The sequence below is a fragment of the Apium graveolens genome, chromosome 5 (assembly GCF_009905375.1).
Source record: "Apium graveolens cultivar Ventura chromosome 5, ASM990537v1, whole genome shotgun sequence".
In the NCBI taxonomy this organism is placed as follows: Eukaryota; Viridiplantae; Streptophyta; class Magnoliopsida; order Apiales; family Apiaceae; genus Apium; species Apium graveolens.
The window spans coordinates 115,698,971-115,771,059 of record NC_133651.1 but is presented as its reverse complement, the minus strand read 5'-3'; the positions used below and the strand labels follow the sequence as shown (position 1 = coordinate 115,771,059).

General features: G+C 35.5%; 3 protein-coding genes across 4 annotated transcripts; 2 read left to right on the top strand and 1 right to left on the bottom strand.

Moving 5' to 3' along the window:
* Positions 1-44,259: 44,259 nt before the first annotated feature.
* On the top strand, positions 44,260-44,934 carry LOC141660325 (uncharacterized). The gene has a single exon (XM_074467303.1). The coding sequence runs from the start codon at positions 44,260-44,262 to the stop codon at positions 44,932-44,934; it is 675 nt and encodes a 224-aa protein (XP_074323404.1).
* Positions 44,935-49,410: 4,476 nt separating this feature from the next.
* Positions 49,411-53,287, top strand: LOC141724400 (short-chain dehydrogenase TIC 32, chloroplastic-like). The gene is made up of 8 exons (XM_074526547.1): positions 49,411-49,603; positions 50,958-51,189; positions 51,311-51,390; positions 51,473-51,626; positions 51,930-52,008; positions 52,594-52,681; positions 52,769-52,812; positions 52,936-53,287. Exons 1-8 carry the CDS (start codon positions 49,498-49,500, stop codon positions 53,098-53,100), a joined length of 948 nt encoding a protein of 315 aa, XP_074382648.1. The 5' UTR covers positions 49,411-49,497; the 3' UTR covers positions 53,101-53,287.
* Positions 53,288-54,333: 1,046 nt separating this feature from the next.
* LOC141724399 (mannose-1-phosphate guanylyltransferase 1-like) lies at positions 54,334-57,603 on the bottom strand. Of its 2 annotated transcripts, XM_074526546.1 has the most exons (6): positions 57,312-57,603; positions 56,991-57,054; positions 56,040-56,171; positions 55,685-55,747; positions 55,356-55,595; positions 54,334-55,259 (listed from the first exon to the last, which is right to left on the bottom strand). In XM_074526546.1, the coding sequence occupies exons 3-6, from the start codon at positions 56,148-56,150 to the stop codon at positions 54,588-54,590; spliced, it is 1,086 nt and encodes a 361-aa protein (XP_074382647.1). In that variant the 5' UTR covers positions 56,151-56,171; positions 56,991-57,054; positions 57,312-57,603; the 3' UTR covers positions 54,334-54,587. The 2 variants fall into 2 exon arrangements, with proteins under 2 accessions (XP_074382647.1, XP_074382646.1); XM_074526545.1 differs by lacking the exon at positions 56,991-57,054.
* Positions 57,604-72,089: the final 14,486 nt, after the last annotated feature.

Sequence of the window (72,089 nt, the reverse complement as noted above, 5' to 3'; positions counted from 1 at the left end):
GGGTCCGATCCATCCCTGGCCCATAGAGTACAGCTCATCGATGGCCCTCACAATAACCATCCCATAGGGTACAGCTCATGGTTGGCCCTCACAATAACCATCTATCTGGTAGAGTATTTTGATGTCAAATTATTTTGATTTCTAAACATCCCAACTCAGGGTTCACAAATAACCCGAAAGAATGGGTATTTGCTCAAGAGAGCAATCGATAATATAGGAACAATAATGAAAGGAACTTGCATAATAAGAGTAATTGCAGTGAAATATAAAACAGTTAACTATTCCGAACTTAGAATAGGAAAGAAGAGATGTTTGCAGTATTTTACGAGAAAAGTAAGGAATACTTGCCTCGATAAGCTTTAACCATTATTATCGGTTGACTTTGGATTACCTGGAATGTTTGTCTTTATCGTCAAACCACTATCCTATTCTGGCTACGATCTTAACACTCATGTCCTTCGATTGGAACTTTACCGAGCTCAATGACTAACCACTATATCATTCTTAGTCCGATGCCACTCCTCGGGTCTTCTGATTAGGACCTACAGGGTTGAAATACCCTAATTTAGATCATCATCTCGCTTAACATAACACCATTACCGCTTCTACCCATACGATTTCAAAACCTAACTCATATTTATATGTATTATTGAAATACACATAGCAATTATGGTTCAGATCTTTGAAACTCGGTTCGGTGTTTGTTTTCAAAAAGTACGTATACTCGTTGGTTGGAAAATAATAAGATAATTGATTATTTATGAAATATCGTGCTACAACACATAATTAGGTTCATATAATATAATTATGTATTCTCGTTCGACGTCTTCGATAATTATAAGGTACGTTCCCTTATTTTCGGAATTAATTTCCCAAAAATCGGGCAGCGTTTCCTTTGTTTATCGGCCTACCCGTCGAATCAGTTCGACGTCAATCACAATTAACAACAATCACAATCATCCAATTCATAACCAAATTCACCAATCCTAATCACCGATACGAATTCAATTATTAATTATTGTTATCCGTACTTCATTTTTTTCTTTTCATTCTGAAATTAATTTTACAAACTAATTTTATTTATTTATAACTTAGGACTCATAATTAATCATCATTGTCCACCGTCGGCTCGCCGAGACTCATCACCGACGGCGGTAAAATTCGTGGGTTCCCGTTTATAACACACATCCAACATGAATTTCACCGATTAATTATTATAATACCGCATGAATTTACTTAAATCACGAAACATTAATCAATTAAATCATGCCGAAATAAAATAATAAAATTTAATCAATCCGAACAACACCGTATCAAGCAACATCATCGAAGCCAAACAGGACTCAGGCAGGATCACCGGAAAATACACCGGTGGCCGGAATATTGCAACAACAGCAGCCATAAACACACGCACACACACAGGATTCATACACACACACACACGACTCACACACGTGCAACACACGCACACACACAAATCACACACACAAAACGCACACACATGAACACTGTAAACATATACACACATATAGATATAAGTGTATATATATACAAGGATCGGAGCTACCAGCCCAAAGAGGCGGCTGTTGTGAATATGTTGTGAACTTGATCATTTCATTAACAAAACACCTTAGTAGATTTTACTTAGTGAAAAATGTAGCACTCGACGGATAAGGATTATAGTCCCAACGGATAACTCAATATAGTCCCGACGGATGATGATTTATTATCCATCGAGTGAGTAGCTTGTGTAACAATAAGTCTGTAGCACATTTTTGCATACACGTTGTTTAGATTCTGTAAGTAGTACTCAAGTCATGTTGACTTTAACTAGATATGCAGAATAGGTTGATTAATTGTACTCATAGATGATGTCTTGTAATTCTGCATAAATGAAATGAAGTCAAGTGCCAGATTGCTACCCGACGGATAAACAACAATGCCATTCGACAGATGATCAACAAGACAACCCGACGGATGATCATGAACTTGATGGATGATCATGAACCCGATGGATAAAGAATTCAAACATCTGTTGACAGTGACAACACAGTCATATGCGTCGAGTGTATGCAAATGGAATGTGGAAGCCTATTCAACTGGGTTTTAGAGAACAAAGAAGCATTTTCATTTCCATGCTATTATGAAGATATTCAAAGATGCTGGAAAAGAGTAATGAAATAACAGTATTAGACTTGATATTTTTTGTTTTATTATCTTGTCTTATTACTTTGTAATCTCGGTGATATATAAACCAAGAAGTAGCAAATAGAACAACAAGAACACTAAGCAAGAAAATTCTCAGAGAAACATTTGTAAGTTGTATCTTTAGTATTTCTCTGCAAACTTAGTTGTTCATATTTGTAAGCACTTGTGAGAAAATCTTGCTACACAGAGTTCTCTTGATATATTATATATCTCTGGTGGATACATTCAAATCCACCAGAAAATTTTTTAAAGACTGGTGTTTTTAATTACTTGTGTTTTGATTCATTTCAAGTTATTAGTCCGCACTCTGCAAATCAATTCACACTGATATATATATTTAAGTTAGAACACTCTTAATTTTTGAAAAAGATTCAAGAATTCCATTCAACCCCCCTTCTGTAATTCTTGTTGCATTGTTAAGGGACTAACAATTGGTATCAGAGCAAGCTCTTGAAGAACAAAGAGTTTAAAGATCACAACAAAGCAGCAAGATAAACAAGAAGGATGTTGGAGTCAAGATTCCTTTTTTGGATAAAGATAATTACCATCACTGGAAGGTAAAGATGCATCTTCATTTACTTTCTCAAGATGAGGCCTATGTAGATTGTATAGAGAGAGGCCCTCATATACCAATGAGAGCTGCAACTGGAAATGAGCCATCTATCCCCAAGCCAAGGCCTGAATGGTCTGATCCTGATATTGAACAAGTCAGGAAAAATAAGAAGGCCATAAATATCTTGTTCAATGGAGTTGATGGTGACATGTTTGACAACATCATCAATTGCAAAACTGCCAAGGAAGTTTGGGATACAATATAGATTACCTGTGATGGCACTGAGCAAGTTAGAGAAAACAAGATGCAGCTACTGATTCAGCAATATTAGCATTTTCATAGTGAAGAAAGTGAGTCTCTCACTGAAATTTTTAGTAGGTTTCAAAAACTACTAAATGCTTTGAAGTTGCATGGAAGGGTCTATCAGACAAAAGACTCCAATCTGAAGTTCCTTAGATCTCTTCCAAAGGAATGGAAACCAATGACAGTCTCATTGAGAAACTCTCAAGATTATAAGGAGTTTACTTTGGAGAGACCGTATGGCATCCTGAAGACTTATGAGCTTGAAATAGAGCAAGATGAGAGGATGGAGAGAGGAAAGAAGAAAGGAGGGTCCATTGCACTACTTGCTGAGTTAGAGAAAGAGAAGGAGATGAAGATGGAAGCTGTTGAATCAACTTCAAAGGTTTGTAAAAACAAGGGCAAGGGGCTGGTAGCAGAAAATGAAGATTCTTTTAGCCAAGATGACATGGAAGATATTGATGAACATCTAGCATTTCTTTCCAGAAGATTTTCCAAGCTCAAGTTCAAGAAGAACTTTGAAGCAGCCAAGCCAAATAGAAACATGGTGGATAAATCTAAATTCAAATGTTTCAAATGTGGCTTGGCAGGGCACTTTGTCGGTGAGTGTAGAAAGTCAGATTCCAACAAAAAGAAGTTTGAGCCTGTGGATTATAAACAGAAATACTTTGAGTTTCTCAAACAAAAGGAAAGGGATTTCATTACACAAGAGAATGACTGGGCAGCAGATGGTCTGGATGAGGATGAAGATGTCAGCTATGTCAATCTAGCCCTAATGGCCAAGTCTGATGAAACAGAGACAAGTTCTTCAAGCAATCAGGTAATCACCACTAACCTTGCATATTTATCTAAAGTTGAGTTTAATGATGCAATAAATGACATGTCTACAGAATTATATCATTTGCGTGTTACACTTAAGTCTCTTACTAAAGAAAATGCTAAAATCAAAGAAAACAATTTGTTTTTAAGTGAGAGGAATAATGTGCTAGAGTCTCAGTTCATTGATTTTGAAAAATTAAGAATTGAGTGTAAGATTGCCAAGGAGGAATTAACTGAGTCCTTGAAGAAAGAAGATATTTTGAAGAAGCAGCTTGAACGAGAACAGGAGGTGATTAAGGCATGGAAAACATCTAGAGATGTTCATGCTCAAATCACCAAAGTTCAAGGTATTGAGTCCTTTTGTGATGCAGCCTGGAAGAAGGATAAGGAGAAGCTGGAATCCAATTTAGTTGAAGGATTGCTAACAGATGTAGACTCGACAAATGATGAGGGTCATCCGTTGGATAACAAAAAGGGTTATCCGTCGAGTGACATAAATCCTCATCCGTCGACTGTGAGCAAGCCTGTGAGTAAAGCCAAGCTTGTCAAGTTAAATGAAAAATATGAATCAGTTTCCAAGAATTTTGTTCCAGGAGAATCTAGTCAAGTGAAGAAGGAGAAGAAGGCTAATGTTGGTCATATGACTGTCAAGCAATTGAGTGACAGACTTGAAAATATTGAGGTTAAAACAGAGGCTAAAAAGAAAAATAATAGAAATGGTAAAGTAGGGAATAACAAACACAATAACTACACACCTGATAAATATGCTTCTAGAAAAATCTGTGTCAAGTGTGGTAGTGTAAATTATTTTTCTGTTAATTGCAAATCTGCCATGCCTACTTCCATATCTATGTCACCTCACTTTCCCAACATGAATACCATGCCTTTGATGCCTGTGAATGCTATGTCTACACAGAATATGAATGCACAGTTTGCTAATATGCCATTTGCACCTAATCCTTATTATGCTGCGCTTAGTATGCCATAAATGCCATTTAGCATGCCTAACTAGAATAACATGTTTACTAATAGCATGCCATTCCCTGTTAATCAAAATATGCGTGATAATTCTGCTGTAATGAATGGTTTCAAAGGTTCAACTCAAATGACTAAGGATGAATCTGATATCCCCAAGTCAAATGAGATCAAACCTAAGAAACAGAAAAAGAAAGCTAACAAGGCAGGACCCAAGGAAACTTGGGTACTAAAATCAACTTGATTTGATTTTGATATGTGCAGGGAAACAGAAAGAATCTATGGTACTTGGATAGTGGTTGTTTAAGACACATGACTGGTGATTCTACCCTGCTCACAGAGTTCAAGGTGAGAGTTGGCCCTAGTATTACTTTTGGAGATGACAACAAGGGTTATACTGTGGGATATGACTTGATTTCAAAAGACATTGTCATCATTGAGGAGGTTGTCTTAGTGGATGGTCTCAAGCATAATTTGCTGAGTATCAGCCAGCTTTGTGATAAAGGCAATTCAGTAACCTTCAATTCACAAGCCTGTGTTATGACTAACAAGAGGAGCAACAAAGTGGTTCTCACTGGTGTGAGAAAAGGAAATGTGTACCTAGCTGACTTCAACTCATAAAATGTAGAATCTGTTACTTGTCTTCTCAGCAAAGCAAGTCAGGATGAAAGTTGGTTATGGCACAAGAAACTATCCCATCTAAACTTCAAGACCATGAATGAACTAGTAAAGAAAGAACTAGTTAGAGGCATTCCTCAAGTGAAGTTTTCTAAGGATGGATTGTGTGATGCCTTCCAAAAAGGAAAGCAGATCAAAGCATCATTCAGGAAGAAGCTTGATTCAATAATTGAAGAACCTTTGCAACTGCTACACATGGATTTGTTTAGACCAGTCAATGTGTTGTCCATCTCAAGGAAAAGATTTTGCCTAGTAATTTTAGATGATTTCTCAAAGTTCTCTTGGACATATTTCCTAAAATCTAAAGATGAGGCGAGTGAAATCATCATCAATCACATAAGGCAAGTCAATAATCATCCTGATTTCAAAGTTAGAAGAATCAGGAGTGACAATGGAACTGAGTTCAAGAATTCGGTCATGAGAGCATTCTGTGAAGAAAATGGGATTTTGCATGAGTTTTCAGCAACAAGAACTCCACAACAAAATGGAGTAGTAGAAAGGAAAAATAGATCACTTATTGAAGCTGCAAGGACAATGCTTGAAGAGTCTAAGTTACCAACATATTTCTGGGCTGAAGCTGTAAATACTGCATGCTACACTCAGAATATTTCTCTGGTTAATCAAGAAAAATGCATAACTCCCTATCAATTGTTCAAGAACAAGAAGCCAACTCTAAATTTTCTTCATGTCTTTCGCTGCAAATGCTATATCTTGAGAAATCAGACTGATCAGAATGGGAAGTTTGATGCTAAAGCAGATGAAGGATTTTTTGTTGGATATGCTGTTGGTAAAGCATATAGAGTCTACAATCTAAGAACCAACATTATTGTGGAATCAATACATGTTTTGTTTGATGATAAAAAGATTGAAGGACTGCAAGATGGAGATTACCATGAGAGCCTCAAATTTGATAATATGGAGATGGTTAGTGATGACAGTGATGATGAAAGTGATCAAGAAACAGTATCAAAGGATAATGCAGAAAAATCTCCTACCAATGAAGCACAAAATTCAACATCTGTCGAGTTACAAAATGCTTCATCCGTTGAGAGACAATCTGCTTTATCCGTTGGGAGACAACCAGCTTCATCCATCGGTACTCAAGATTCTCCATCCGTCGGGTCATGAAAAGAAGCTGGAAATCAGAATAGATCACTTACAGAAAGTTCCCATTTCTCAAATCAAAGATCCATTAACTCAGGGGAGGTTTCAAATAATCAAAACTCAATCACACATCAAGACAACAATGAGGCCTCTTCATCTAGAGCTAATCTACCTCAACAAAGGAAATGGACAAAGGATCATCCTTTTGAGCTTATCATAGGTGATGTATCTTCTAGAGTTCAAACAAGGAGAGCAACTCAAGAAGAGTGTCTATACAGCAAGTATCTTTCCAAGGAAGAACCAAAGAAGGTAGAAAAAGCTTTGTTGGATCCTGATTGGATTTTAGCTATGCAGGAGGAGCTAAACCAATTTGAGAGGAATACGGTATGGAAGCTGGTGCCCAAGCCTAGAGGAAAGAATCCAATTGACACCAAATGGGTATTCAGAAACAAGATGGATGAAAATGGCATAGGAGTCAGGAACAAAGCCAGATTGGTTGCTAAGGGCTATTGTCAACAAGAAGGAATAGATTTTGATGAAACATTTGCTCCTGTTGCAAGACTTGAAGCCATCAGAATCTTCTTAACATATGCAGCCCATGCCAATTTCAAGGTCTATCAAATGGATGTCAAAAGTGCCTTTCTGAATGGAGACTTGGAGGAGGAAGTCTATGTCAGTCAGCCCCCTGGTTTTGAAGATCCAAATTTTCCAGAATATGTCTTCTATCATTTGAAAGCACTTTATGGACTGAAGTAAGCACCTAGAGCCTGGTATGACACTTTATCAAAGTTCCTTTTGGAAAATCACTTCACAAGAGGTACTGTAGATAAAACTTTATTCTTTAGAAATGTTAATGGCTCTAGTATACTTGTTCAAATTTATGTAGATGAAATTATTTTTGGCTCTACAGATAAAAATGTTTGCAAAAAGTTTGCCAAATTAATGCAGAGTAAGTATGAAATGAGTATGATGGGAGAACTAACTTACTTTCCTGGTTTGAAAGTTAAGCATGTTAGTGATGGAATATTCATTAGTCAAACTAAATACATTTATGATCTTTTAAAGAAGTTTGATCTAATGGATTGCACATCTGCAAAAACTCTCATGGCCACTGTAACTAAGCTTGAATTAAAAACTACTGAAAAGTCTGTGGATATTTCGAGTTATAGGGGCATGGTTGGCTCACTTCTGTACTTAACAGCTAGTAGGCCAGATATAATGTTTGCTACATGTTTGTGTGCTAGATTTCAGGCTGATCCTAGAGAATCTCACTTAGTAGCTATTAAGAGAATTTTCAGATATCTCAAGGGAACACCAAAACTTGACATTTGGTACCCTAGAGATTCTGGTTTTGATCTAACTGGTTATTCAGATGCAGATTATGCAGGTTGTAGAATTGATAGAAAATGTACAACAGGAACCTGTCAATTTCTAGGAAACAAGCTTGTGTCCTGGTTCAGTAAAAAGCAAAATTCAGTTTCTACTTCTACAGCTGAAGCTGAATATATTGTTGCTGGCAGTTGTTGTGCACAGATTTTGTGGATGAAAAATCAATTGCTCGACTATGGTTTGCAAGTTGAAAGGATTCCTATTTTCTGTGATAACACAAGTGCAATTGCCATCACTGAAAATCCAGTATAACATTCAAGGACAAAACACATAGACATCAAGTACCACTTCATAAGGGAACATATAATGAATGGTACTGTAGAACTACATTTTGTTCCAAGTGAGAAGCAGCTTGCAGATATTTTTACTAAGCCACTGGATGAATCCACCTTTTCAAGGTTGGTAAGTGAGTTAGGTATGCTCAATTTTTCTTAAATCTTTTTAGATAATTTGCAAGTTGTAATGCAGCCAGAAATTTAATTGGTTTACAGTCTTGGATGAAATTTTGGATAAGTCAAAATTTACATCTCGACGGATGATCATTATCCATCGAGTTTGATCATCCGTCAGTATATGTTTTATTAATAAAATCAATTACTTTTCTGGTATATTTTATGACTCGACGGATAACTGATTTATCCTCATCCGTCGAATTGTCTGAATCTTGGACGTTAATTCTCTGAACATTATCCATCGAGTATACTTACAGTTTATAAGTATAACACGACGGATAATTGAAGGAATTTTTACAGTTTATTTTTTAAATGGCTATTTTGGGCAATTCTTATTGGTTACTTTATTTGACTTTATTATTTTTGACAGTTATTTTTGAGATAGTATAAAAGCTTAATTCATTTCCATTACTTTTCTTTTATCAGTCTAAAATTATCTGCTCTAAATTCTCTCTCTCAAAAGCAACTATCATATCTATCTCTGCAATTTCCACTCTCTAACAATGGCACCATTAGTCAAGATCATGTCACAAACTGGATACATCTATGAGAAGAACAACTTCACGGCTCTAGTAAACAAGGGGATTCAACATTCAAGCGACTACCACAAAATGATGGTTTTTGTGAAGAACTGCAAACTCATCTATGTAATGCTAGAATCACCCACCATCTTCTATGAGGTTGTTAAAGAGATGTGGACTACTGTTTCATACAACTCGATAGATAAGACCATCACATTCACCATTAAAGGTAAGGAATTCTGTATTAATAGTGATGTTATCAAAGCATGTTTCAAGATTCCTGATAATACTGTGACTTCACCACACACAGACACTGATATAATTAATATGCTTAATTCCATGAACTATGCACTCTCTACTTCTAAGTTAAGTGACATTAGGAGATTGGGTCTTAGGAAGGAATGGAGTTTCATGTGTGATGTAGTGACCAAGGACTTTTCTGGTAAAATCAGTAATTTTGATTATGTCAATATTTCCATGCTTAACATGCTTCACATGCTAGTTACAGATAAGTTCTTTAATTTTAGTGATCTTGTTTTGTTTGAGTTGGGGTTTAAATTAGGGGAGTTAAATAAGAGGGGTAAAAATGTTTATTATGCTAGATTTTTCATGATGTTAGCTAACCACCTCTCTGAGAAATTGTGCTTGAGAACCCAACCAACAAATTAGATTGTTGGGTTCAAGAGAGAAAAATTATTGCAGATTTGAACAGGGCAAATCATCACCAAGAGAGGCCACTCTTCTATTTCCCTGTAATGGAAGCACCTCAGGTAAGTGAGGTAAGTTCATCTGTTCCTACTATTCCAACCTCACAGATTTCTTTGAATTCTAGTGTAGCTATGGCAACTGTGTCAATGACCCAACAGTTGCCTACCCAAGCTACCAAACCATCAAAAGTTTCAAAATCCAAATCAAAGAAAGCCCCCTCTGGTATCTCTCAAAAGATGCCAGTTGTAAAATCCACCAAAACCAAATAGGGGAGTGTGAAGGTGGGAAAGGTAGGTGAGGGACAAGGTGAACATAAAAGAAACCCTAAGGATAAGGATGGAGAGTTGAGTGGTTCCCAGCCTAGCCACACTGCAGTTTCCCAACAAACTACAGTGATTAATAAAGATAAAAGCTCACTTCTAGTTGCATCCTTCCAAAAGGATGTGACTATTGAACAAAGCTCTCAACCAAGAACACAGGTCAAAAGGGTTAGGGACACCAGCTCACCTCACACACTGTGCAAACTGGTGCTAAAGACACAGTCACTACACCTTCACAAATTCAGCTTGATGTGGCTCCAATAAATGTGGAGTCACAACCAAAATTATTAGTTATAGAAGCACCTCAAACACCAAATTCTCCCACAAACTCTCTAGATGTGGATATGATCAACACATCAATTCCTGATTCCACTTCTTTAACTTTGTTGGGAAAGCCAAAATCTAGTGCAAGTGAGCATCATCTTTTGGATGATTTGTTGGCTCACTTGTCAATTCTTTCAGGAACTATTGAAACATCTGTGCCCAAAATCTCATCAATCAGCACAGAGTCCACAATAGTTTCAATTCCAAATTCATTCATTTCTACTATCTCGATGGATATTACTCATCCGTCGAGTAGTGATTGTATCCCGACGGATAAGCTTAACAGCAGTTATCCGTCGGATAGTCAAACTGCTAACCCGGCGGATATCCCTTATCCGTCGAGTGTCTCTGTACAGCTTAAAATTTCATCAATTATCTCAAGTGCAGAAGACTTAGTGGTAGTACAGTCACTCTTAGGATTGAGGGAAGAGAGTGTTATGAGTGAGAGTCTGGGTTGCTCCCAGAAAAAAGGAGAGGAAAAAAGTGAAAATATGCAATCCATTTCTTCGGAATTGGAAAAAGAGAGTGAGAGGAGTCCCACCTTAGATGGTGAAGGTGAGGGTGTGAGGGTGGGGAGCCAGGGTGAGACCCTGATGCAACAAAAGAGAGAACAAGAGAGAAATGCAGGTACAAGAGCTATAAGGATGGATGTCATTGCTAGTGAGTTAATGAATGTCCAGGATGTAGACAGGGAGGGACTATCTCAGCAACCTCAAGCTGTTATAGATTTCACCTCCCTTGATGCTGAGGCATTTACTCACCCTGTTCCAGCTTATCAACTTCTAGCTGAACAGGGCAATGATAATGCAGAAAAGATGCTCAATTTGGTGCATACCACTCAGTCAATGCTAAGAGCTAAGGATGCCATCACAGCTTTTCCCTCTACAGCTGGTGATGTTGATTATGAGACTGGTGGTTCAGCAAATTTCTTTAAAGATGAAGGTGGAGATAGTGAAGAAGAGTCATTGTGCATAGGGGGAGAAGTAGGTTCCAGTTCAAGATCAGGCATGCCATCATGGGAATTTTCAAAACATTGTGATGAACACTACTTCAAGACAACCCTGATTCAACTCATAAATCAGACAAAATTTGCTCTTCAAACCACTACAAATTCCAACACCAAGAAGCTCCTTCAAGCACATCTTGCTTCTCTGCAACTACAACAGATTCAAGGCTTCCAACATGCTAGAGATGTCAACACCATCAAGGGTGATATTGATGAAATGAAAAAGGCTATTTCTGACAAGATGGACTCTAAGCTTCCAGAAGCTACAATGCTTGACATCAAGAGACAACTCAGGAAACATCTGATCTTACCACAAAGATAGATGCCATGGATACATGAATGTCAACTATGGAAGCATCTCTAACAGCCATTCATCTGCATTAAGCTCAATAGATAGACTTGCTTTAGAAACTGGTGGCTGCACAAACCTCCTCCTCTACTCAACTTAATGATAACAAAAAGGGGGAGAAAGGACCAAGTGAGGGGGAGAAGCTTCACATTCAAATCAGTAAAGTAATTGTGTCTATAATTGCTTTCACCAAGCCACCAGTAACAGACAGTATTGATCTGATCAATGAAGCAGCATCCAACATAAGAGCAGCTGAAAAGAAGAAGTTGAGTCCAATCAACTGGGAGAAAATTAAAGAGGACATACAAAAAAAGTTTGGGCTAGTAAAGAAGCCAGAAAAGTCAGCCATTCATCACTCTCAAGTCAAGCAGATTTCTGTGAATGAAATGAGCATGAACTATCTGGAAAGAGGATAGCCATCCTGCATCAAATCTCCAAAGGCTGAAATAATTCTGAAGCCAAGGGTGAACTATCCAAAATCATCATTAAAGAACCCTTTGGATACAGTGTATGAGACACCTAAGCCTGATGAGAAGAAGCTTCTGTCAAGATCAATTGCCTTCTACAAGGATCCAGGTGATTCAACTTTAAAAAGGAGAATTGCTAAAGTTTTCAGAAATGGTAAAGAAATCTGTGTGGTGGCTGGACATCCTCAATTTGCTCAAGCAAAGAGAGAAGAAAAGGCAAGACTAAAGCAAGAAAAGAAGCAAGCTGCTCTAGATGCAAAAAAGACTAAGCAAAAGAAAGAGCAAGCTGCTATCTTGGCCAAGCTACAAGCTGTAAAACCAGCACAACAAATTCCTGCTCAGCCATCTGAAATCACTGAATCTCAAGATCCAAAGAAGCAAGTTGAACCACAACTGAAGAAAGCTCCAAGATACAAGGAATTGGCCAAAAGAACCAAAAGGAAATTGGACTTTGTTGATAAGAAATTGGAGTATCAGTTTTCCAAGGAATCCACTCCAACTACAACTCAAGCATCAAAACCCTCTGTTGTATTTGAAGACATCAAGGTGGTGGATCCTTACAGGAACATTCATGGTGAACCTATTATGCCTAAGGATGAACCAATAGACTGGAAGATCCTACCAATTCCTGACTTCAATCTGCCAATCCTTAGCAAGCCAAAAAGAACAAAGTAAAGAGCAGTCAAGAAAGTGAAGTTGTCGCATCTCAAATCCAAATCTCTAACTAAAGCTCAATCCAAAGTCAACAAGGGAGATTACATGTACTTATGTGACATCAAGGAATTCTCTGATCTAAATCTCTATCTAGATGAACTAGAAGATGTGAGAGGAATTGATGCCTACAGGAATTTACCTGAAAGGTTGGTTTTCAAGTACAAGGGAGGAAAGGAGATTCAATGGCCACTTCACAGGATCCTTCAAGAAAGCCAAGCTGTGTTGATAAAGGTTTACTCATCCTTCAAGAAGAACTTTGGATTCAATGTAACTGCAAGAAGACTGGTTCTAAAGAAGATTGAAGAACTGAGGAGTATTAGAGCTAAAGATGCACTCCCAAAGACTCTAATCATTCCCTACACAGGGAGAAGAGTGCATCTAAGGCCCTACTGGCTGATGGAGTTCATGGATGACAAAGGAGTGAGAAGATTTTTCAGATTAGAAGACCAATTAAGCATCTCTAGCAATGAGACTCTTTTGGAAATGCAAGAAAAGCTAAATCTCTCAGAATCTGATGAACTAGAACTCCACAGACAGCTCCAAAATCAGATAGAAGAAAACAACAGAAAGCTTGGAAAGGCATCCAGATCTTCAAGGAAATAGATTAATATGCTCAGGCTAGAGGAGCACCTTGAAAATGACTGTGAGCAAATCTTTGTGCATTTTGTTAATTGAAGCACTTTACAGTATTATCTACTTTCTTTTGAAGCTGTATTTTTAGGGTATTTTGTTATCATCAAGTTTCTTCTTAATTTATGGCTACAATTCCAGTAGACATAAATTGGGGGAGATTGTTGTGAATATGTTGTGAACTTGATGATTTCATTAACAAAACACCTTAGTAGATTTTACTTAGTGAAAAATGTAGCACTCGACGGATAAGGATTATAGTCCTGACGGATAACTCAATATAGTCCCGACGGATGATGATTTATTATCCATCGAGTGAGTAGCTTGTGTAACAATAAGTCTGTAGCACATTTCTGCATACACATTGTTTAGATTCTGTAAGTAGTACTCAAGTCATGTTGACTTTAACTAGATATGCAGAATAGGTTGATTAATTATACATAGATGATATCTTGTAAATATGTATAAATGAAATGAAGTCAAGTTCCAGATTGCTACCCGACGGATAAACAACAATGCCATTCGACAGATAATCAACAGGACAATCCGACGGATGATCATGAACTCGACGGATGATCATGAACCCGACGGATAAAGAATTCAAACATCTGTTGACAGTGACAACACAGTCACATGCGTCGACTGTATGCAAATGGAATGTGGAAGCCTATTCAACTGGGTTTTGGAGAACAAATAAGCATTGCCATTTCCATGCTATTATGAAGATATTCAAAGATGCTGGAAAAGAGTAATGAAATAGCATAGTATTAGACGATAGTTTTTGTTTTATTATCTTGTCTTATTACTTTGTAATCTTGGTGATATATAAACCAAGAAGTAGCAAATAGAACAACAAGAACACTAAGCAAGAAAATTCTTAGAGATACATTTGTAAACTGTATCTTTAGTATTTCTCTGCAAACTTAGTTGTTCATATTTGTAAGCAGCTGTGAGCAAATCTTGCTTCACAGAGTTATCTTGATATATTATATATCTCTGGTGGATACATTCAAATCCACCAGAAAGTTTTTTAAAGACTGGTGTTTTTAATTACTTGTGTTTTGATTCATTTCAAGTTATTATTCCGCACTCTGCAAATTAATTCACACTAATATATATATATATATTTAGGTTAGAACACTCTTTATTTTTGAAAAGGTTTCAAGAATTCCATTCAACCCCCTTCTGTAATTCTTGTTGCATTGTTAAGGGACTAACAGCGGCAACTCACCGGAAAAGTAACGTGGCGGCCGGAAACCAGAGAATAGCGGCGGCGGAACACCGAAACGGAAGTCAGGAAAGAAAGAAAAAGAAGACGGGGAGAGATCGAGAGAGAAACAGAGTGAGAGAAGAGATAGAGAGAGATTGGAGAGAAAGAGAGTAGAGCGAGATTACCCAAGAGAGAAAAAGAAATCGGGAAAAAAGATTGAGGGGAGAGAGGCGGTGGGGGGTGCAAGGTGTGTTTTTATTTTTATTTTTTTCTTTTCTGATTTATTCCATATTTAACGATATCACGATATAATTTGCGAGTAGCAGTAACTCAAAATATCGTTTAAAACAGTTTTTAAATTTTACAAATACTCCGAATCAAATAAAACATCAATTTCATAATTTTTAAAATGTTTTTGGGATACGTGATATATCCGCAATTACGGATTAACGAATGGGCTTGTGAGTGCATAAATGCCAGAAAATTTCCAGAATAACTTTAAATTCCTGAAATATTCCAAACTTAATAAAATAAAATTTTCATGATTTTTGAAGCATTCTGGAATTAAATACTGATTTTTACAATTAAATGAAATCAAAAAATCATTTAGAGATAAATAATCGATAAAATATTGATTCCTAAATTTTATAAACCCCCAAAATAATAAATAAAATTATAAAGCAAAAAAAAAATAATTTAGAGATAATTTTAGCATTTATAAAAATAAATATTCAATAAAATCATTTTTAAAAACAAAATAATGCCATACAGTTCAATAATTAGTTATACAAATAAGGTCTGTATCCAACAATTACCCAAAATTAACAATAAAGTAACTCACAGCTAACAGAACCATCACATATTTCATTTATTTAATAATTCGGTAATTATATTTACATATCGGATCTGAAAATAGTTTACTTAGCCGCTAAGTAACTATAAAACGATAAAATTTTAATACCAGATTTGGATAATTATCAAAACATGACCTCTTATAAAATACTTCATACAAAAATAAAGTAAAATTATCCCGTCTTTCGAGAATACGGGTTTTATCGGTCTATAAAAATGATTGGCGTATCGAAAATTTCACGCCGGGACTCGTATGGATCAAACCGTACCCCGGATCGAAAAAGTCAAAACATAAAAAGTGTTCAGAATTATCAGATTAGGTTAGGAAGGAGTTTTCGGAAGAGTTTCGGGTTATAAAAACGCAAAACGGTTGAAGTGTGACGATTTCTTATTTTAAAAAGTAGTTTTGTAATTACGTAAAAATAATCATTATTAATTCTATAAATCCTTATAAAATCACATAACAATCCAAAAATTCTCAGAAAAATACTAAAATTATCTATATTTTATTCTGGATAATTAGAAATTAAAACATCCTAATTTTATAAGATATCAACATCCAAATATTAATATCAATCATCAAATAATTTACCAAAATTCACATAATAATCACATAATAATTATTTATTGATAAATATAATTACATAATATTTCTCGGACGTTACAATAAATACATAGATTGAAATTAATCTAAACCAGTCCCTGTGGGAACGAACTATAATTTATTCTATATTACTTGCAATCGCGTATAATTGCGTGAATATTAGCGCATGTTTCATCCCTAAGACTTGGACCCAACAATCAAGTTTGTTTGTCGGGTTCTCAATAGAGAGATCCTTAGAAACATGATTAGCTATCATCATAAAAAATCTAGCATAATAGATGTTCTTATTTATCTTCTTAATGTCTCCTAATTTGAAGCCTAACTCATACATGACAGACTCACTAAAGTTATAGTACTTATCACTAAGTAGCAAAATAGCATGTTAACAAGTGAGTATGTAACTGCATCAATATTGCTTATCTTACTAGAAAATGTCTTAATGAAGGAATCACAAAGAAAGCTCCATTCTTTTCTAAGGCCCATCATCCTAACCTCACCTAACTTGGCAGTGTTAAGAGCATAGCCCATAGAAACAAGCATGGCACTGACATATGTGTCTGCGTGTGGGGCAAGTGTATTGTTTTCAGGTAGTTTAAAGCATGCTTGAATTGCATCATAGTTAATACTATACTCATTACCTTTGAGAGTGTAGGCAATAGTTTTATCTTTGGAGTTATACACTGCTGTAGTCCATATCTCCTCCACAACCTCACAGTAGATTACTGGTGATGTCAACATTGCATAGCTCAGCTTGCAGCCTTGAATGAAGTCCATCATTTTGTGATATGCCTCAGAAGCAGCAATACCCTTGTTCACCAGTGCTACAAAGTTGTTCTTTTTATATACGAATCCAGATTGAGATATTATATTGACTACATGTGCCATTGTTGTGAAAGAAAACAATTACAGAAAAGAGGGGTTTTGTGTTAGAGACAAAGAGAGATTAGAAATTGCTTTGAGAAAGATAAAAGTAAAATAGAAAATAAAATGGGGCTTATATACTTTGTCAAAAATAAACAAGTAAAAATTAAAAAGTATAATAAAGTACCCAATGAAATTTTCTCAAAATAGCCATTTTAAAATTAAGCAGAATTGTAGAAATTCTAAAGGTTATCCATTGGGATATACTTATAGATTGTAAGTAAATTTGACAGATAAGGAATGGAATTAACGATTATGATTAAATCAATTAGACGGATGAAGATTAAACAGATATCCGTCAAGATAAAAAGTACCCAGAATAATATTTGATTTTTAAACAGATAATAAAATTCATCGGATATTCATTTTTGACGGATAATGAACATCCGTCGAGATGTAAATTTTGACTACGACAAAATTTCATCTTTTTAGGAAAAATTGAATTTGATTCTGACTGCATTTTAAATTTCTTAGACATCAAAACAATCTAGGAATAATTAAGCATACCTAACTCACTTACCAACCTAGTGAAGGTGGACTCATCAAGTGGCTTGGTAAATATGTCTGCAAGTTGCTTCTCACTTAGAACAAAATGAAGTTCCACAACACCATTCATGACATGTTCTCGAATAAAATGGTACTTAATGTCAATGTGCTTAGTCGTTGAATGCTGCACAGGATTTTCAGTAATAACAATGGCACTTGTGTTGTCACAGAAGATTGGGATCTTGTCTACATGTAGACCATAGTCCAATAGTTGATTCCTCATCCATAAAATCTATGCACAACAACTACCAGGAACAATATATCCAGCCTCAGCTGTAGAAGTAGAGACTGAATTTTGTTTCTTACTAAACCAGGACACTAGCTTGTTTCCTAGAAATTGAAAGGTTCATGTTGTACTTTTTCTATCAATCTTACAACCTGCATAATTTGCATCATACTAACCAATTAGATCAAAATCAGAATCTCTAGGATACCAAATGCCAAGTTTTGGTGTTCCTTTGAGATATCTGAAAATTCTCTTTATAGCTACTAAATGAGATTCTCTAGGATCATCTTTAAATCTAGCACAAATACATGTAGCAAATATTATATCAGGCCTACTAGTTGTTAAGTATAAAAGTGAGTCAACCATGCCTCTATAGCTTGAAATGTCCACAGAGTTTTCAGAAGTATTCAATTCAAGTTTAATAGCAGTTGCCATGGGAGTTTTTGCAAATGTGCAATCCATTAAGTCAAATTTCTTTAAGGGATCATAAATATAGTTAGTTTGACTAATGAATATTCTGTCACTAACTTGCTTAACTTGTAAACCAAGAAAGTGAGTTAGTTCTCCCATCATGCTTATTTCATACTTACTTTACATCAATTTGGCAAACTATTTGCAAAGTTTCTCATTTGTAAATCCAAATTTAATATCATCTACATAAATCTGACAAGTATGCTAGGGCCATTAAGATTTCTAAAGAAAAGAGTTTTATCAACAGTACCTCTTGTAAAGTGATTTTCTAAAAGGAACTTTGACAAAGTATCATACCAGGCTCTAGGTGCTTGCTTCAAACCATATAGTGCTTTCAAAAGATAGTAGACATAATCTGAAGAGTTGGGGTCTTCAAAACCACGAGGCTGACTGACACAGACTTTCTCATCCAAATCTCCATTCAGAAATGCACTTTTAACATCTATTTGATAGGCCTTGAAATTGGCATGGGTTGTATAGGCTAGAAAAATTCTGATGGCTTCAAGTCTTGTAATAGGAGCAAATGTTTCATTAAAATCTATTCCTTTTTGCTGACAATAGCCCTTAGTAACATATCTTGCTTTGTTCCTGACTACTATACCATTTTCATCCATCTTGTTTCTGAATACCCATTTGGTGTCAATAAGATTTTTACCTTTGGGTTTGGGTACCAGCTTTCATACCTTATTCCTTTCAGATTGGTTTAGCTCTTCCTATATAGCTAAAACCCAATCGGGATCTAACAAAGCTTCTTCTGCCTTTTTAGGCTCTTCCTAAGACATGATGCTACTGTATAGACATTCTTCTTGAGTTGTTTTCCTAGTTTGCACTCTTGAAGTTGCATTACCAATAATTAGTTCAATTGGGTGATTGCTAGTCCATTTTCTCTGTTGTGGTAGATTAGCTCTAGATGAAGAGGCCTCATTGTTGTCTTGATGTGTGACTGAGTTTTGATTAGTAGAAACCCCCCTGAGTTTGTGGATCTTTGACTTGAAGTTGGGGTCCTTTCTGTGTGTTATCTATATTGACTTTCAACTCCTATTGATGGCTCAACGGATGTTGATCTTTTCCTTTCAACGGATGATGCAGTTTGTCTCTCAACGGATGATGCACTTTGTCTCTCGATGGATGTTGAATTATGTGCTTCATTTGTTGTTGACTTTTCTACATTATCCTTAGAGATTAATTCTTGATCACTTTCATCTTCATTATCATCACAATTCATCTCAACATTGTCAAATTTGAGGCCTTTATGGAAACCTTCATCTTGCAGTCCTTCAATCTTCTTATTATCAAACACAACATGTACAGATTCCATAACAATGTTGGTTTTTAGATTGTAGACTCTGTATGCTTTTCCAACTACATACCCAACAAAAATACCTTCTTCATCCAAAGAATCTGTGCACAACAGCTTCCTACAGCAATGTATTCTGCTTCTGCAGTTGATGTGGAAATTGACTTATGTTTCTTGCTAAACCAAGAAACCAATCTGCCTCCAAGAAATTGACAGCTTCCACTTGTACTTTTCCTGTCAATTTTGCATCCTGCAAAATCTGCATATGAGTAACCTATTAGCTTAAAGTCTGATTCTCTAGGATACCACAATCCCAGATCAGCTGTACCCTTAAGGTACTTGAAAATACTTTTCACAACTGTTAAGTGAGGTTCTCTTGGATCTGCTTGAAATCTTGCACAAAGATAGGTAGCATACATGATATCAGGTCTACTTGCAGTTAGATAGAGTAGAGAGCCAATCATACCTCTGTAATCAGTAATATCTACTGATTTACCAGTATCTTTATCCAATTTTGTTGCAGTGGCCATAGGAGTGGATGCACTTGAACAATCTTACATTCCAAATTTCTTCAACAAATTTCTGGTGTACTTAGATTGACAAATAAAAGTTCCTTCTTCATTTTACTTGACTTGAAGGCCCGGAAAATATTTAAGTTCTCCCATCATACTCATTTGATATCTTGACTGCATCAGCTTGGCAAGCTTCTTACAAAATCTGTCATTTGTAGAACCAAAAATGATATCATCAACATATATTTGCACCAAAAGTAATTCCTTTCCATGGTTGAGGTAGAACAGTGTTTTGTCAATAGTTTCTCTGTTAAATCCACTTTCCAGAAGAAACTGAGCTAATGTCTCATACCATGCTCTTGGAGCTTGCTTAAAGCCATAAAGTGCTTTATCAAGCCTGTAGACATGATTGGAAAATTTGGGATCTACAAAGCCTGGAGGTTGTTCAACATATACCTCTTCTTCCAATTCTCCATTGAGAAAAGTACTTTTCACATCCATTTGAAAGACTTTAAACTTCTTGTGAGCATCATAAGCCAAAAATATCCTTATGGCTTCCAATCTAGCAATTGGTGCAAATGTTTCATCATAATCAATTCCCTCATGTTGAGAGTATCCTTTTGTAACCAGCCTTGCTTTGTTCCTTGTAATTATGTCATCACTGTCTATTTTGTTTTTGAACACCCATTTTGTACCAACAACAGACCTGTTCCTTGGTCTTGGCACTAGGGTCTAAACTTTATTTCTTTCAAATTCATTCAACTCTTCCTGCATTGCTTGCACCCAATCAGCATCTTGAAGAGCTTCTTCCACTTTCTTTGGTTCAGTCTGAGAAAGAGAAGAATGATAAAGACATTCATTTGATGTAGCTGTTCTAGTTCTGACACCTGCATCAGGATTTCCAATAATTAAGTCAGGTGTATGTGCTTTAGTTCACTTCCTTGCAGATGGAAGGTTTTCTCTAGAACTTGATGCTCCCCCATGATCCATGTTGTCTCCATCAACATTTTCTGATGCTCCCCCTGAAATTATGCTCTCTGAGTTGGATCCTTCATTATTTGAGTTTCAAGAAATATTAGAACATGAGTTTCCAGAATTATCAGAACTTGGCCCATCAGAACTTGAAGAGCCTGTTGTAGATTCTGATGCTTCTTGAGATGTGGTTGGATCTTCAATATGCTCCCCCTGCACAGGTGCATTTTCCTTAGGCGTAGTCACCACAGTTTCAATAACATCAGAGTTTAATCCATTAGAGTTTGCAGTATCAGGATTTAGATTGTCAGGATTTACAAAATCAGAATTAAAAACTTCATTTTCGAATCTCAGCTGATCATGATCATTGAAATCTTCAAGTCCAGTAATCTTCTTATCATCAAAAGAGAAATTGATAGATTCCATGACAACCCTTGTTCTTAAATTATAGACTCTGAAGGCTTTTGTAGAAAGTGGATATCCAACAAAAATTCCTTCATCGGCTTTTAGATCAAATTTGGATAGTTGTTCGGGATGAGTCTTAAGAACAAAACACTTGCATCCAAATACATGAAAATACTTCAGATTTGGCTTCTTTTTCTTCACCATCTCATATGGTGTTTTTCCATGCTTGTTGATAAGTGTTGCATTCTGAGTAAAACAAGCAATCTGCACAGCTTCAGCCCAAAATTAGGTTGGCAACTTTGCTTCATCAAGCATAGTTCGTGCAGCTTCAATAAGAGTTCTATTCTTTCTTTCAACAACTCCATTTTGCTGAGGAGTTCTAGGAGCAGAAAATTCCTGCTTGATTCCTTGGTCTTTGCAGAACTCTTTCATGATCAAATTCTTGAACTCAGTGCCATTATCACTTCTTATGATCTTCACAGAATCTTTGACCAATTTATCCAGTTGCTTGACATGATCAATCAAGATAGATGCAGTTTCACTTTTTGTGTGCAAGAAATACACCCATGTGTATCTGGTGAACTCATCCACTATGACCATAGCATATTTCTTCTTTGCAATAGACATGACATTAACTGGACCAAATAGATCAACATGTAGTAGGTGATAAGGCTCAAGAATTGATGATTCAGTCTTGCTCTTGAATGAAGATTTTCTTTGTTTTGCCTTCTGACATGAATCACAAAGGCCATCAGGAGCAAATACTGATTTTGGTAGTCCTCTCACAAGATCTTTCTTGACTAGTTCATTTATATTGTTAAAATTTAAATGAGAGAATTTCTTGTGCCAATCCCAGCTTTCTTCAATTGATGCTCTACTTAACAGACAGATTGCAGAACCATCAATACTTGTTGAAATCTTGGCTTCATAAATGTTACCATGCCTGTATCATTTCAGAACAACTTTGCCTGTAGATTTGCTTACAACTTCACAGTGTTCTTCAAAAAAATCCACATGATAACCTCTGTCACAGATTTGACTAACACTCAGCAGATTGTGTTTAAGTCCTGAGATCAGAGCTACTTTTTCAATAATGACATTCCCAAGATTGATATTGCCATATCCCAGAGTTTTTCCAATGTTGCCATCTCCATAAGAAACACATGGGCCAGCTTTCTCCACAAAGTCTGATAGCAGGGCTTTATTTCCAGTCATATGTCCTGAACATCCACTGTCCAGAACTAGGATGTTCTTCCTATTGCCCTGCAATCACAACGACCACTAATGATTAGTTTTAAGGACCCAGACTTGCTTGGATCCTTTGGCCTTTTTAAGTTTGTTAACATTTGCAGCGGATTTAGCATCAGAGTTTATGTTAATAGTTTTCTTATCAGAATTTGCAATATCAGACTTTGCATCAGAACTTATACTAGAAGGAATAATGCTAACTTTCTTTACAGAAGGTTTTATTTGATAATGATCATAGTACAAACTATGATATTCCTTACAAGTATAAATGGAATGCCATAAACTACCACAATGAAAACAAGGATTTTGTGGCTTATATCTAACAGACTGACTCTTAACTCCTGATTTTAAAGGTAAGGAGTTTATATTCTTATTCTTCCTGTAAAAAGAAGCCAGATGGTTAGAATTTCCACAGTTATGACATATTTTTCTAGGAGCATTAGAAACAGGCTTATAATTGTTACTTTTTTCACACCTTCCTTTCCATTCCTATTTTTCCTAGGTGGCTTTACCTTGTTTACATTCTTAACATCTTTCAGCTTATGCTTAAGCTGCTTCTTAGTTATTAAGCATATGTTAACTTCAGTTGGCTTATCCTGTTTAGGTTTGTCAGAAGTTACTTTCTCCTTAACTTCTGATTTCTCAATATCAGACTTTGCAGTGACAAACTTAACAGGATTTACCTTTGGTTTTTGTTTAACAACTATAGGCTCAGTTTCTACAGTTCCCTTACAGTACTTATCATCTCCATAACCTAAGCCCTCTTTCCAGTTTCCACTACTAAGAATATCCTGAGTTGCTTTACCAGAGTTAGTCCAAGTTCTGATAATCTCTCTTTCCTTTTCTAGCTCAGTTTTTAGAGATTCATTCATTTTTAACACTTCATCCCTAACATAAAAGGCATCATCTCTATCTTTCTGAGTTTGATGGAACATGACTAACTCTTTTTCTAAATAATCATTCCTCTTTTTATAAGCAAGATTTTTAGAAGTTAATCTTTTATATATTAAAGTTTGATCTTTTTAACTAATGAACATGGTTTTAAGATATCTTCTCAACTCAGTAATATCATCAGTATGAAAGGCATAAGTAGTTTGAGGTACCTTTAAGTCAGCAATATCAGAACCGCTATCAGCATTTGCCATCAAGGCATAATTTTCCTCATCTTCAAAATCTGAAGCATCTGACTAGCTTTTCTTCTTTGTGACAAGAGCCTTGCCTTTGTCACTTTTCCCTTTTCTGTAATCTGGAAATATGTGGCCTTTCTCACCATAGTTGTAGCATTTAACATTTGAGTAATCTCCTCTATCAGACTTTCCTCCTTTGCCTTCAGATTTTCTGAAACCTTTCTTTTCAGATCTTGCACCTTTCCTGGAAAACTTCTTTCCTGTATGTAATCTTTGTGATTCCTTTCACCATAAGATCACACAGCTTCATCATCTCTTCATCAGGGTCTATCTCAGATATACTTTCAGTTTCTGAGTCATCATCACTATCAGAACTTGATGACTCAGTATCAGACTTTGTGATGAGAGCCTTGCCCTTGCCTTTCTTTGAGGCAGCTTCTTTGGGAATTTCCTCCTCAGCCACAAAAGCAATTGTCCTTGACTTTCTTCCATTCTTCTTGCTTCTTTGTTCCATCTCAAGTTCATGAGTCTTGAGCATCCCATAAATTTCATCAAGAGTTGTTTCGTCAAGAGCATAGTTGTCTCTTATTAATGTGGCCTTCAAATCCCATCTTTCAGGAAGTGCTAACAGGAATTTAAGATTTGAATCTCTAGTATCATACTCTTTGTCCACTAGTGACAAATCATTCAAGAGTTTGAAAAATCTGTCATATAAATCAGTTAATGACTCATCAGGCTTTGAGTCAAAGTGCTCATATTCTTGAGTGAGTATCGTCTTCCTGTTCTTCTTGATTGAATCAGTTCCCTGACCCTTGTTTCCAAAGCATCCCATATCTCTTTTGCAGTATTGCATTGAATTATCCTGCTTGACATGACATTACCAATGGCACTATGTAGCAAGTGTCTTACCTTTGCATCCTTTGCAATCGATGAGATATCTTCAGCAGTGTAATCACTTTTCTCCTTTGGTACAGACTTTGCTGGCTGACCTGCAACTTCCACAGAGAGTTTGGTTGGCATATGTGGTCCTTCATAAATCCTGTCGAGATCTTCTGGATCTGTAGCTTCCAGAAACATAGCCATCTTCACTTTCCATATGGAATACTCAGAAGGTTTCAACATGGGAACTCTTATAGTCTCATATCGACTATGGGTTATGGTTTTTGGAGGTTCTTCAGTTTTGGTGGGCTTGGTTGGAGTTTCTTCTTCAAACATGATTGTTTTTGGATCTTAAATTGTTTATGTGTTAACAGATTGCTCTGATGCCACTTGTTAGGTCACACACACTGTAGAAGGGGGTTAAATACAGTGTTTAGCACAATCAAATCGATTATAAGAACTCAAGTAACAGAAGACAGATTTTATTCAACACAATAAATTCTGTTACAATATGGAACTATCCTCTCTCAGTGATGAACAAATTATCACGAGAGCTGCTAGAGTTACAAAGAATAATAACTTTGATAATCGTAACACTTATAGTGTAAACTCTATGCCTGTGTTTATATACTACACAGTTACAAGATAAATTCTAATTGATATGGAATATAATTCTGCTTCCTAAAATATATCAACCAGTTATCTTTTCTTCCAAGTATTCTATTCTTCATAGAATTCCTTCTTCATGCATATTTATTTCTGTCTTAGTCTCGATCTTCTTTTTTTCAATCAGCCACCTGCCTTATCTGAAAGTCATCTTAAGTCATGATATTATCTCCTGATAAATATCTTCCGATCACTTAAGTTCTGATAATTTAAGTTCTGATATCTTAAGTTATGTCTTCAGTATAAGTGCTGATTTCGAGTTAAGTACTGATTTGTCCTGTTAGGTAAGATTTGAAAACTAAACACAAATCATATTACATATGACATTATCAAATATATCTAACAAGTATATTTTCCTTCAGATTGACAACACATTGACTGGTCCAAACAAATCCATGTGCAATAGTTGTCGAGGTTCTTCAATTGTAGATTTAAACTTCTTTTTGAATGAAGCCTTGATCTGTTTTCCTTTCTGACAGGCATTACACAGTCCATCCTTTGAGAACTCAACTTGGGGAATACCTCTTACAAGATATTTCCTGACTAATTCATTCATAGTCTTAAAGTTCAGATAGGACAGTTTCTTGTGCCATAGCCAACTTTCATCTTGACTTGCTTTGCTGAAAAGACAAGTAATAGAATTTGCACTTGGTGAGTTGAAGTCAGCTAGATATACATTTCTTTCTCACTCCAGTGAGAACCACTTTGCTGTTCTTTTTGTCTGTAACAACACAGGCTTTAGAATTGAATGTTACTGAGTTGCCCTTATCACAAAGCTGACTGACACTCAAAGATTATGTTTGAGTCCATCCACTAGAGCAACTTCCTCAATGATGATATTGTCTTTAGAAATCAAGCCATATCCCACAATATACCCTTTGCTGTCATCTCCAAAAGTAATACTAGGGCTAGCTCTCTCCTTGAACTTAGTGAGCAGGGTAGAATCTTCAGGCATGTGCCTTGAGCAACCACTATCCAAATACCAAAGAATCTTTCTATTTCCTTGCACACATCAAAACCAAATAAAGTTGATTTTGGTACCCAAGTTTCCTTGGGTCCTGCCTTGTTATCCTTCTTTTTAGGTTTCTTAGGCTTGTCCTCATTTGATTTAGGTGAATGAGATTCAACCTTGGCCATTAGAGTAGGGCTTTGAAAACCATTCGTATTTGAAGAATTATCATGCACGGGTTGATTGACATGAAATGGCATATTATGTGCAAATATGTTATTCCAGTATGGCATGCTAAATGGCATTTGAGGCATACTAAATGCAGCATAGTAAGGATTTTGTGCAAATGGCATATTAGCAAATTGTGCATTCAGATTTTATGCAGGCATAACATTCATAGGCATTGTGGGCATGCTAGGAAATGAGGGAGGTGTAGATATAGGTACAGGCATAGCAGATTTGCAATTAACAGACAAATGATTAACACTACCACATTTAACACAAATTTTTCTAGGTGCATATTTATCAGGTGTGTAGTTGTTATGTTTGTTAATTCCTACTTTCCCATTCCTATTATTTTTCCTTTTTGATTCTTCCTTAACCTTAATTTTCTCTAGTTTGTCATTTTATTGCTTCATTGATAGATGCCCTTATTGACTATTCTGTTCTCCTTAATTTGATTTGATTCTCCTGTAATAAAGTTCTTGGAAACTGATCCATATTTCTCATTGAGCTTGGAAAATTTAGCTTTGCTAACTGGTTTTCTTTCACTCAACGGATGTGATTCCTTGTCTTTCGACGGATAATTTCTTTTATCATTTGACGGATAATCTTCATTATCTGTTGAATCTACATCCATTGAGAGTCCTTCTACAAAACTAGGATCCAGTTTTTCCTTGCTCTTTTTACAAGCTTCTTCACAGAAAGATTCTATGCCTTAAACTTTAGCAAATTGGGTATGAACATCTCTTGATGATTTCCAAGATTTGATTACCTCTTGCTCTCGTTCAAGCTGCTTTCTTAAAATCTCCAATTTCTTTAAAGATTCAGTCAGTTCTTCCTTAGCAATTCTACACTCAATTTTCAGTTTTTCAAACTCAATAAATTGAGTTTCTAATACAGTGTTTCTTTCACTTTAAAACAAATTATTCTCTTTATTTTTTGTGTTTTCTTTAGTGAGAGATTTCAGTGTAACACGCAAGTGATATAATTCTGTAGACATGTCATTTATAGCATCATTGCACTCATCTTTAGAAAGGTATTGTAACACCCCCAAATCCGGGGTCGGGAATCCGGGTTGTCACGAGTTCCATTTCCCTTAATAACACTTAATCTTAATAAACAACCAACTACTACATACTGTGACCCCACAATATACACACACACCACAAGTTATAGTCTCAGAGATGAATACCAAAAAAAATAATACAAGTCACTTTATTCCACAATTATATGCCATTACACCTTAAAAGGGTTTCTGAATAAATTTACATTTCCTTGCCATTATTACAATTCATAAATATACATAAGTCTGGTACATCAAAAGTTGAAAGCCTAGCCTATTGGTAGTTCCTACCTCAGCTAAAACGACATCAACGCCTATAGGAAACTGCGGAACGTTTCCTATCCGCTCACAAATTGGGAGCTTGGTCCTGTTCATCTTGTCTATCTGATGTTGTGTGATGAAAGAAGAAAGCAAGGGTGAGCAACAAGCCTACCAAAATAATATGTATACTGATTAACAATATATGAGCATACTCATAGTACTCATGAAAGTCTTGGTCAAAAGAAATAAACCAAGCTGATATCTTAACGCGACCAAGTCGCAAAATATTCAGTATATATATATACATATATATATATATACTTTTCACAATCTTTGAAATCCTCTGACATGTATAATATACACAGAGTTCCAGTTTATAACTGTATAAAAATATCGTTGCAAGGTGATCTCATATATCTAACCTTGTCTCAACGTTTTTCTAAAATCTTTGACATGCACAAGATAATCATTTACTAGATATAAGTTTAAAAGATGAAGTTACAAAATACTCCAATATACTTATCCGAATACTACTTGAACTACCACCGTTCAAGTTATAATCAGTTTCAAAAGTTCATCACCCAGATGACACTACAAGATAAGACTTGAATAGATTCAATCCTTGAAATATCATTATAAATAATGAAGTTACGAGATGTTTCATTAAGTCCCGATATATAAATATATTCATATATATATCTCCCATACATTTCCTGAAAACCTCTGTCATGTAAAGTATGAACAGAGTTGCAATATTCCATAAATTTGGAAAGGAAAGAATTTTGGCATAAATCCGATATCTTGCTGATCAGGAAAAGATACCAATAAGTAACCTTTTCTACTAGTAGATGGACGAATTCCCCACTGGTCATCACCCTGGCCGCAATAGGACCTTATGCTGGACTGCCACTCAGCCACTTACGTATTTGATGGACTCCCACTGAGCCACTTAAACTTTCATGGACGCCCACTGAGCCCATGTTGCTTATGCCGACTCAAATAGATGGACTTACTTCCCGAACGTTGGGTAAGTAATCAATTCATTTATCAAAACAGCAACCTCGTTGCGAATATAAAATACACCACTGAACCGGATCCTTTAGATTTTTGAATGAGTATTCAAGTCCCCTTCAAAAGGAAGATCTTCAATTTGAAAACGAGTTTTGGGATCCGCTCTAAACTTTAAAAGTCATTTTGAAGACTCGAAAACATTTTTAAGAATGTTTGGAGTACTGCTGATTTATTAAAATAAATCAGTCCCAATATATTAGAAAATATCTGAATATTATTATTTAAATAATAATATTCCCAAAAAGGATAATCTCTATAAAATAATCGAAGTAGAAGTGTTAAACTCATACTTGAAATGGGTATTAAATAACCAAAGATATACTTATACGAAAGTACTATCTTTATTTGAATAATCAAAAATAAGTTTGATTATCGAAACATTATTCTTTAATAAAATAGAGAATATTACTTAGTAAATAATCGGAGTCATAGATCCTCAAATGAATATTCAAATAATATTCATTAGATAATATAAACTGAGTCATAAGCCCTCGAATGAATATTCGAAATAATATTCATTAAATAAAATAAGAGCAGTCATAAGTCCTCGACTGAATATTCAAGTAATATTCATTAGATAATATAAACTGAGTCATAAGCCCTCGAATGAATATTCGAAATAATATTCATTAAATAAAATAAAAGGAGTCATAAGTTCTCGAATGAATATTCAAGTAATATTCATTAAATAATATAAAGTTATCGAATAAACCTTATTCGATTAATAATTTTAAAAACTATTCATATATATATATATAATACTCGGGACCCTCGCCTCCCGGTTTTAGAAAAAGTTCACCTTTTGATCCTCTATACTAAGGGTAAACTCAAATACCGCTTATCTCTAGCATAGGTATTATGCAACTAATAAGCATTTGAACCAACAGATATATAAATCAAGAATACGGAACAGGCATGCATATTTACCATATCACATGCTACAATATATCGCAAGAATTTGCTAATAACAAATATGCATTTATCACAAGATCATGCATATACACATATACATCACAACAACAGTTATACGGGTAGAAAACTTGCCTGAGTGACTGGGGGTAATAAAAGGCCTGGGACGAGTCTGACAACCTATAAACAACATATAAGTCGCAATTAAACCAAAGTCGCTTATGAATCTATACTGTAACCACTCTAGACTCTAATGCTCGCTTTGCGCTTAACGCTTCACTTAAGTCGCTCGAGTACCCTCGGCTCCACTATTTTTAATAAATTAACCGTTAAGAGTTTTAAGGCGATTCTTTCGCGAGTGCCTTACCAACTGCCTATTACACTTTACATAAATGTTTCATACTCCAATTAGTCATTTAGGGTCTTTAACCAATGTTTCAAAGTAAGGTGAGGGGTAATGGTTCGTTCACGAAACGCCGTTACTTAAAACGGTCGTTTCTCCTAAACCGTATATCGGAATCAAACGAACCACATATCAAAACGAAGCTCATAACATGAACTATCTAAATATGCCATTGGTCAATACCTAGAAGGGAGTTTTCGGGTCCTAATGTTATGAACAAAAGCAGTCTAAAGTAAATCGGACATTACGACGGCTATGTTTACGCGATTTCCCAATTTTATACCATCTCAAATCAACCACCAATCAATCCCAATTCATTCATCTAACCAACATCCCTCCAAAATACACTACAACAGTCCCAACACCTCAAGTTCTTCCAATTTATGTTATTCTCATCATGAATTTAAACTATACTTAATTCCTTTAACAAATCAACAAGATTCAACATTCATTTCACTACCACTCCAACCCAAACTCTAAACAAACAAGCTTCATGCTTTACATATACTATATTAATCATAACCATTCTTAAATACTCAAAACTAAAGCTAGGGTTTGTAGTTTATACCTTCTTGAAGCTTCTTAACACAACACAAGAGCTTTGAATGCCTAAAGAACCTTGATCCTTGCTTGTATAACCTTAAACTTTCATAAAATTCAAGAAAACTAAAGTTATTTTTTTGAAAGTTACTATTCACCATCTTCTTCCTTGAATTATTGGAAGAGATTGTGAAGGAATTTGAAGCATAAACTCATGGGATAGCTATATCTATGCATAAGGAGTACTAGATAATTAACTTACCAATTAAGGAAGCTTGGAACTTGAATTTTGAAATTCTTCTTCTTGAAAATGGGGAAAAGCCGAGAGCAAGCTTGGAAGAAAGAGAGATTTTTGTGTTTGTGATTTATTTAGCTTAGCTTGGTTGGTTTTGTTTTGATTTTTGGTTAATTACCTTATTAACCTTATATTTGTGTGGTTATAAACCAACCACACCTCCTCCTTCCTTATGTCATGCTTGCATCACCTTATTGTGTCATCATCTCTTACTTGCCCTCTCCTTATTGGTTGGATGACCTCATCATCCCTAACCTCCTTGATTAACTTCCTAATTGTTTGCCTAATGACCGCTGATCTGTTATACGGTTCGCTTAACTTTCATTTTCGTTTATCATTTGAGGGATCATACCCGGGATTTTATTACTGGGGTTTCCTTAACCTCTCTCAATACATTATAATCCTTTTATGATCCTCTCTTAAAATCCTTTAATTTAAATCCTTTTTATCATGTTACCTTATACTCAATTATTTCCGTATCTAGTGGATTTCTGGGAAAAATCAAAGTGTTCGGAATTGGATTCTGACGATCTTTACATACACTTATATACCATTTAGAGTACTAATAAAATCCCAGAAGATCAATAAAAGAACCCCTACATAGTGTGGTATGAAAAGGTTTCTTATTCAGCATAACACTATTCATAAGGGTTTCAAAAATTCCAAAATTTGGGGTTATTACAGTCTCCCCTCCTTAAAAGGATTCCGTCCCGGAATCAGATAGAAAATGAAAAGGGATACTCTCTTAGCATTGCACTTTCTAACTCTCGAGTAAATTTTCCCATATTGTGGTCCTACCACCAAACTCTGCCTAGTTTGATAACCCTTCTCCTAAGCACTTGTTCCTTTTCGATCTATAACCCTTTCTGGTTGCTCCATATAGGTTAAGTCTGGTTGCATGCCTATGCGCTCATATGCCCCTATTTGTCTGGCATCCGAATTATACTTCCTTAACATTGATACGTGGAACATGTTATGACTTGCTACATGTTCGGGGGTAGGGCTAGCTCATATGCTAACTTCCCAATACGTCTTAATATATCCAAGGGTCCAACAATTTGTGGACTTAGCTTTCCTTTCTTTCCGAACCTCATCAATCCTTTCCAAGGGATACCTATAACATTACTAGGTCCCCTATTTCATACTCTTTGTCCTTTCGAGTCATATCAGCATACCTCTTATGTCCATCTTGGGTTACTACCAGCCGTCCTCTGATTAGATCTATTATATCCCTGGTCCTTTGGACTACTGCGGGTCCGAGCATCTTGCGCTCTACAACTTCATCCTAACATAAGGGAGATCGACATTGTCTTCCCTCAAGGATCTCATAAGGCGATATCTCAATACTGACATATGATCTATTGTCGTAAGAAAACTCAATCCGTGTTAAGTGATCATTCCAAATTCTTTCAAGTCTATTGCATAGACTCTCATTATAGCTTTTAGCATTAGAGCTTTTACTTTTTAATACCCATTCTTTTCCAGTTCGTAATCGCTACTACCTTCCGTTCCTAATATTATACTGGTTATACTTTTGCTTGTTAGCGTTCTATAACCTTTTAATAACCACGTCAACCTTAGTATCACGAATATGTTTCCATTCTGAATACCACCATAACTTTACTACTCCTTTTTCAGCTGTTTCCATTTTCCAAAATTTGATCAATTCATATAGAAGTAAAGGAATTCGTTGAGAGATCACTATGATCATGAACACTTGTTACATTGCATAGTTAGTACAGAAGGTGGCCAGCCTTTAGTACTTGACAAGCAATTAAACAACATGTGGTATCCTACTAGGCTTCTATCACACAGATAGATAGTCATTCGGCAATACCTCCCCTTTTGGAAGGGTTGTTCTTCTCAGCTTATACAAAATGAAAAGGAGAGAAAAGAATGAATTGAAGAGAATTATATATATATATAAATTATGCTGCCATAAAATATCTGGCTTGGAATTTACCTCTGAACTATAGAGGTTTGTCATAGGAGAACAAAACATATGTGTATATATATCAAGTATTATCGCATCGCATTTAACATGCTTAAATATTTTTGCTATTCCGTCCATCATTCTATGGACCCATGCTCTTCCTCGAGCTTATACTCAATCACCTTTGAAACTCCCTCGACATCGAAAATCGAATCTGGAATCTCATTTTATACCTCATCGTTACTAGAATACTATGCTTGCACCGCAACCTTCCTCGTATAGTAATACGACTCTCTATTGATAAGAAGGAATAAGTATTCAATAGGTAGATAATCTACTTAATTAGTCTATCAATTGATAACTTATACGTCAACACGACACGATTAGTGGTACTCAATCTCAACATCCATTCCAATACAACTCTCACGATTGTAATCAGCTCATTACTCGCAGAATCATTGCTGCATTACTATGGTCCACCACTGACCTACTGCCGTCATTCACTTTCCATGAAATCTTAATATCTAACCATACGGAGTCCATACATGTAGTATATAATTCTTCTAAGGAGTTAACATAATCACCATTCGTAATTCATGAAGAACACTCCTGATCCTGATATACATACATGACATGAAGCATATAAAATTGCAGAAGAGTTTCAATCAAAGCACCGATAGCAGGTTAATACCATTCTTAATCATATACCTTCAATAGAAGACTTAACTCGAAGGTTCGTTTAGTCCTTTTTGAAACATGGTCCTGGATTATTCTCAGGATAGTTCCTTCTAAGATAGATAGCCCGCTCATGGCGATTTTTACGAATTAAACCTTTACCAAACTACTATTACGGTTGGGTATTGCACAGTCATCAGAAGAAATGTCAATCTTCCAAACCATAATACAACCTTCACAGCTTTTACCATCATCACTGTATTCCTTTGGCACAAGCGCCTATAATTATCCTCTTACCTTTAAAGTGTCGGTCACCTCTTTGGCCTTTCCTGATAGTAAAATTTCCTTACAATCAATGTCATCTTAACCACTTTCACTAAATTTTCTACCTCATTTCCCCTCACTGCTTGTGTGAAGATGTTTTCCTTAAAATCTGATGAGTAAAAAAAAATATCACCATTTTTCCATAAGTTATTACCTCAGTTTTTAGAGGTTAATCATTGTCACGACTGACTCTCGATCATACTTAGGACGTCTCTTATCTTGGGTCCTTCTTGTTTTCACCATTCTTGACCTTCGTTGGGTTCAATCTATACTTTCTCGTGGTTTAACACGTTCCCCACTTGGCATCATTATAATTACATCATATTTCCTTTATTAACATTTCTATTCTTGAGAATTTTGAATATTACCTTTCTCCTTGTAAAACCTCTAAGGTTATCTTTAAATCGTTCCTCCTGTATCCCCTAGATACAGGGCATATCAAAATACCATTTACTAATACTAGAACCATTGTCTATGTACTTCTGAAAAATTTCTTTACTGATCTTTAAAGGTTGTTGTTACCTTGATCCTTTCCAATTCATACTTGTCAAAACTCATGCTGTCCCTATTAAGGGTGGATGCCAACCTTTATGCATTCCTCTAGGATTCATCTCAAGTTATCGAAGTTATATCCTTAATTCCACCGTTAAAAAAAATACGTGCATCCTTTCATGGATAAATCAAGTCATATATCCTTGATAGATTCTCTTATTCATCATTCCCACCTCGATAGTCTATACGTAATTTCACAATAACATCTGTATTCAAAATGAGGTCAATCAATATGGCCTCCAAAAGATAACAACGGTTATCCGCTTTTCTTGCCTAATTTGGTAACAATAACAAGGATGTCCTGGAAGATATTGGTCGTGTTCAACGTGAACTTCTTCTTAATAATTCCGTATTTACTTTTGTTATTTATTTCAACAGTCATCTCAATGTTGGGATATCTTTCATACCTGGCGTCTCCCTTTCTGGGTATCAAGCCACCGGTCTTACACTTCACATTCTTGAAGGTCACTTTCTTCATCCAATTTTCCTAATTTCTTACTTTCTTGTCTCCTTAGTCTATCCGCATTTTATTATTCATCCTTCGAACTATCTCAAGGTTTCCTCGGATCCTCCCAACTTACAGGGAATAAAATATATGTATCTCTTATGCCTTCAACCATCAATTTTTAACTCATGGTGAATCATCCTCATCCTGACGATTACATACTTCTCTATTTCTATTGTTACGAGTCTTTAGGGTTTCTTCATACCCAACTCCCTTATCATTCCTCAAACTCTATTGCCTTTATATTCCTTTCCACTTCAATTCCTTTTTATTTTCCTTTCTCTTATCATTATTTCATGAACCAACACAACATAAGCATTGATTTCAAACATCCCGTCATTCTGGATTCGTGTCCTCAGAACGAATCTTGACAACTTTTACAACTTAGGTTCATAATTCATCATACTCGTCCACTTTTGTTCTGGCTCTAAAGCTTTTACACTACATCCATAACCTTGGGAAGTACTTTCCCAAAAATAATTGTCTGAACTTTAATCAATTTATTATGACCTCTGGCTCCGTGCCTTTCTTGGTCTTTCACCAGTGGGTGGTCTCTCTCTTAGGAGGGTAAGTGACAAAAACAGTCTTTTGTGATTCGTCAGTCATTTAGAATCTCAAATGATTCCTGTATTTCCTTTAGCCAGGCTCTTGCCTCGACTGGGTCAACCTGTTCCTTGGAACTCTGAGAGCTTAGCGACTTAAAGGTCATGAAAGAATTTCCTACCGCATTGTTTCCTCAAGGTGGTGGTTGGGGATAATAGTCTAAGTTCTTATTAGACAGGTCCATGAATTGCCGTATAGGAGTACCATCTCGGGTCTCCTTTCCTTACTCGACTTTCTATTTCCTTAGTATGAAATGTTTCATCCTTCTCCCATACTTGGGGTTATCTTATACGTTAAAATCCTCATTTTCTACTCCATTATGTTATGGGTTCCTTCTATCTTGATGGCGACCTCCCTGACTATCACGTTCAGGGTTTGCTCTAAATCTTATTTCTCAAACTAGCTTTCATCTAAGATTTCATCTTTAAGCTCTTGAACATTTGGAACCCAAATTCTGTAGGAATACCTCATTATTCCCTTATCATCTTTCTCGGTATTAATCTTTTATCTAATTGTTGGCTCTCTGCCTTCATTCATCATTTTTTCTGGCACAATATGTTCTTTTCCGATAATTCAGACTGTATTGCAATCTCAAACATCTTTTCGGTACTGGCTCCGGTTACCTTCACTTCTATTTCCATTTTCTCAAAATCTCTCATAAACTCTCCCAAAGACATTATCATCTTGAGTTTCTCCTTTTTACTAAGGGCATCAGCCACCACATTGGCTTTCCCCGAATGATAAAGAATCTCCCAATCAATATTCTTGATTAGCTCTAACCGCCTCCTCTGGCGTATGTTGAGCTCTTTCTACGTGAAAATGCACTAGAGCACTTATGGCTTAGGTAAATCTCGCACTTCTTTCCATACAAGTAGTGCCTCCAATCTTTAGGGCAAAACTATTGCCACGAGCCCAAGCTCATGGGTGAGGATATCGAATTTTTATATTCCCTTAATTGTCTTGACGCGTACGCGATTACCTTGTTGTGCTGTATAAGAAGCATCCTAATTCCTTATGCGAAGCTTTACTACACATCACAAAATCTCCTTTTCCATCCGGCAATGCCATCATAGGGGCCGCCACCAATCTTTGCTTCAGTTCTTAAAAGCTGTTCTCGCATTTCTCTGTCCATTAGAACTTCTCAGTCTTACGAGTAAGCCGCGTTAAAGGGGCTACTATCTTTACAAACTTGAACGAACCTCTGGTAGTGACCGGCCAATCCTACCTCTGGTAGTTGCCCTAACCATGGTCATCAATTCCTCAGTGGTCCTTTATTCATTCTTGTGAGGATCCTTCACAGGATCCTTCTCAGCGATAATCCCTTCTAGGACAACATCCTCAACCGCTACATCCTCAATATGAACATCATCCGGTCCCGTGTTAGGACGCTCTATCGGATCCACAATCTGATCTCCAATACTAATAAAACATCATCGCGTTGTTGCTCCTCAACCTCAGGGTTCGGAGTCCCGCTACCATATACGATAACGAACTATACTTCTATCACGATATTTATAAGGGTTCCCATAAGGGTTTTAACTGTCAGTACTACGTTAGGTAGTCCAACTATGAACTTGGCAAGAGTTCTTATTATCTTAGTGAACTTATTATCTTAACGTCACATCATCTCTGAGGTTTATAACGCTTGGCTTTGATACCATTTCTGTAACACCCCCAAATCCGGGGTCGGGGATCCGGGTTGTCACGAGTTCCATTTCCCATAATAACACTTAATCTTAATAAACAACCAACTACTACATACTGTGACCCCACAATATACACACACACCACAAGTTATTGTCTCAGAGATGAATACCAAAAAAAATAATACAAGTCACTTTATTCCACAATTATATGCCATTACACCTTAAAAGGGTTTCTGAATAAATTTACATTTCCTTGCCATTATTACAATTCATAAATATACATAAGTCTGGTACATCAAAAGTTGAAAGCCTAGCCTATTGGTAGTTCCTACCTCAGCTACAGCGACATCAACGCCTATAGGAAACTGCGGAACGTTTCCTATTCGCTCGCAAATTGGGAACTTGGTCCTGTTCATCTTGTCTATCTGATGTTGTGTAATGAAAGAAGAAAGCAAGGGTGAGCAACAAGCCCACCAAAATAATATGTATACTGATTAACAATATATGAGCATACTCATAGTACTCATGAAAGTCTTGGTCAAAAGAAATGAACCAAGCTGATATCTTAACGCGACCAAGTCGCAAAATATTCAGTATATATATACATATATATATATATACTTTTCACAATCTTTGAAATCCTCTGACATGTATAATATACACAGAGTTCCATTTTATAACTGTATAAAAATATCGTTGCAAGGTGATCTCATATATATAACCTTGTCTCAACGTTTTTCCGAAAATCTTTGACATGCACAAGATAATCATTTACTAGATATAAGTTTAAAAGATGAAGTTACAAGATACTCCAATATACTTATATCCGAATACTACTTGAACTACCACCGTTCAAGTTATAATCAGTTTCAAAAGTTCATCACCCAGATGAGACTACAAGATAAGACTTGAATAGATTCAATCCTTGAAATATCATTATAAATAATGAAGTTACGAGATGCTTCATTAAGTCCCGATATATAAATATATTCATATATATATATATATATATATCTCCCATACATTTCCTGAAAACCTCTGTCATGTAAAGTATGAACAGAGTTGCAATATTCCATAAATTTGGAAAGGAAAGAATTTTGGCATAAACCCGATATCTTGCTGATCAGGCAAAGATACCAATAAGTAAACTTTTCTACTAGTAGATGGACGAATTCCCCACTGGTCATCACCCTGCCCGCAATAGGACCTTATGCTGGACTGCCACTCAGCCACTTACGCATTTGATGGACTCCCACTGAGCCACTTACACTTTCATGGACGCCCACTGAGCCCATGTTGCTTATGCCGACTCAAATAGATGGACTTACTTCCCGAACGTTGGGTAAGTAATCAATTCATTTATCAAAACAGCAACCTCGTTGCGAATATAAAATACACCACAGAGCCGGATCCTTTAGATTTTTGAACGAGTATTCAAGTCCCCTTCTAAAGGAAGATCTTAAATTTGAAAACGAGTTTTGGGATCCGCTCTAAACCTTAAAAGTCATTTTGAAGACTCGAAAACATTTTTAAGAATGTTTGGAGTACTGCTGATTTATTAAAATAAATCAGTCCCAATATATTAGAAAATATCTGAATATTATTATTTAAATAATAATATTCCCAAAAAGGATAATCTCTATAAAATAATCGAAGTAGAAGTGTTAAACTCATACTTGAAATGGGTATTAAATAACCAAAGATATATTTATACGAAAGTATTTTCTTTATTTGAATAATCAAAAATAAGTTTGATTATCGAAACATTATTCTTTAATAAAATAAAGAATATTACTTAGTAAATAATCGGAGTCATAGATCCTCAAATGAATATTCAAATAATATTCATTAGATAATATAAACTGAGTCATAAGCCCTCGAATGAATATTCGAAATAATATTCATTAAATAAAATAAGAGGAGTCATAAGTCCTCGAATAAATATTCAAGTAATATTCATTAGATAATATAAACTGAGTCATAAGCCCTCGAATGAATATTCGAAATAATATTCATTAAATAAAATAAAAGGAGTCATAAGTCCTCGAATGAATATTCAAGTAATATTCATTAAATAATATAAAGTTATCTAATAAACCTTATTCGATTAATAGTTTTAAAAACTATTCATATATATATATATATATATATAATACTCGGGTGCCTCGCCTCCCGGTTTTAGAAAAAGTTCACCTTTTGATCCCCTATACTAAGGGTAAACTCAAATACCGCTTATCTCTAGCATAGGTATTATGCAACTAATAAGCATTTGAACCAACAGATATATAAATCAAGAATACGGAACAGGCATGCATATTTACCATATCACATGCTACAATATATCGCAAGAATTTGCTAATAACAAATATGCATTTATCACAAGATCATGCATATACACATATACATCACAACAACAGTTATACGGGTAGAAAACTTGCCTGAGTGACTAGGGGTAATAAAAGGCCTGGGACGAGTCTGGCAACCTATAAACAACATATAAGTCACAATTAAAGCAAAGTCTCTTATGAATCTATACTGTAACCACTCTAGACTCTAATGCTCGCTTTGCGCTTAACGCTTCACTTAAGTCGCTCGAGTACCCTCGGCTCCACCATTTTTAATAAATTAACCATTAAGAGTTTTAAGGCAATTCTTTCGCGAGTGCCTTAACAACTGCCTATTACACTTTACATAAATGTTTCATACTCCAATTAGTCATTTAGGGTCTTTAACCAATTTTTCAAAGTAAGGCGAGGGGTAATGGTTCGTTCGCGAAATGCCGTTACTTAAAACGGTCGTTTCTCCTAAACCATATATCGGAATCAAACGAACCACATATCAAAACGAAGATCATAACATGAACTATCTAAATATGGCAATGGTCAATACCTAGAAGGGAGTTCTCGGGTCCTAATGTTATGAACAAAAGCAGTCTAAAGTAAATCGGACATTACGACGGCTATGTTTACGCGATTTCCCAATTTTATACCATCTCAAATCGACCACCAATCAATCCCAATTCATTCATACAACCAACATCCCTCCAAAACACACTACAACAGTCCCAACACCTCAAGTTCTTCCAATTTATGTTATTCTCATCATGAATTTAAACTATACTTAATTCCTTTAACAAATCAACAAGATTCAACATTCATTTCACTACCACTCCAACTCAAACTCTAAACAAACAAGCTTCATGCTTTACATATACTATATCAATCATAACCATTCCTAAATACTCAAAACTAAAGCTAGGGTTTGGAGTTTATACCTTCTTGAAACTTCTTAACACAACACAAGAGCTTTGAATGCCTAAAGAACCTTGATCCTTGCTTGTATAACCTTAAACTTTCATAAAATTCAAGAAAACTAAAGTTATTTTTTTGAAAGTTACTATTCACCATCTTCTTCCTTGAATTATTGGAAGAGATTGTGGTTGGAAGAAAGAGAGATTTTTGTGTTTGTGATTTGTTTAGCTTAGCTTGGTTGGTTTTGTTTTGATTTTTGGTTAATTACCTTATTAACCTTATATTTGTGTGGTTATAAACCAACCACACCTCCTCCTTCCCTATGTCATGCTTGCATCACCTTATTGTGTCATCATCTCTTACTTGCCCTCTCCTTATTGGTTGGATGACCTCATCATCCCTAACCTCCTTGATTAACTTCCTAATTGTTTGCCTAATGACCGATGATCTGTTATACGGTTCGCTTAACTTTCGTTTTCGTTTATCGTTTGAGGGATCATACCCGGGATCTTATTACTGGGGTTTTCTTAACCTCTCTCAATACATTATAATCCTTTTATGATCCTCTCTTAAAATCCTTTAATTTAAATCATTTTTATCATGTTACCTTATACTCAATTCTTTCCGTATCTAGTGGATTTCTGGAAAAAATCAAAGTGTTCGGAATTGGATTCTGACGATCTTTACATACACTTATATACCATATAGAGTACTAATAAAATCCCAGAAGATCAATAAAAGAACCCCTACATACTGTGGCATGAAAAGGTTTCTTATTCAGCATAACACTATTCATAAGAGTTTCAAAAATTCCAAAAATTGGGGTTATTACAGGTATGCTAGATTAGTAGTGATTACTTGATTGCTTGATGAACTGACTTCTGCTTCATCTGATTTGGCCATTAAAGCTAGATTGACATAACTAATTTCCTCATATTCATCTACCCCATCAGCTTCCCAGTCATTGTCTTGAGTCAAGAAAGCCCTTTCCTTTTGTTTGAGCAATTCAAATTATTTCTTTTTGTAATCCACAGGCTCAAACTTCTTTCTTTCAGAATCAGGCTTTCTTATTTAAAATAGCTAACAATCCGCTAATTAAAATAAATTACTTAATCAGTTAGTTAAAATATTTAATGTAATACATTGAAGATAAGAGCTAATTGTGAACCAGGGGCTTTGGCGCTTAGATTTGGAAGAAAACAAACTATTTTGGCCAAAAAAAATTAAGAGGTTGTTTGGTTAAAGATGTGTTATCGGGTTGGAATAAAAAAATCGGGGGTTAGAGTGGTACAAAGATCAGGTATCATATCGGATATCATGTGTTTGGTTGATTGTTGTAATAATATTTTTAATTTAAAATATGTTAAGTCAATAATTTTAATTTAATTAAATATATTAATTTTATTATTATTTTAAATATTTTAAATTCATAGATTTTTTTAATAGTAAACATTTATTATTAATTACATAAATAAAAATTAAATAGTAAAATAAAAGCCGATACATATACCCTTACTCATACTCAACTCCCTACTTGGGTACGAAAAACCCGGATTTGAAGAATGGATATGAAATTCTATTTTTCTGAACCAAAAATTAGGTATGGGATTGGAATGATTCAAACTCACGAACCAAACGGCCCTGAGTGATGTACTCGTGCCAATTAACCACCCCCGATCATCCAGATGGGATGACACCGAAATTTTATCAAAAATGCTGGAATATTGTGAAAGTTGAAGTGGTTTCTTTAGTAAGGCGATTTTTTAAACAGGGTTGATTGATCATCAACTGAAAGACATGAACATTGCATTAATCCCTAAGAAACCAAACCCCATGTTCATGAATGATATCAAGCCCATATGGCTTTGTAATGTTCTTTACAAAGTCATTTCCAAGGTCTTGGCTAATAGGTCGAAAGGTGTCATAGACGCTATCATCTCTGAGTCTCAATCCGCTTTTATTCTGGGGCTTTTAATAATAGATGATATAATGATTGCTTTTGAAGTAATGCATTATATGAAGCGGAAGAAGAGAGGGAAGGATTGTTGGATGGCGTTAAAACTAGACATGTCTAAAGCCTATGATCGTGTCGAGTGGAGCTATATGGAAGCCATAATAAAAAAAAATGGGTTTTGATAGTAGAGTGACTCAACTGATTCTGAGTTGCACTTCCTCGGTTCACTATAAATTCTCTCATGCAGGTCGATCCTTCAGTTCAATTATTCCAGAGAGGGGTCTCAGACAAGGAGACCCCTTGTCTTCTTATATATTTTTAATCTGCATTGAGGGTCCCCCTTGTCTTCTTATATATTTTTAATCTGCATTGAGGGTCTTTCTGCTTTATTGAAGGAGTTTAAAAGTCGAAATATTTTTTCTGGTGTTAAGGTGGTCAGAGCAGCTCCTTCCATTAGTCACATGTTCTTCGCCGACGACTCTTATATTTTCTGTAAGGCTGATCTGGCAAGTGCAGATAATGTGCTAATCTTGTTGAAACTCTTTGAACAAGCATCTGGCCAGAAGATTAATGTGGATTAATATTCTGTTTTCTTCATTAAAAACACCCAAGATCAGTTAAAGAAAGATCTAAGTCAGAGACTGGGGTTTCAAAGAAGCTGCAGATAATAGCCATTACTTAGGCCTTCCCAACATGGTTGGTAGGAACAATTCAGTGTTATTTTGCTATATTAAAGAGAAGATGGAAGATCGTATTAAGGGCTGGGATAAAAAATCGATTTATAAAGGAGGAAAAGAAGTTTTGCTGAAAACTATTGCTCAAGCCCTTCCTAGCTACGCTATGAGCGTATTCTTATTGCCAAATGAAATTTGCCACCAGTCAGAGAACCTGATGTGTAGATATTGGTGAAAGACCAGTTCAAAGAAGGAAACGAGCATTCATTGGCAGAGTTGGCAGAGAATGTGCAGAAGAAAATCACAAGGGGGCATGGGATTTCGTAGAGTAAGGGATTATAACTTAGCTCTACTGGGGAATCAAGGTTGGAGGGTTCTGAAACACCCAGAGAAGTTAGTGAGCACAGTTTTCAAGGCACGTTACTACCCGAAAGGAACCTTCCTTAATGCAAAAATTGGCAGTAGTCCAAGCTACATTTGAAGAAGCATCCTTGCAGCTCAGTATGTTATAAAGAAAGGAGTAGGTGTAAATTTGGCAATGGTGATTTGATCAATATCGAATTGGATCCCTGGTTGCTAGAGGAAAGTGATCCATATATTCATACGCGTTCAGAATCTATTCAGGGTCAAAAAGTCTCATCTCTCTTCAACATAACAGACAATAGTTGGGACGTGGACGTGATAGAGGATATTTTTGATCCCAGAGATGTTAACATTATTCTTTCAATCCCAGTTGATAGAGAGGTAAATGACTCTTGGTATTAGAAAAAAGAAAAGTTGGGCAATTACTCGGTCAAGAGTGTTTATCTGTTATTAGAAGGGGAAAGTCACAATCACAACACAATAACTAACTCAAGGTTTTGGCGGAAAATGTGGAATTTAAAAATCCCTCCCATGGTCAAAAACTTTGTATGCCGTTCATGCTCAAACAGTCTTCCCACAAAAGACTTGCTCATCACAAAGCGTGTCCCTGTTAATGTATTGTGTTCAGTATGCAACTGTCATCCAGAGACAACACTTCATATCTTGGTGGAATGTGTATATGTTGTATCTACTTGGACTAAGTTCAATAAGCTTAACGCAGTTGGAGATTACACCAGTTGCAGACTGGTTCCAGCTGGTAACTGAACAACATAACATGGAGGTGATAATGAATACATGTATGGTTTGCTGGTTATTATGGAAGAACAGGAATGATCTCATATGGAACCAAAGAAGCATGGAAGTTTCAGAAGTAGTGAATTCTGCATACCAGTTTCTTAACTATTGGAAAAGTGTTCAAGATCGAACATTCGATCGTTCGATGGGCTTTATGAACCCAGAAGACGGAGACGAACACTTGAAAGTACCCCATGCAAATAGTGTTAAGATTAATACAGACGTTGTTATCTTCGAGGAAACGAACTGTTACAGTTTTGCTTTCGTTGTACGAGATCATGTGGGTAACCTAGTTGAAGCTCGTTCACGATGTTTGGAAGGAAACCCTAGTCCAGAATTGGCAGAAGCTTTGGGTATTAAAGAAGCACTTAGCTGGGTAGCAAATGCAGACAAAAGAAATGTTACTGTCGAGTCTGATTGTTTGCAGGTGGTGCAGCACATCCGTGGCGCAGTCCAAGGAAGTACTATTTTAGGAAGTGTAGTTCAGGAGTAGGGCTGTTCACGAACCGAGCCGAGCCGAGTTTTGATCGAACAGAGCCGAGCTTTAATTTTTTTTTCTGACGAACCGAGCCGAGCCGAGCTTTCTAATCGAACAAAAAACGTGTTCGAGCTCGAGCTCGTTAACTAACGAGCCGAACACGAGCTTGTTCGCGAACATAAACGAGCCGAGCCGAACCGAGTCGAGCCGAGCCAGAAAAAATTCTGGTCAACCGATGTTTGACTGTGAAAATAACTTATCAAATAAATTTATTTTTTTTTGAAAATTTGGTTATATCACTAAAATATATATATCTTGACATCCATACGGTTGGATCGAGGAAAAATATTTTTAAAAAAATCGAAACACCAATTAATGACTAAACACTAGTTAGTGGTAATAGTCAAACTAGTACTTGACTGTTAAAATAACAAACCAAATAAAATAATTTTGGTCTGAAAATTTGGTTATATCATTAAAATATATTTATTTTGACATCCATACGGTTGGATCAATTAAAAATAATTTTAAACAAGTCGAGATACTAATACAGGACTAAACACTAGTTACTAGTACTAGTCAAACTAATATTTGACTGTTAAAATAGCAAACCAAATAAAATTATTTTGATCTGTAACTTTGGTTATATCAATAAAATGTATGTATTATGACATCCATACGGTTGGATCAATATAAAGTATTTTTAAAATAATCAAAACAACAAATCAGGACTAAACACTAATTAGCGGTAATAGTCAAACTAATACTTGACTGTTAAAATAACAAACCAAATAAAATTATTTTGATTTGAAACTTTAGTTATATCATTAAAATATATTTATTTTGACATCCATACGGTTGGATCAATTAGAAATAATTTTAAATAAATCGAGACACCAATACAAGACTAAACATTAGTTACCAAGACTAGTCAAACTAATGTTTGACTATTAAAATAGCAAACCAAATAAAATTATTTTGATCTAAAACTTTGGTTATATCAATAAAATATATTTTTTATGACATCCATACGGTTGGATCAATTAGAAATAATTTTAAATAAATCGAGACACCAATACAAGACTAAACATTAGTTACCAAGACTAGTCAAACTAATGTTTGACTATTTAAATAACAAACCAAATAAATTTATTTTGATCTAAAACTTTGGTTATATCAATAAAATATATATTTTATGACATCCATACGGTTGGATCGATATAAAGTATTTTTAAAATAATCGAAATAACAAATCCGGATTAAACACTAGTTAGCGTTAATAGTCAAACTAATGCTTGACCATAAAATAGAAAATCAAATAAAATTGTTTTTGATGTGAAACTTTGGTTATATCATTGAAATATATATTTTATAACATACATACGGTTGGATAGATGAAAAATATTTTAAAAAAAATCTTAACTAAAATATAATTATGAAGCTACATTTTAAAATTAGAAACTAAAATATAAAATTTCTAAATCACCTCAAAATATATCACATATGGTATGCAAAATTATCGTTGGAAGATAAAAAAAAGTACAGTGAAGTCTGATTTAAAAAAAAAATCATACCTATATAAAAATATTTAGGATATATTAGAATTTTTTGAATTTTAACGAACGAGTTCGAGCCGAGCCGAGCTCGAGCCGAGCCGAGCCGAGCTCGAGCCGAGCTCGAGCCGAGCTCGAGCCGAGCTCGAGCCGAACAACCCTAAACTCGGCTCGAGCTCGATTTGCTTAACGAACATATTTTTCTGTTCGAGCTCGAGCTCGAGTTCGTTAACGAGCCGAGCCGAACGAGCTCTTAACGAGCCGAGCTCGAGCTTGTTCACGAACAGCTCGGTTCGTGAACAGCCCTATTCAGGAGTGCCGTACTTTTCTCGCAAACTTATCTTGTAAAAACGTGAAGTTGAAGTTCGTTAAACGATCTGCGAACATGGTTGTACATTTTGTTGCACGATATACTTGTTTTATAGCTGATCGTATTTGAAGGGTGGGAGATGTCCACTCCAATCAATTTTCATTATATGATGTCAAATGATCTGAGAAGCTAATAAATTTCGATTATATGGAAAGAAAAAAAAATAACCATCCCCGATCAGTCATATACCGGAACCGGGATTAGCAACTTACACGTGCACGCTAGTACGAGTTGGTCCATTGTGATGGCTGCTTTACACTTACCCTTGAAGTCTTTCCATGCTTAACCTTGTTTTCTGTTCACTTTCTCAAACTAACCTACTTTGTTCAATTCTTCCCAAAATGACCTACTTTTTTCAACTCTTCCCAAACTAACCTACTTTTTATATTTTCTAACTTTTAGTTATAATTATAAATTATACATTATTATTAAATTATATATATGTTGAATTAAACAACTTAATAAACTAAAACACATAGACATAATATTTTTATTTAAACCGAAAATATTACAACTTAATAAACTAACAACTTAAAATTAAATTAAAAATATTACATTAAAGATCTTTTTGTGGACAACGTGCACTGCGTCTCGTGTGACCTTGTTGTCCACATTTTCCACAAATTTTACCAGTTTGCGAGTTATCCATTTCTGTGCGAATTCTTTGACTTTGACCTTTGCTGTGCTTTTTCTTCTTTTTCTTCCTCCAATCCTCATTAGGTACGAGCTTTCCATACCCCTCCCAATTATTTGTTATTGGAAATGTCCAATATGATTGATGCGGTATTGGGGAAAATTCATATTGCCACATCTCATATAATTTTGGTAGAGTATGATATGGTTCAATGTATTGCTTCCAATCTAGGTTACATGTCATACAAGCAGCAACTATATGAGAACAAGGAGAGTGATACATGTGTCATTTTCCACAAGAACAATATCCTTTAGAGAGATCTATATGATGCTTGTTGCCACCTTTCCAAAATCCCTTATCTGTTTGTATCTTGCAGTAGTCACCTCAAATACCCCTCTTTCTTGATTGTATGGAATAATCTTATGTGCCGATGCCTTTTCTTCAATCTTTTGAAAGAGCTCTCTCGAATTCTTGCAATATACATGACCATTTTGAAGATCGTTCAGTGTTTGAGTTCGTCTTTCAGCAACAAGTTTGACACTCCGATATATATGTACTCAACCATTGAAGTGACTGGGAGATGACGAGCGGACCATAATTGACCATTATATGTTTCAACCATATTTGTTGTTGCTTGACCATATCGATATCCTCCATCATGAGACATAGTCCACATCTCTAGTGGAATGTATCGTAGCCATTATTTAGCACTCGAACTAAGGTCTTTGATTTTTTTCATTGCTCTTTCAAATTTCCTCACTTGAGATGTATTTCCAGCCAACCAACATAACAACTTCAAATGTGCACCTGGATGAGCTGAAGAAAAATTACTACGAATATGTAAAAGACAAAAACGATGGATACCCATATCACCTGTGAAACCATTTCTTTCCTTTCTCATCGCTTCAAGGATTCCGGCATGACAATCCGAAATGATGCAAACACCCATTCTTTCCCGGCATACATATCTTCGAAGATGATTCAAGAACCAAGACCAATTGGAGGTTGTTTCTTTATCGACTAAACCGAATGCGAGTGGATATTGTTGGTTATTAGAATCGAACCCCATTACAATTAATAAAATCCCATTATACCTTCCTTTTAAAAATGTACCATCAATATTGATAACTGGTCGAGCATGTTGCCACCCCTCTATCATCGGTTTGAATGTCCACCACACACGTTTACAAACAGATGTATCGACTGTTGTAGCATCAGCTTCAGCTTCAATTGAAGCAATAGTTCCTGGATTATAGTACATCAATGCACTTCCAAATTTTGGAAGTTTGGAGTACGAAGTCGTCCAATCACCATAAATATCTTATCCTTTTATTGTAGATAGGATAAGAGTAATTTTGTTTTGTGTTTTGATTGGTTGTCAAGATTATATTGATATCAACCACAACTTTTAGATATTTTATTAAATTTTAAAGATAAAACATTATCTCAATATCTTCATTTCTATTGGTTGTCCGGATTTTATATTTGATCATATCTGATATCAATAATGTAGTGTGGTTGTCCAAACAAGTTTTTTTTAATTACTCAAACAAGAAATATGCGAAACAAAATAGAAAAAAAATTAAAATATGCATTATATTTAACCAAGTATTAATGAATTATTATATTTTAATTTTATTTATTATTGAAAATGTTATATTAAAAAATTAATTCAGCATATATATAATTTAATAATAATGTATAATTTATAATTATAACTAAAAGTTAGAAAATATAAAAAGTAGGTTAGTTTGGGAATAGTTGAAAAAAGTAGGTTATTTTGGGAAGAATCGAAAAAAGTAGGTTAGTTTGGGAAACTGAACAGAAAATAAGGTTAAACAGGGAAAGGCTTCCTTACCCTTCCTAGACAAAGTGACACCTGGCCCACAAAATAATTTATCTAAACCATTATTACTCCATGTTTTTTATATACAAAGACAAGTCATGTATAAATCTACCTCATTGATGAATTTAAGCTTTAGCAACTATATCTGAGCAAGTTATCAAAAGATTATACAAGTATGTGGATTTTGGGATTCAATGGTCCATCTGGATTCTCTGCTCGTGCTACTGCTGAGCAAGTTACTGATGGTATCGATGGATCTGGCCTTACTGCTATTGTTACAGGTCCCCTTTTTTTCTTTTTTTTCTCCATCTTTGTGTTTCTTCATCTGGGTTGGTATTAATATCTTTATATATTTATCATGTGCATGTAGTAGTATATATGATTTACAGTACAAGATCTGTCTTTTCTTTACTTGTGTGTTCTTCTGAATTTACAGTACAAGATCAACTCTGTACGACTGTTAGTACTACTACTACTACTACTACTACTTTGTTTAAATGATGTGTGAACAACTTTGGTCACAGTTTTGGAAATTTGTAGACAAATTTTGTCCGACTGACTCTTCTGAAAGAGACAGGAGATGATAATACACACCCATGAAAATCCTTGAAATAAAGTAAACGACAAAGCCTATCCGCAACAACTTAACTTCTTTTTGTGAAAGATGAGTAGGACTAGATTAGTGGAGGAAGTTATTTAGCAAGAAGATTCAAATTAGTTGTGTAGTTGGATAGTTGTTTTCCTTTGCAAGTGGATCCCCAGTGTTTTAACTTTTAAGGAAATATTCTAGCCTCTCTGTTTTTTGCGGTATTTATAGTATCCGTGAGGTCTACATACATCTAACATTTTGTAAATCATGCTACCCGGTGAGACATACTAAGTATGCTTGGTTTGGTACATAGTTGCTCTTCAGAAAATTATTTGCTGCACAAACCATCTCAATTGCGAACTTGCCTTGGGTGAAATAATTTTTTTCCTGCAATTCTAGTAAAAAATATTTGACTCCTAATGTATAACAGAGTTTTTTAAAGGCAGGACACCTACAATATGTAGTTATTAGTAACCTTAGTATGTCTTAATTAACACCAACTTCAATTAAGAACTCTGTAATTTGTTTAAGCTTTGTTATTGATAGTATGAATCCAAGTACTTCCTTTTCCAGTTCTTTACATGTAATATTCATCTAACAAACAAAGATTGGATAAATGGAGTTCTAATAAAAACATGGATGTACTAGTATTCAGGTTCTACTGCAGGTTTTTATTTCTTATTCAGGGATGAATTATTAAAATTAACTGTTGTTACTAGTCAAACTGTCACCAAATGTGCTATGTCAATAGATGTCTATCATTATCTTTCTCATTTAGTCTGTGTTTGAGATATACCCGAGCTATGGTTCTAATAGTTATCTGCTGTGTAATGTTCCAGTAATCATGGGGTGTTATAGAAAAAATTCGACCAAGTTTTAAGTCAATTTAGGTTATACTTTCTATTTTTCTAATCTACGAAGTCCTTCCATGCTTCAGTTTGTTTTAGAAATTACCCTGGCTTTTTGGAAACTACAAATTTCGGAATAGTACTTTCGGTTAACCACAGTTCTAGTACTAAATATTTCTGATGCCTTGAAATTTGCAGGATCGTCGAATGGTATTGGAATAGAGACTGCACGTGTGCTCGCCTTACGTGGTGTTCATGTTGTTATGGGAGTTAGGAATGTTAATGCTGGAAAAAAAGTTAAAGAAGATATACTTCAGAAAATTCCCAATGCTAAAATAGATGTAATGGAAATTGATCTTAACTCACAGGACTCAATAAGGAGATTTGCTGAGGAATATATATCATGTGGTCATCCTCTGAATATCCTTGTGTAAGACAACTATGCAACTGTAGTAAGATGCAAATTTTATGTTATGTAGCTCTTGTCTACGATCTTCAGACAAATTTAGATACTTCGAATAACTGAATTTATAACCTTTTGTGTTAAAAAGTAATAATGCAGGGATTATGTCCCCTCCCTTCACGCTTTCCAAAGACAACATTGAACAACAATTTGCAGTTAACCATTTAGGTATGTTACATTGGCTATATCTGATCCATACTTTAGAGATGTAACATCGGGGGTGTGTTACTAAAATTTCTACTTTTGTCAGGTGCATTTCTTTTGACAAACCTTTTGCTGGATACAATGAAAAAGACGGCAAAAGATAGCCAGAAAGAAGGAAGAATCATTAATATATCATCGGACCTCCACTTCTATGGATATAAAGAAGGAATTCGTTTTGACAAGTTAAATGATGAAGCAAGGTATGTATCCATTTAAATAAGGATAATCACGCAAAGATAGAGAGGCCCTTACTGGCTTTATATAACTACGTAATGCAACTACAAATTAGTACTGTTCTTTCTTAGAAAAGATTTTGGTAATTGTTCTCTCATCTGTTTTTTTTCTTTTCCCCGTCTTTACCTTCCCTAAGTTCCCTTGTTCCTTCATATGCAAACCAAAAGCACTTGTTTACTGATGGTCTTAGTTTTATGTGATTAGGAACGGCTAATGAACTTTTATAAATAGTCATGATCCTAACACCATCAATAATTTGACTTTTTCAGCTACAATGCCAATAGTGCATATGGTCAATCAAAGCTTTGTAATATCTTGCACACCAATGTGCTTACCAGGAAATTCAAGGTAATATCCTCAAGATACCTTAACCAAATATATGTTCAAAAACTAGAATACCTGTTTCCGTAGAGCACTAGTTGGATCTAACTAGACTGATATGCCACTATAATGTTGGTTATGGTAGTGTACCAACTGTAGCTAGCATGTATCAACACAAACTAATAAAGCACTAAAGAACTTTGTCTACTCCCTTTTAGATGCACGAGCTATCCAGGAAAGTCATATATGGTCTCACCAGTATTTAATATGTCATATTACATACCGGTGTATCACCAGTTCGCTGATTAAAAACTGGTTAAATGACTATTAACACTAAGTGGGCACGAGACTTCATTACTGATGGCTGAGTTGCAGTATCCTACTTAATTAATTATTAATTAATGGAAAAACTAATTAACAACCTGAGTATGTCTTATGTTAACAGCATGTGTGTGGAACATCTACAACGAACACTAATCTATAAATCATCTATCAGTTAGGAGTGTTTTAAGTATATGTCCGGTAACTCTTTTTCCTCTAGAAGGTACTTCATTTATTAGCATCAAATTATCATTGTTAAAATCTAATATGTAATTTTATGCAACTGCTTAGGAGGAAGGGGTAAATATTACTGCTAATTCACTTCATCCTGGAGTTATTGCCACAAATCTTCTCAGCAATCACGGTGGTCTTCTTGGCTGTAAGTATTTGCCACATCCAACTCGCATTATAAGTCAGTTAAATGTTAATAACTTGTTATTAAGCTCTGATTGCTTTCTGATTACAGGGTTTAATACTTTTGCTCAATGGGTGACTAAAAACATTCCCCAGGTCTGTTTTCTCATGTTCTCTTTATTTTGCACGAAATATTTTTGTTTTCTTTCAATGGTCTTTATTGTTTAAGGATGCTCTCAAGGCTATTGATTAAACCATTATCATCGATGATGAATACAGGGAGCAGCAACAACATGCTATCTGGCATTAAATCCACAAGTTAAGGATATATCGGGTGGATATTTTGCGGACAGCAATCAATCCAAACCAAGCAAGCTGGCGAATGATGAAGAATTGGCCAATAAACTGTGGGATGTTAGCTTGACCTTAACTGCTCCCAAGTAGTTAAGTTAATGATATGAGAGCTATGCCGCTAGTATTTGTGATCTTGTATTTCAGACTTTTGTGCTGTATTATATTTTTAGCTAAACAAACTATCAGTTTGATGTTGTAAGGAAATTTGAAGAATGTATTAAGATCCTAGCTGCTTCCAAGTACTTGGTTATGCTGATATTTCGTATTGGTTCGGTTATCAGTTGTGCAAGGGTGTTTACTGCGTCGCAAGAAATAGCTTGCCATTTTCTGGATTGAATTAAGTTTTGCAATGTGTTTGACGTGCTTACATATTTGTTGTCATCCGTCACCAGATAACACTTTCCGTTACTGCTATACTTAATTAGGTACTCTTCTTAAAATATATCTTAAGCACCCAACATTTGTCTAAAGTTTCATACTCTGTTTGGAGAGAAAAATTGAAAAAGGACCGGGAATGTGATGGTGCTGGCGAAAAAGATGACAAGTCGAAGCAAAATGATTGAAATAAATATAAAAATTCGAGTGCATTACCGATATGGTGATGGTGTAAATTTACCTGCAGGCTGCATATGTTGTATGAACATTTTTGGTGTTGAGCGCATTTCATCTCCTATGGTACACGAAATGTGCTGAGCTTTCCATATCACCTAAATTATATTTTAAGTCAAGAGGAGCAGTTTAGTTCACTGTGATGTTTTCATGATGCAAGTTGTTGAAAATACAGCAAAATTTTAAAGAATATTCCCCAGAATCAGTTGGACAGAATGGCATATGCCTACCAAAATTTATTTAGATTATTTATTATTTTACTACTTTCTCTTTTTTATGTATTATCGACTTAATGGGAAAAAATTATGATACATATTGGGGGGGAAATTAATGATAAATATTGAACACAGAAAATAAGCAAAGAATTAAGTAGGTTGGGTCATCATCTCATAATGGGAGACGGGGAGAGTATTAGCAAGGAGATGTGTTTGACAAGGTGATACAGTTCAACCTGTACCACAGGGCAATCAAAGCCGTAAGTTGGAACTTTCTATTGCAAGTTTGAGAATACTACACATCATTTATATATATAAAAAATAAAAAAATTGCAACTTCCAGCATCATTTACTCATGTAATATGTTTTACAACTGCTTATCATTAAACCTGTAATTCAATTTACACCATGATTCTGATTGACCATCATCCTACTTTGTGTGCAGTGTGTTCTGTCAATGACCAATACGCAATTTTTATGGAACTTAACGGCAACAGAATTTAAAGCAACAATAAACTTTAACAGAGTTTATTTCTTTGTACACCAAATGTTACACAATTCCAACAGACCATATATCTTAATGCTCTTTCTGAAATAAACAATCCCTGCAAAACAACTACCAGAACTTACTAAATACGGGGACTTGTACACTTCGAATAGAACAGACACAGAAAAAGAAATTAAATTAAATTAAACAAACATATGACATAGTAACTTGCTAATGCCCCAACAGACGCAATTTTTGCTAGTACTTCACATCACAATCTCTGGCTTCAGAATGCTAGACTTAATTTCCTTGTGAGGCAGAACTACACCTCCATTACTGTAAATTTCATCGCAGACATGAACATCCTCTCCAAGAATAGTCATGTTTTCAACGCGAGCCCATTGTCCAACAGTCGAGTGCCAACCAATGATACTGCTGGAAATGCAGGCATGCTTCTTGACACGAACACCGCGCATCACAGTACAGCCAGAGAGTCTAACTCCTGACTCAATCACACAACCAGGCCCAATAGCAACATCAGGTCCAATCAAACATCCCTCTCCAATTTGTGCAGTGTCATCCACTATTACATTACCAACAATGTGTGATCCTGTCATTAATTTAGAAGGAGAGTTCCTTCTAAGGGAGTCTAGATAGAGTCTAAGACCACTAATGTAATCCCTTGGCTGTCCAATGTCCATCCAGAATCCTGGAAGGACCATAGCAAACAGCTTCTTTTCTTCTGCGATTTTCGGAAAAACCTCCTTTTCAATTGAGGTAGGTCTTAGTTCAATTCTATCGAGTGTGGATGGGTTCAGAAGGTAAATCCCAGCATTGATCTTGTTGCCTACAAATAATTTGGGTTTCTCAACAAATTCTGTAACTCGCCCTGTTAACTCGTCCATCACAACGACGCCATATTTTGAAGGCTCCTGCACCTATAAAATCAATATTATTTATCAGAAATTGATTTAAGTTCCAATATATATATAGTATAATTAATATCACTAAACCATATCATACATCTAAAATACCTGTGTAACCATTAAGGAAGCCTCACCCCCATGGGATTTGTGGAACTCGATCATCTGCTTGAGGGGGTATTCACTGATCACATCACTGTTTAGCACAAAAAATGGCTCACCGCTCTCATCGACTAGTTTGTCTCTGGCTAAAGCTAGAGGTCCTGCAGTGCCAAGTGGTTCAGTCTCTTGTGAGCATGTGATCTTGATACCAAGCTTAGTCTCAAAATCTTTCAAGAAGTTCAGCATCACCTGTAACAAAAATGGTCCAGTTGATCACTGATTAACAAACAATAGTCAAACAAGACCTAAATTATACCATCAAAACCTCAGATACTTACCTCCGGTTGGTAATTGATAGCTAGAACTACTTCACTTACTCCGATAGCCTTCAGAGCCTCAATCTGATGTAATTAAAGCACAAATAAATCAGACAATGACCTCATGAATATGGATAGATAGACAAAGAAGTAGAAAACATTCATAACACTTGAGAATAATAAACAGCAAAAGTTTCTGCTCAGGCAGTCAATAGCCGCCTTCACAAGATGTATTTTTACAAATTTCATGGTTCGAAGGAAAACAAAGGGTGGATCTGAATAAACAATGACACAAATGAAATTTTAAATAGTTAATTTTGTTCCAAAATAAATTTTGGATCCAACATCACTGAATCAAGCATAAAGCAAGGCATACCTGATGCAAAATCATAGGCTTGTTAGCAAAATCAACCAGGGGCTTGGGAAAGCTGAGAGTCAATGGCCTCAACCGAGTTCCAAATCCTCCAACGAGAATAAGAGCCTTCATCCTGGGATGCTCCTACTAATCCTGTTATGAACAAGAAGGAATTTAAGAGATACTGAAACTAAATGGGATGCAACTATGTCATTGTGAGCAAGTACATTTATAATACATAATCGAAAGAAGGATGCAAATTCACGGCTCTGCGCTGTCATCCTTCTGGCCTTATATCATTTTAGGGCCACAACAAAGCGACGAGTGTACTCAAAATTGACACGTATTACAGGTGGCATGATTTTCATAAATTGTAATGCATGTTGATCAAGAACGGCTAAAATTTCAAGACACACATCATAGAAGAAAACTATAGATAACATCGAAATTTCCGTCAAAGTGAGTACGTGGAAAGGATATCAATGCCAACCGTAGAACAGGCCTGGATCTCTACTTCAAAATTTGATCCATTGGATACATTCTAGTCTCAGCCCATATATAAAGCAAAATCCTTTAGCAAAATCAGCTTTGCATTTACTATCACTTTATAAAGTAATTTTCTTATTATTTTTAATTTAATATTGAATTGTATTATCCGCAGTAATTCAAATATTACTTTACTACATCCCTGGAGTATCTTTGTGTTCAAAGCAAAAAGATTGTTTCACATTTTCTCACACAATATTAAATTATAAACCGAAATCACTCTGAATGTAGGAAAAATCAATCAATTTGTGAACCTCTAGTCTGCAGCTATAAAATGCCCAATAGAGAACCAGATCCATACAAGCAGACGCAGCTAAAACAGAAAGTAGAAAAATTATAATAATTATACTACTTTCAATCAATATTTATTGCTCAAAGTTAATCCATTTCCAATTATAAAAACTCTATCAACGAGAAATTGCTTACCAAATGCACACTATCTTAGTCCTCCCAAGCCCCATTCACGATTATATCAGCCAAATTCTAAATACTTTTACACAAAATTGGCAAAAAAAACGAAAGTAAATCCAACAAACTAAAAGCAACCAAATTAAAAGTGTGAAAATATGATATATACGAAATCCAATTACATTACATTATAGTGAATTTCAAACACATATAACTGAAGAAATCCATATAAAAACAAAAGATAAGAATGAGAAAATCCAAATGAAAGTAGGAAATGGTTACATAATGATATACAATACACAAAACGACAGATCTAAGAAAAAAGGGACAGAAACATACCCAAGAGCAACACCTGATCTGCGGGGAGAGTCAGTTAAATTACAATTCTGGTAAAACGATCAAAAATCAAAAATTTCCCTCGCTTTTTTATAAATTTTATGTTTAAGATGAGAGAGAGAGAAAGAGAGAGAGAGAGAAAGAGAGACAGAGAGAGAGAGAGAGTCAAACCCTAACGGTGGATGGTCCGACTCTGTTTCTGTGTACAATGGTGTTTAGAGCTATCTCCCTGTTATATAGAGGAGATATGTCGTATGTAATATGGTGGTGGTGGTTGTTGTGTGTATAGACAGCAATACAGCAGGAACATGTGTGTATATATATATATTAGACCCGGCAATTTTGGACACGACATCACTTACACGACATGAAACGACATGAAAATTTAGTGTTTGTATTTGTATTTTTAGTACACGACACGAAAGTACACGGTCAAGATTTAGTGTCGGTTTTGTGTTTAACCTTCAAATACACGACACGACACGAAGTATACGACATAAATAAATGTTATAATTAAATTTTAATATTTTTTATGAATATATGTAGAATTATAATAAATGTATGCATATTTATTTTTAATATATTATTTGATTTCATTATATTGTATATATATGAGATCTAAATATATATTTTTCATATATTTTATAATTTTGTTACCTAAAAATTTTATAATTTAATTTATATTAATATTAAATTTAATATATATTAATCTTCAATTAACACGACATACACGACACGAAACGAAAGTACACGAACACGAATGTACACGAACGCTAAACATGTCGGTTTTGTGTTTGACATTCAAATACACGAAACACGAACGAAAGTATACGACACGAACGAATTGACGGATATAATATATATATACGAAGATGATGAGGATGTGTGTATAGAACTTAAACAACAACGAACATGAGCTGGAATTGGAATTATAATTGTAGTAAAGCTCTTCGTTCTTTTGTTTTTCTAAGTTAACACTTACCACAATTTGCTGCCTCCTTTTTTAGAAATTTCATGTCGTCATATTCATAGCAGTATTCTTAAAATTCACAATTTAAATGATTAATATTATCGATAATATTACCAATTTAACTATTAATCTCTCCTTTATTGAATTATATATGATAATTTAATAAAATTTAAATTTTATATTTAGATAAAATATGAATAATCATAGTATTTATGATATATACATTTGTCAATAAACAGAGATATAATTATAATAATATTAAATAATATTTTAATATTACAATATATCTGATTTTTATTTCAAAAAATTCCGATTTCCGATTAATTCTAAATTATTTCCTCAACCGATTAGGTGAAATTCCCGATATTTAGAAACACTAATATACATACTCATATATTATTATTTTGGATTTATCCATAATTTGACACTTTATACCGTTATTTCTCAAAATTGTCAAAGAATTTTTGATTTATTCTAAAGTTATTTAATTGATACAACTTTTTATTATTACTAAAATAATATATTTTATATCATTGAAATATTAAAATTTATCCTCCAACAAATTTTCAATTTGGCAATAAATTAATTCTAATTTTCAAATTGTACAACCATATATCTATACTATATTATAATAACCGCAATGAGTTATAATTTGGTATGCCATTTTTTTGGTTGGTTTGGTTATCCCCATTCATGACCGTCAGATCTTTTTATTCAAATTTAGATTCAGATACTAAAAAAATATACATTACTCAAACTTTCATGTTCGATATACATTACTCAAACTTTCATGTTCGAGTCCCGCTAACAACAAATATTTCTATTATTATTTATACAATACTAAAACTCCCATGTTCGAATCCCACCAACAACAAATATTTATATTATTATTTATACACTATACAAGATTCGGGTACGAATCTCGCCAACAACAAATATTTATATTATTATTTATAAATATACAAATAGGATAATGATCAAAAAAAGTTATTATAATTTTAAATAATATTTCAGTCCGATATTCATCAATAGACGAATCTCTCTCTATTGATGAAGACCCGTACATTGCACGGGTTATAAAAATAGTACAAATAATAAAAGAATATCCGTCTGGTTACTAAAATAAAGTGATAAAATTCAGGAAACCTCTTAAGCGGAAGAAGAAAATAACGAAGAGGAATGGAGAAGAGGTGATGGTGTCATGCAAGTACGAACGTCTGGGTGAGTTTTGTTTTACATGTGGAATGTTAACTCATACAGAGAGATATTGCAGGATATTTCTCTCTAGAACGAATGATGAGGGTAATAAGGAGTGGGGAAGCTGGCTTCGAGCTCCGACTAGGAGGGCTGGTGGTCCGGTGAGAAGTCGATATCTACGGGAAGAAGGTGATACAGAGTGGGAGGCGCGTCAGGGACGATATCACTCGGGACCGAAATCAGAGGGAGGTAGTTGCGTGAAGGAAGGCAACAGCATGATTGTAGTGAGTACAGTTGGGCAGAATATTCGAAATCAAAGGGATAGTACAAATCCCTTAATTTTAGCAACAAAAAATATGGAAGGCAGGAGGGAGGTTTTAAATATGGAGGATAGGGGGGGAGATTTGAATTCAAATTTTGAAGATGGGCTGGATAATGATGAAATGTCTGGGCTTTTAATTGCGGATAGGAAGAGGATGCGAGTTGGGCTGGAAAAGTATGATATAATGGATACACCAGGGGGCCTTGTAAAAGTGTCTGACTCAGTTTTAATTAATAAACCCAAGGATGATGTGCGTATTTCTGACTCAGTTTTAATTAATATACCCAAAGATGCTGTGCTTTCTGCAACGGATTGTACAATATCAAACAATTCTCAACTGGCTAAGCTTGCTCAGCAAGCTAGCCGGACGTCATGAATGTCCTAAACTGGAACTGCCAAGGTATGGGGCCACCTTGGAAGATTCAGTTCCTTAAAGATGTTGTTCGTCAACATCGGCCTGATTTGGTATTTCTTTGTGAGACTTTAAGTAATTCGAAGAAGATGGAAGGAGTGAGAACTCGGTTAGGGTTTCAAAGTATGTTGGTGGTGGATGCGCAGGGGCGTAGTGGGGGTCTAACCTTATTCTGGAAAGAGCAAAGCCAGGTCAGCCTGTTGAGTATGTCGAATAATCACATTGATGTGGTTATCACGATGGCTGATTTGCAATCTTGGAGGCTTACGGGTTTTTATGGTGAGCCAAATAGAAGTCAGAGGAGAAGAACTTGGGAGCTGTTAAAGAATTTGTCTAGAGACGCTAATCTGCCGTGGTGTGTTATAGGAGATATGAATAATATTTCGCTGCAGTCAGATAAGAAAGGCGGTTCATCATATCCCCAATGGCTCTTAGATGGATTTAATGATACTTTGGAGGAGGTTTGTTTGCAAGACATAGAGTTACATGGTCACCAGTTTACGTGGGAGAGAGGCAGGGGTACGGATGCTTGGTTGGAGATTAGATTGGATCGAGCTATGGAAACGAACAGTTGGCTGGAGTTATTTCCTTATGCAAGGTTATATAATCTAGAAGGGACTCCGTCGGATCATAGTGCCATTTTTCTTGATATAATCAGTAGTGGTTCAGGGTTAAGGAAGAAGCGTTTCAGGTTCGAAAATGCATGGTTGACAGAGCCTCTTTGTAGTATTATCATTCGGGATAACTGGGAGTCTAATGATCTGTCAGGTGTTCAACAAAAGATAGAATCGTGTGCTGTCTCTCTAAGTGTTTGGGGTACGGAGATAACGGGTTGTTTTAACAAAAGAATCCGGGATTGTCATCAGAAACTGAGGTATCTTCGTAGAAGAAGGGATGCACAGTCAGTCAAAGAGTACAAGGATACAAAGCATCAATTGTTTTTAATTCTAGACCAAAAAGAGATTTTCTGGCGTCAACGTTCTAAGCAGCTTTGGCTTGGGGCTGGGGATAAGAATACGAAGTATTTCCACGCAGCCTGTAACAAAAGAAGAAGAACAAATAACATTGGTAAGCTTAAGAATGATCATGGAGAATGGATCGATTGGCAAAGTGGTTTACAGGTGTTTATAGAGTCTTTTTATAAAGGCTTATTTACAGCAGGTCAGGTGAATTATGAGGAGGTAGTAGATTATGTTCCCCAAACAGTTTCGCAAGTACAGAACAGTGAGTTGCATTTGGAGGTGACGCGGGAAGAAGTAAAGTGTGCATTGTTTCAAATGCATCCTGATAAGGCACCAGGGCCCGACGGGATGACTCCGGCTTTCTTCCAAAAGCATTGGCATATTGTTGGGGAGGACATTTATAAGCTTATCAGATGTTTTTTTGACACAGGGGAGGTGTTACACGGGCTTAATGATACTAATATCATTCTGATTCCGAAAAAGAAAAATCCTACAGTTGTGGGGGATCTTAGGCCGATAGCCCTTTGTAATGTTATTATGAAGATTATTACTAAAGTAATGGCCAACAGAATGAAAGGGATGTTGGATAGTGTGATTTCAGCTACGCAAAGTGCTTTTATTCCGAATCGTCTTATTTCTGACAATATTATGATTGCGTATGAAATTATGCACTACCTGAAGGGTAAAAGAACGGGAAAGGATGGGTACATGGCTCTTAAACTCGATATGAGTAAGGCATATGACATGATAGAATGGGATTTTTTGAGAGCAATATTATTGAAGATGGGTTTTTCGCAATGGTGGGTTCATTTGGTCCTTCAATGTGTTACCACAGTTGTTTATTCTATTAATCATGGGGAGCATGAAATGGGGCCGTTTAAACCAACTAGAGGGTTGCGTCAAGGGGACCCTTTGTCACCATACTTGTTTATAATCTGTGCTGAGGGTTTATCCGCGTTATTGAGAAAGTATGAGGCTAAGAAGTGGATTAATGGGGTCAAAATCTGTAGGAAGGCTCCAATAATCAACCATATGTTCTTTGATGACGATTCATATCTGTATTGTAAAGCTGTTCCAGAAGAGGCTATGAGAGTGAGAGAGCTGTTGGGTATTTATGAAAAAGCATCAGGTCAGCAAGTTAACAAAGGAAAATCTTCAATTTTTTATAGCTCGAATGTCTTACAGTATAACAGGTTACCTATAGGTGAGACTCTGCAAATGTTAGAGGCTAATGAGCATTCTACCTATATGGGGTTGCCTAACATTATTGGTAGAAACAAATCAGCAATGCTTGGTTTTTTGAAGGACAGAGTCAATACGAGGATTCGTAGTTGGGATGGTAACTTTATTTCGAGAGCTGGCAAAGAAATATTGGTGAAACATGTGGTATAAGCACTGTCAGTGTATGCAATGAATGCTTTCTTGTTACCTCTGGAAATCACAAGAAACATTGAGAAGTGTTTAACGAAATTCTGGTGGCATTCGGGTCAGTCAGATGGCTCGAAGTTGATCTGGATGAGCTGGGATAGGTTGGCTAAACATAAAAGAGTTGGTGGTATGGGATTTAGAAACTTCTGGGACTATAATATTGCTATGCTTTGCAAGCAATTATGGAGGCTGGCTACGAGCTCACAGAGTTTGGTTTTAAGGTTGTACAAAGCCAAGTATTTTGCTAATACTGATGTACTTCATGCTGAGCTAGGTCATAACCCTAGTTTTATTTGGCGAAGTCTAATGGAAGCTAAACAATTGTTCAGGGATGGTGTTCGTTAGAGAATTGGTAACGGGACAAGTATTCAAATTTTAGATCAGCCTTGGTTGTTATCTACAGAAAACCCGTGCATCACGTCGAGTCCTGTCCCATTTCAGGGTCGAACGGTGGATTCTCTGTTTTGTATGGATAAGAAGGAATGGGATAAAGAAGTAATTTCAGACGTACTAAATAAGAGGGATCAGGTTTGTGTTTTAACCATTCCGTTAGTTGAATCAGAGCAAGAGGATAAACTTTTCTAGAGTTTGGAGGAGTCAGGTGTTTACTCGGTGAAATCAGCCTACAATTTCTTGCAGAAGCAAAAAGGCGATTGGATTGGTGAAGAAGATGGAGTAATCTGGCAAACCCTGTGGAATATAAAGGCCCCGCCAAAGATTCTTAACTTGGTTTGGCGTGCGTTAACAGGTACATTACCAACGTTGGCTCAACTTCAATTAAAGAGTGTGCAAGTTCAAGCTATGTGTCCAGTTTGTCAGTTGGAGGATGAATCTATAGTGCATATTCTGGTGTATTGTCAGTATGCTAGGCAGTGTTGGTCGGTGCTATTATCAGGGATGCAACATGTTGAGTGTTCTAGTTTTTACTCATGGCTTTCTGGTATCTTCGATACGGTCGAAGAAGGTAAGTTTGCTGATATAGTCTCGTTATGTTGGTCTCTTTGGAGAACAAGGAATGACCTTGTCTGGAATCAAAAACATACGACGGTTTACAGGACAGTTGCAGCAGCAAGGCAGTATCTTGCACAATGGAAAGTTACCCAGAACAGAATTTTTGTGCCTCCTCTTCAACCGCAAATAGAAGGAGATGGAGCTAGCGTCTGGGTTAAGCCTCAGCCGAACAAAGTCAAGATATCAGTTGATGCAGCGGTGCTTGAAGATCGTGGTGGAGTTAGATTTGGTTTTGTGGCTAGGAATTTAGAAGGAGGGCTTCTGGAAGCTAAAACTATCTTTCATGCTAGTCCGGTGTCTCCGGTTGAGGCAGAGGCAATGGCTTTCAAGGAGGCGTTGAGTTGGATGGATAGGCGAGGTTGGCATGAAGCTGTGATGGAGTCTGATTGTCTAAGGATGGTGCAAGCAATCAGAAGTAAGGTTTACTATGAGATCTTATTTTGGCTTGATTATTGAGGAGTGCCGCAATTTGTTAAGTCGTCTAAACAAAGTTGATTTGTTTTTTGTCAAACGATCTGCTAATATGGTTGCCAATCAGTTGGCAAGAGAATCATATGTTCTATCAAGTCGTAGTTTCGATAGGAGTAATGTTCCTAGTTCGATTCAAAATTGTATTGATTTGGATTTGATATCTTAATAAAATCCCAGCTTTCTGTCAAAAAAAAAAATTCACACACTAGCAAAAGGATAATGTATATCCCCCAGATTATTCCTTTTAACTTCCAAAAGCCATTTATCTTGATGAAGATATTACAGTATTACAATCTCAATCCGTTGAAAAACTTCACCGATGCTATGAATAAAATTCCACAGAAACTATAAACAAAAATGGACCAATATCAATCACGTTTACCTAACAAAATACCAGATAAAATACCAGATACTGGTAAAATTACACTAATAAGAAATTAAAACAAAAGAATGAACAGTTGAATATGTCAAGTGTTTAAGAGTTTAGCCAGGAGTTTATTTTCTGCGTTCCACATCTCATATTTTGAATTCGACCCTAACTTATTCGGAAAAAAAAATTATACTCATTTATGAGATTATGAGTTAATATTAGTCAAAAAAATGAAAAAAAATTGACATTTAATAAGTTTCTATTATATATGAAATGCACACTCGGGCGAATATGTGATTCTTGATTTTTCTTTCTCAAAATCAAGTTATGACTCTTGAACTTAACAGATGTAATATTTATAGTGATAATTAATTTACTGTAAAACACCCATGAATAATTATCAAAACTTACTTGATCTTTGTATTAAAAATCAAATATATTATGCTACAAATTTAAGAACTCGGCTCCTACTCAAAAAAATAAAAGAAATCTTTGTTACTTCTGAATTAGGGACCTCTGACGTATTGTATATATCAACATGCACATTTTACAGAAATTGCACTAAAATAAACTAACACATTTTCTAAAGTCCTCTTGTTTATTTCTATTTTAAGTGCAGCAAATATGCATAAAATCTTCTAGGTTTGTGACCCTTCTTTGTCCAGTTCATCTTAACCCTTGATCTTGCACTTTTCAAACTGCATTTGTAGACTTTCCATTTTAATGATAAAATGGTTTGTTGACGGATAATCTTGAATCTTCACATTTGATGCATTCTGCAATTTGAAGCTGTTATCGAGATCTTCATAATGTATAGAGATGCCTGTATCGACATGTCGAATGCCTTATCGATATCACCACTTCTCTACATGTGTAGATGACTTGTCGATATCTCCACTTCTCCATATGCTAAATTGACTTATCGACATCTCCATTTTTCTATAGACTACATTGACTTCTCTACAAATAAGGTGACTTCTCAACAAGTGAGGTGACTTCTCTATAGGCCAAATTTACTTCTCGATATACTTCTTGACATTTCTTGATCTGTGACTTCTTGACATTTGACTTAGACCATTTTTCAATCTACGGCTTTATTCTTCACCAAGCAGTTTATTTTCATTTTTGAGGCATGATCAGGCTTGATATTCTTCTAGAGATTTATTCTTAACCTGTTGGTTGTTTACTGAAAAATACTTCAGTCTAGTCTATATAAATATTTTTACAGACTAAAGAAATATCATTACAGATTACATAAGATTATATAAGATTACAAGTCAACTAAGTCTTAGGATTGTCAAAATAACTTAGTCTTATTATGTTGAGGCATGTCTTGCACAAAAATATCCTCCAATTTGTGAGAAGATGACCTGTCACAAATTCACGCTGATAACAAGACCAATCCCAAGCTAAATTGTAAAACAGACAGAAATACAAGGTACAAACTTTTATACATAAATTTCACTAAACAATTAAAATGAAGGTTGAGCTTACAGAATCAGCTAAAACTTTCATAACAAGGTATTCTAGTTCTTCAATGATCCCAGTCCCTCTCAGTGCTTCCACAAGCTTTAGCCATTCATTCACTGAGTAATTTTCAAGATACTTAACTCTGAACCTTGAGAATCTGTAAGTCTTGATATTGAGAAATACACCATCTTCGGAAACTCTGCTCAATCCTTTAGCTTTCAGCTCATTTGATCTTTTCTCAAACATCTCCATCTCCTTAGCCTTTCTGATAGCACGCTCTTCCCTCTCAGCCTTCTCTTTTGCTCTTCTTTCTTATCTATCTCTTAGCCTTGTAGCTAGCTCTATCTTTCTCATCTTTGTGTGTTAGTCATTCTTATTCATCAGACTAATCACCCTTCCAAGTTCCACTATTGATTAATTTTCAATTACTTCTTTCTTGAATAGGTTGAATGAGCCATCTTTGAAGTAGATTCTTACCTCTCACAAATTATCCACAGAGACTTTGTTCATGAATGTAGCTTCTTGCTCATTATAATCATCTTTTGAGATTTCTTCTGAGATTGGTAAAAAGTCATCTTGATTAAAATAATTCCATAATGCTCCCATTTCAACTTTCTCTTCTTCAATTTTCTTCCAATGGACTTGAAGTGAGGTTCTGACTGGTGGCTTGAGTGTTAGAGTTTTGGCTATTTTCTTCAAGGAAGGTTGATTGGCTTGGACGAGTATTTTTAGTAGAGAGTTGGTTGTGAGTTTGTAGAGGTGTTTAGGCTTGGTAGTTTGGGTGGTTTGAGTTTTTGATTGGCTAGGAATTTGGATTGAGGTTTGTAGAGTTGTAGATATTTGGCTTATTGATTGTTTCCAAATCTCTTTTTCATCTTTGTTGTTCTTCTTCTTATCTCCATCCTTATCCCTCCCTTTCTTCTTATCTTTGCTACTATTCCCACTACTTTTATTTAATTGACTTGGATTTGAGCCAAAAAAATTATGTTCGTCTTTTTTTTCTCATCATCATCTTTGTCATTAATAACAACAATAGGTAGCATGGTCTCAGCATTTTGAATATACCTCCCCAAGATAGTGATAATTTCCAAGTCATCATCATACTTGATCTTCTTCACCTTTAATCCTGTCTCAATCACCATCATCAAATTTTAAATCTTCATGACACGATGCTTAGGAAATATAAAATGTCTGCATTTCTTGGTAGTTGGGCATATATAAGCCACTCCCTTGCTAGTTTTGAGATAAGCCTCAAGAAAAGCTCATTTTTGACCTGCTTTGAGTTCCCTTAGCAAACGAGTGTCTTTTGGAATCATCACCCTAACTTTATTGATGAAGATATCCAGCTCTGAGGCTCTTCTAGATTTGAGAAATGCTAGTGAGACCTGCATACATTATCAACTACAGTATCTTTAATGTTGACAATAATTCTCTTCTCCCTTAACATGTACTTGGTGGCCAAAAGCACACTCAAGAAATTTATATTTTTGTCAATAGCCCTCTTGTATGTATGATGATTATGGTTCACTGAGACTCTCATACATTCAAGAATTCACCAAACTCTTTGTTAAAACAGGGTCCTTCAGCTGCCATCTTTAGTCTCTCTTCCATACCAACCTCTGTTTGGTGTAAAGATCTGAGCCTGGCTTCCACATCCCCCTCAGGCTTGTTATCAGGTTGATCATGGGTTTGAGATATTTGAGCCCTGACTTGTTTTGGATTTTCTTGAAGGGGAACTTTGAGTGCACCCATGATAGCTTCCAGAGACACGCTTGTTTATTTTTGAAAATAATTCTGGGAGTCAATCAAGGACTTGATGTCATTTTGCTGACTCTGAAATTAAGCCGTGAGTTGAGTGACTTGAGTAGCAATATGTGAGTTTGAAGCTTGAAATTCAGTCACTTGAACTTGGAGAGTTTGGATTTTTTGGGTGGAAGAAGTAAAAGGTATACTAGTAGATACTTTACTGCCAAAATTTTCCTGCACCACCCTCTTTATTCCCTCTAGCATCAAAACAGATGGCTGATATCTAGCCTTATGAAGTTGATCTAGCTTGAATTTAGTATCATTATTCTGTGAGATTTGACTCTGCAGAACTGTGTGTAGTGCTAGAAAAGACTCCCTCAGCTACTTGATGTTGGTTTCTATTCCTGTGAGATTGAAGGTGGCCAGTTTCTCAGAAAATTTGTTCAATTTGTTTTTAATATCTACCTGCCTTGGGAGGAGCTCATTAATCCTGGACCTCACCATCGCTTTTAGACTTCCTTGATTACCATCCAGAGTCTTCTCTAGTGCTTTACCAATGCAGTGAAATGCTTTGAGCTGTGCTTTGTAGACCTCTGTGATGGCATCATAAACTTCCCGAGAAGTAAGCACCTTCTCATTTCTATATAAGATGGTGACATAATCCTCCCCAAATCTTGCCAAAACTTCCTCCATTTCAATTCTGAAAGATTTGGACAACCATGAATCAACATTACCATCCTGCTCAGCTTCATCTACTATTTTTTTGTTGATTTTCAACTTCTTCTCTATAAGATAGCATAATGTCTTGATAGTCTTGGTTAGTCATGTTAGATGTGAGCAGTTGTTGTGCTATATTGGCAAAACCTTCAATTTGATCCACAAGCATGTTATCTACAGATGTGGGTTGAGTTTGGGCATCTTTAAGCCTGTTAGAAAGAAGGTATGATGATGGTTGTGTAGAGGTGGAGTGTAGGTCGGGGTTTGGTGGTGGTATAGTAGAGGTGGATGGAATACTTGTTATAGAAATCACAGTGGACTCACAGTGTGAACTGTGGTTGTGACAATGTGTTGATCACCTTGTGAGTGATCCTCCATTCGAATTGGAAAGGAGTTGACCAGGTTACTTTCATGCACCATGGCATCAAACCCTTATTCTTCTTGCAAAGAACCGTAACTTGAATGTGCTTGAGTACTTGCCTCCTCATTTGATGGATCATTGGCGATTGAACTTCTACCTTCAACTGTCAAAGAAATGTCAGCTAGGGTTTTGAGGGGATTTGTTCCTGCTAGATGAACCTCCAATTAAATTGAAAAAGATTTGAGTAGCTCCCCCTCAATAGTAATACCCTCAAATCTTAAAGCATGTGAATGTTGTTGTGCACATGAAGGTGGAGATGTTGACACATGGTTTTCAGTAAAAACTGATGAAACCCCTGTATTTATGATGGTATCATCAAGGTCCAACTCAACATTTGGCCTCTCACCATCTAAATGTTAAATCTGAGTGGTGAGCACAGTTTCAAGAGCCGTGTCACTTAATTTTGGAAGGGCTTGAGAAGTAGATTCAAGTACTTTATTAAAAGAAGAAGAAATTTTATATATGAGATTAGTGATCTTAGAGTTAAGTGTTGGCAACCCCCGTGTAGAATAGGGAGTTTCAATAGATGTGCCCTCATAGTGTGTGCCAGCCTCATTATTTCTTTCTCCTTCTTGAGTGTGCTAAAGAAGGGGTGCAGACTCTTTACATGATGCACTTGGGAGAGTGCTTTTTTTAATAGTGATATTTTGTTGAGAAGGCGGATCTAGAGTCTATTTTGTTCCCTTATTTACGATTGCATCTTGTTGAGAAGATACAGAGGTGGTCAATTGAGTGGTTAACTCTATCTTTTTCTTCTTTGGTTTCTTGACCAGGTGACTCAATTTCTCACTTTATTTCTCTCCACTCTCATTAATTACAACTATGTTTATTTGCTTTCTCTTATTTTCACTAGCTCCACCCTTTTGAGAGGATGAAGCAGTTGGTTTGCTAGCATCTGTGGGTTTAGAAGGAATGGCAGTTGTGGTAGGCTCGTGTGGGTGTGCCTATATTTGTAATGCTATAGGACTAGGGGTTATAGTTACACTAGTAATGTTAGTACTTCTTATATCAGACATAGGATAAGGGTAAGTCCCAAATTTATCCAATATAAAATTAGTGATATTTAGGCTCAGCTTTACCTGATTCTTTGTATTCAATTGTCCACATAGAATTTTGGACACTAACTTACGAATACCTATTGGACTAGCATCAATGCCTGGTATTTGGTGAATATCATTCATCTTATTGTTTAAAACAGACATGATAAATCTAGGAAAGAAAATTTCTTTACCTCTACTTACCAAGGGCATTGTTAGCCTGGTGCTCAATTTTCCAAGTATGAGACTTCCAACATTAAGGTGCTTGTCATAAGCCATTGAGTAGACCAACTTTTGAACCACAGTTAATATGTTGTCAATGCTTGTCTTCCTACAAGTGAAGGCCCTTATTATTGTGTCAAACATAAAGGACCACTCCCTTCTCATATTCTTCTTGTTCATCCTGGCTAAATCAATCTTTTCACTGTAGTTGATGAAGTCCATGAATTCTGAGATTTCCTGTGAGCTAGGAGCTTCAACTTGGTTCTCTATGGAGATTCCAAATGCCCTGTTCAAGTCCCAATTATTGAATTCCACGGCTACTCCCTTGATGTTACATGTCACCGCCATAGACATCACCCGATTGTTATTTACGTGAGTAATACGCACTGCACTTCCCCAAAACTCGTTTAAAACATCCAAGTATATAATTTGGTTTGCCGTTAAAGCTCCTGCAAGGTATGAATCAGCAACAAACTTCACAAAATACTTGAAATTATAGGTGTCTATGTTGGATCGACACCAAAAAGTTAGTTGGAATCACTGCTCTTGCGGAGTTTGTGTTGGATTTTGTAAACTAGAGAAAATGAGTGGGTAAGTGTTTGAGAAGAAAAAAAACTTATAAAGATGTGAAATGGTGAAAAATCACTGTAATTAGGTCAATTGAGATCTCGAAAGAGTAAAAAGGGGTTATGTCGACATGTCTGAGTATTTATAGTGTACATATGTGACTTCACGATAAGAGAAGTAGAATCGGTTAAAATTATATCGATAAGTCATATGGAGCATGTAGAGAACTCATATCGAGATGTCATTTTTGACTCTTATCGAGGACTAGATAGTGACATATCGATATGTTGTACAAATACCCAGTTTGTCCACTATGACTAAATTTATTTTAATTTATATTATGAAAAATAATATATAATTAAAATTGATTTGATATCAAAAGTATTTTACTGCATCAAATTTATTCAATTAAAATATTCGGTCTGAGTTGTCGATAAGTCTAGATTTGCATTACAGAAAACTCCATATCGATAAGTATATCGAGATCTCTACAAGACTTATCGCGAAGTCATAAAAAGACTTATCGAGAACTCAGTTCTCTATATACTTTTGTTTTATGTTGATTATGTCTTATATCAATGTCACTTACAATCAATATGAATTAATATTTGGACAATTTTGCTTAGAATTATAAATAGTCCAAGTTAAATTTATTTTTGAAAATAAATTTATAGAGATTTCTGAAATATTTATAAATCATATTTCAGTAAATTCCTAATTAAATCAAATTAATTTTGTTTTAATAAGAATTTGTTATTTCCAAACAATCTAACAAAGAATTACAGAAGGGGGTTGAATGTAATTCTGGCTTCTTTTTCAATTTTAAGAACAGTTCTACTATGTATATATAACTGTGTTTGATTTAGCAATGGTGCGGAATGAAAGTAGTAAATAAATCAAATCACAAAGTATTTAAATACAAGTACTTAAAAACTTTCTGGTGGATTGAACTTATTTACCAGAGATATATATTAAGAAGAAAACTCTGTGTTACAATATTGTACACAGCTGCTTACAAGTTGAACTACAAGAACAGAGAATTTTTTTACAGATTTTACTTTTTCTATTTCTCTGGTAATTGTTTACTAACTTGAATGAAGTTCTACTTGCTACACTTGGTTTATATATTACCAAGTTACATGATAAAAAGACAAACAAATAAGATAAAATATTTCTAGTCTAATCTCATACTTTTTCATTTCTCAATCCAACATCTATGAATATCTTCAGTTTAGCATGGAAATAAAAATGCTTCTTTATTCTCTAAAACCTGCAAATAGGCTGCCACATTCCATTTGCATACAATCAACGCATATGACAGTAAAGTCACAATCAACTGCTCTTTTGAATTTGATCATACGTTGAAACTTCATTGGATCATCCATTGAAACTATGATTGATCATCTGTTGGAACGATTGATCATCCGTTGGAACTTTGTGAAACATCCGTTGAAGCTT

Coding starts and splice junctions, on each gene's coding strand:
- LOC141660325 (XM_074467303.1), top strand. CDS start 44,260: ATGTATTGTGTTCAGTATGCAACTGTCATCCAGAGACAACACTTCATA.
- LOC141724400 (XM_074526547.1), top strand. CDS start 49,498: ATGTGGATTTTGGGATTCAATGGTCCATCTGGATTCTCTGCTCGTGCT. Junction 49,604..50,957: donor CCTTACTGCTATTGTTACAG/GTCCCCTTTTTT, acceptor TGAAATTTGCAG/GATCGTCGAATGGTATTGGA. Junction 51,190..51,310: donor CATCCTCTGAATATCCTTGT/GTAAGACAACTA, acceptor TGTGTTAAAAAG/TAATAATGCAGGGATTATGT.
- LOC141724399 (XM_074526546.1), bottom strand. CDS start 56,150: ATGAAGGCTCTTATTCTCGTTGGAGGATTTGGAACTCGGTTGAGGCCA. Junction 55,748..56,039: donor AGCCTATGATTTTGCATCAG/GTATGCCTTGCT, acceptor TAATTACATCAG/ATTGAGGCTCTGAAGGCTAT. Junction 55,260..55,355: donor CTTCCTTAATGGTTACACAG/GTATTTTAGATG, acceptor TTGATTTTATAG/GTGCAGGAGCCTTCAAAATA.